The 72,089-nt window shown below is 43.0% G+C and overlaps 2 pseudogenes; both read right to left on the reverse strand.

The window, feature by feature from the left end:
• Positions 1–9,107: 9,107 nt before the first annotated feature.
• LOC104667976 lies at positions 9,108–26,894 on the reverse strand (annotated as a pseudogene).
• A 28,410-nt stretch (positions 26,895–55,304) lies between these two features.
• LOC115897554 lies at positions 55,305–71,178 on the reverse strand (annotated as a pseudogene).
• Positions 71,179–72,089: the final 911 nt, after the last annotated feature.

Genomic DNA, 72,089 nt, shown 5'->3' on the forward strand with positions numbered 1-72,089 from the left:
TACAAGGTGAAGTAGAAAGTGCTGATGTAGAAGCTGCAGTAAGTTATCCAGAAGATCTAGCTAAGATCATTAATGAAGGTGGTTACACCAAACATAAGATTTTCAATGTAGACAAAACAGCCTTCTATTGGAAGAAAATGTCATCTAGGACTTTCACAGCTAAACAGAAGTGAGTGCCTGGCTTCAAAGATTTGAAGGACAGGCTGGCTCTCTAATTAGGGGCTAATGCAGCTGGTGACTTTAAGTTGAAGCCAACGCTCATTTACAATTCCAAAAATCCTAAGTTCCACAAGTATTATGCCTTTGCCTTACATAAAAGGAAAAACAAAGCCTGCATGACAACACATCTGTTTACAGCATGGTTTACTGAATATTTTATGTCCACTATTGAGATCTACTCCTCAGAAAAAAAAGATTCCTTTTGAAATATGACTGCTCATTAACTATAACAAGGAAAGAAAACCAAACACTGCATGTGCTCACTCATAGGTGGGGATCGAACAATGAGAACACTTGGTCACAGGGTGGGGAACATCACACACCAGGGCCTGTCATGGAATGGGGGGTGGGGGGAGGTTCAGCATTGGGAGAAATACCTAATGTAAATGACAGGTTGATGGGTGCAGCAGGCCAGCATGGTATATGTATACCTATGTAACAAGCCTGCACATTATGCACATGTACCCTAGAGCTTAAAGTATATATATATATATATAAAGAAATAACCCAATACACGGGGATCTCCATTGCCCATCCCCTCCTCTAAGGTAATTATCTGTACACCATCACCATATGTCTTCCTTGTTTTAGAAATACAGCATCTTTTGTTATCATTCATATTGATATTATTGAAAGCAAATAAAATGGAATTTTACATGCTTTTCTTCACATACCAAAACAAAAAAAAAAAAAAAAAAAAGAAATATGACTGCTCATTGACAATGCAGCGGGTCACCCAAGATCTCTGATAGACATGTACATGGAGAGTAATGTTTTCATGCCTGCTAACACAACATCCATTCTGTGGCCCATGGATTAGAAGTAATTTTGACTTTCAAGTCTTTTTTATTTTTTTGAGACTGAGTCTCACTCTGTCTCCCAGGCTAGAGTGCAGTGGTGCAATCTCTGCTCACTGCAACCTCTGCCTCCTGGGTTCAAGCAATTCTCCCACCTCAGCCTCCTGAGTAGCTGGGATCACAGGTGTGCACCACCATACCTGGCTAATTTTTTGTATTTTTAGTAGAGATGGGGTTTCACCATGTTGGCCAGGCTGGTCTCGAATTCTTGACCTCAAGTGATCCGCCCATCTCAGCCTCCAAAGTGCTGGGATTACAGGCATGAACCACCATGCCTGGCCTGACTTTCAAGTCTTATTACTTAAGAAATATATTTTGTAAGGCTATAGCTGCCATAGACTGTGATGCCTCTAACAGATCTAGGCAAAGTTAATTGAAAACCTTCGGGAAAAGATTAACCATTGTGGATGTCATTAAGAATATGTGTGCTCATAGGAGGAGGTCAAAATATCAACATTAACAGGAGTTTGGAAGACATTGATTCCCAGCCCTCATGGATTACTTTGAAGGGTTAAAGACTTCAGTGAAGGAAGGCAAGTAATGGCTGATGTGGTGGAAAAAGCAAGAGAACTAGAATTAGAAGTGAAGTCTGAAGATGTGTCTGAATTGTTGCAATCTCCTGATAAAATTTGAAAAAATGAGAAGTTGCTTTCTATGAATGAGCAAAGAAAGCAGTTTCTTGAGATGGAATCTACTCCTGGTGAAGATGCTGTGAACTTTGCTGAAACGACAACAAAGGATTTAGAATATTACATGAGCTTAGCTGATTAAGCAACAGTAGGGTTTGAGAGCATTGACTCCAATTTTAAAAGAAGTTCTGCTGACAGTAAAATGCTATCAAACAGCATTGCATGCTACAAAGGAATGTTTTGTGAAAGAAAGAGTCAATCAATGCAACAAACTGCACTGTTGTCTTAGTGGAAGAAATTGCCACAGCTACCCTAACATTTAGCAACTACCACCCTGATCAGCCAGCTGCCATCAACATTGAGGCAAGACCCTGTACCAGCAAAAAGAGTGTGACTTGATGAATGCTCAGCTGATTGTTAGCATTTCTTAGCAGTGAAGTATTTTTAAATTCAGGTATGTACATTGTTTCTTAGACATAGTGGTATTGCACACTTATGGTACAGTATAGTGTAAACACAACTTCTGTATGCACTAGGGAACCAAAAAATTCCTGTGACTTGCTTTATTGTAATATTTGCTTTATTGTGGTGGTCTGGAACTGAACCTACTGTATCTCTGACGTATGTCTGTACACATACTGGGACTTTGGTTCACTGTTGTTTTGTTCTGTCATGCTTGACAGAGCAATGTTTTCCTTTCCTTTCCTTTCCTTTCCTTTCCTTTCCTTTCCTTTCCTTTTTCCTTTCCTTTCCTTTCCTTTCCTTTCCTTTCCTTTCCTTTCCTTTCCTTTCCTTTCCTTTCCTTTCCTTTCCTTTCCTTTCCTTTCCTTTCCTTTCCTTTCCTTCTTTCCTTTTTGAGGCAGGGTCTTGCTCTGCTGTCCAGGCTGGAGTGCAGTGGTGAAACCACAGCTTACTGTAGCTTACTTCAACTTCCCAGGCTCAAGCCATCCTCCCACCACAGCCCCTTGAGTAGCTGGGACTATAGGCATATGCCATCATGCCTGGCTAATTTTTTTTTTTTTTTTTGAGATGGAGTCTCACTCTGTTGCCCATGCTGGAGTGCAGTGGCACCATCTTAGCTCACTGCAACCTCTGCCTGCAGGGTTCTAGCAATTCTCTGCCTCAGCATGCTAAGTAGCTGGGACTATAGGTACCCCACCATGTCCTGCTAGTGTTTTTGTTTGTTTGTTTGTTTTTGGTTTTGTTTTTTGTATTTTTAGTAGAGATGAGTTTTCACCATCTTGGCTAGGCTGGTCTTGAACTCCTGACCTCATGATCCACCCACCTCAGCCTCCCAAAGTGCTGGGATTACAGGTGTGAGCAAAGCCTGTAATCCCAGCACTTTGGGAGGCCAAGGCGGGCGGATCACGAGGTCAGGAGATCGAGACCATCCTGGCGAACACGGTGAAACCCCGTCTCTACTAAAAATACAAAAAATTAGCCGGGCGAGGTGGCAGGCGCCTGCAGTCCCAGCTACTCGGAGGCTGAGGCAGGAGAATGGCATGAACAATCATGTTCAGGCAAAAGTAATGTTTCTAGTCATTTGAAGATTTCCTTTCCATTTTGGACAATTTTGTTCTAAAGAAGTTTCATTCCTGAAGAGTCATTTGGGAGCTATTATTTAGGAGTCAACTAAGAAAAGTGTTGTGGGAAGTCAGGGACCCCAAACAGAGGGACCAGCTGAAGCCATGGCAGAAGAACATAAATTGTGAATATTTCATGGGCATTTATTAGTTCCCCAAACTAATACTTTTATAATTTATTACGCCTGTCTTTACTGCAATCTCTGAACATAAATTGTGAAGATTTCAAGGACATTTACCACTTCCCCAATCAATACTCTTGTGATTTCCTATGCCTGTCTTTACTTTAATCTCTTAATCCCATCATCTTTGTAAGCTGAGGATGTATGTCGCCTCAGGACCCTGTGATGATTGCGTTAACTGCAGAAATTGTTCTTAAAGCATGTGTGTTTAAACAATATGAAATCTGGGCACCTTGAAAAAAGAACAGGATAACAGCAATGTTCAGGGAACAAGGGGGATAACCATTAGGTCTGGCTGCCTGATAGCCAGGCAGAACAGAGCCATATTTCTCTTCTTTCAAAAGCGAATAGGAGAAATATCACTTAATTCTTTTTCTTTTTTCTTTTCTTTTTTTTTTTTGAGATGGAGTCTGGCTGTGTCGCCCAGGCTGGGCTGCAGTGGCCGGATCTCAGCTCACTGCAAGCTCCGCCTCCCGGGTTCATGCCATTCTCCCGCCTCAGCCTCCTAGTAGCTGGGACTACAGGCGCCCGCCATCTCACCCGGCTAATTTTTTGTATTTTTAGTAGAGACGGGGTTTCACCGTGTTCGCCAGGATGGTCTCGATCTCCTGACCTCGTGATCCGCCCGCCTTGGCCTCCCAAAGTGCTGGGATTACAGGCTTGAGCCACCGTGCCCGGCCTTCTGAATTCTTTTTCTCAGCAAGGAACTGCCCTGAGAAAGAGAATGCATTCCTGGGGGGAGGTCTCTGAAATGGCCACTCTGGGAATGTCTGTCTTATCGAGTTGCAGATAAGGGATGAAATAAGCCCTGGTCTCCCATAGCGCTCCCAGGCCTATTAGGATGAGGAAATTCCTGCCTAATAAATTTTGGTCAGACCGGTTTTCTGCTCACAAACCCTGTCTCCTGATAAGATGTTATCAGTGACAATGTGTGCCCGGTGGGACATGAAACTTCATTAGCATTTTTAATTTCACCCTGGTCCTGTGATCTTGCCCTGCCTCCATTTGCCTTGTGATATTTTATTACCTTATGAAGCACGTGATCTCTGTGACCCACACCCTATTCACGCACTCCCTCCCCTTTTGAAAATCACTAACAAAAACTTGCTGGTTTGGCAGCTTAGGGGGCATCACAGAACCTGCCGACATGTGATGTCTGCCCCAGATGCCCAGTTTTAAATTTTCTCTCTTTTGTACTCTTTCCCTTTATTTCTCAGACTGGCCAACACTTAGGGAAATGGAAAAGAACCTACATACAATAACGTTGAATTATCGGGGGTGGATTCCCCTGATAGAAAAGAGCAGTTTATTTCAGGAATACAGCGTACGTACAAATTTGGCAGGTTAAAAATATATGGGTTCATACTTTTCTGTTGGCATAACACTGCTTAAACGTATTATTGGTTCATTTCATCCAGTTCAAATCACTTCAACGTGCTGGCTCTTACTCTTATCTGATCCTTGAGATTGCTCTGACCCTTTCCCACAAGTTCATTCTTACATTCCTTTAAAAACAAGATACTTCAACAAAGAATCAGAGACTTTCTGGTGTGGAACTGTCTTTGGATTATCTACTTAAAAACTGTCAGAGGTTCATTCCCTCTGCAGCCTTACAGCAAAGTAGACCTTCCATCCTCTCTTGAAATGTTCTAGTGAAATGGGAAATTCCCATTACCCATGGCTATATTTCCTCTTTGGGGATTTGAAAACATCTTTTTAATGGGAGCAGAAACCTTTCTCTATATACAGCTTCTTCCCATTGGTATTAGATGCATCCTTTTTACTTACATTATTGAGCATTATTATTATTATTATTATTATTATTATTATTATTATCATCATTATTTGAGACAGAGTCTCTGTCACCCAGGTTGGAGTGTAGTGGTGTGATCTCAGCTTACTGCAACCTCACCTCTGGGGTTCAAGTAATTTTCCTGCCACAGCCTTCTAAGTAGCTGGCATTACAGGTGCATGCCACCACACCCAGCTAATTTTTGTATTTTTAGTAGAGACAAGGTTTCACCACATTGGTCAGGCTGGTCTCGAACTCCTGACCTCGTGATCCACCTGCCTCAGCCTCCCAAAGTGCTGGGATTACAGGCGTGACCCATCGCACCTGGCCACCATTGAGCATTATTGAGCAAGTCAATTTTCTCTTCCCTATGACAGCCCTTCAAACCATGAAACAGGTTATGTTACTTTCACCTGTCCTAGTTTTGCCTGGCCTTCTCTCTGCTAAGCAATCCCAGTTCCCTCTCATCACTTTTGGTCATCAGACAAGAAACATCTCCCAGAGTCATTTTATTTATTTTCTCAATTTTTGTAAAGTGTCTTAGAAATATAGTTTTAGGCCCCTCCACTACCACTTGCCCACAGCAAGGCAGTGTGCAGCTCCCAAACTAGTCCTGATTGCAAATTCTGAAGCCACTGAGGATAGATCATCAAGGCCTTTACTAGATTCTTCATACAATTATTACTAATAAAGGTAAATTTACCTAATGCTTAATATGTCATTTAATCATCAGACACATATTATTTACTCATCACTTTTATAGATGAGGAAAAAATTGAGACTTTAACTTTACCAAAGTCACTCACATAGTAAGCAGTAGAGAGAAGATTTGAATCCAGTCCACCAATTCCAAAGCCCATGTTCTTAAGTATTAAGCTATACACCAAATTGAGGCATGACTCCTGCTTTTTTTCTCTCCTTCTAAATTTTTTACACTTCCAGTATTCAGTGTGACAGAATTGATGCTTCCTCTCTCAAAACCCAATTCCAGAGTCCACCAGACTCCACCCACTCTCAGATGGTTAACACAAACCCTCACTGTCTCGCAACCTCAGCTGGGCCAGGAAGCATCATCGTCTGGAAGGAGCTGCAAGATACAACTTACTGCCTTTCCATTGTGGTTGGCTTTGACCCCTGTAGAGAAACATAAGCCATGAGAGAATATAGAAGAAAATGGATAAATGAGACAGGTGGTATGGTGAAAAAAGAGGAGAATTAAGGCTCAGGACAAGAGTGTGTGAAGACCAGACCTGAAACAGGAAACATGAATTACATAGTCAAACAAAATCTCAGGGAACACCTATCCCCAACTGCTGAACCACAGAGTAGACATGCGGGAATGGATTTATTTAAAAGACCAGATAATGTGTAAGTTGACTATGCTACAGAGGATACTCCCTGTACTAAAAGAAAGAGAAATCAACTAGAAAAGGGAGACTGACATCGCCGAGAAGCTCAAGAGTCTTTTTTATAAGCAAAGAATGACAAGGAGGGACATCTGTGGAGCTCATGTCCCTTTTGTCAGTATAATGAAAGAAATCTAAAACAGGAAAGGTCGATCAGTTCTAATTGTTCTATTAAGCAGCAAAACTAGAATGGTAGCCAGGGGACTCTGAGCCACAGGGATTTATGACAATGGCTAATGGACTATGGTGCTCAGAGAAACAGAGCAGCTGAGCAGAAGAATGACGTCAGCTGCGACAATGAAAGATCACAGTTCTTTACTCATCTTGCTCGTTTCCTGCCCCTGACCTGGAATCAGGCACGTCTCTAAAAAGCCTTGGGGTCTTTTGGTGGGAAACAATATTCTAAGACCATAATGTGAATGCCAGGGATGCAAGTGCTTTGGGTTGGTTGGTGTATCTAGGCTTTTTCTTTGGACAGAGCTAAGAAAAAACTTATCATGAGTTTAATGATACTCCCAAGTCAAATTTGAAACCACACAAAGGCCTGAGGAATACAAAACTATTCTATTACCACTATTTTTGAAAATAGCTAAAATTTTCCTTTGCAAGTGCCATCTCCAACCTCCCCTTCATTTTTATAGTTGTACTATACCTATATTATCAAATCATATAGCCATTACATACCATACTCCCTCTCTTATAACTCTCATTCAGTTTTGGTTCTGTAAGTAACTGATATGGTCTGCCTGTGTCCCTACCCGAATCTCACCTTGATTTTCAATAATCCCCACATGTCAAGGGTGGTCCAGGTGGAGATAATTGAATCATGGGTGTGGTTTTCCCCCTGCTGTTCTCATGGTAGTGAATAAGTCTCATGAGATCCGATGGTTTGATAAATGGGAGTTCCTCTGCACAAGCTCTCTTGCCTGCCACCATTGAAGGTGTGACTTTGCTCCTCCTTTGCCTTCTGCCGTGACTGTAAGGCCTCCCCAGCTATGTGGAACTGTGAGTCAATTAAATCTCTTTTTCTTGATAAATTACCCAGTCTCAGGTACGTCTTTATTAGCAGCCTAAGAACAGACTAATACAGCAACTATGTTAAGTTTTATTGTTTTGTTTTGTTTTGTTTTGGAGGCAGAGTCTCACTCTGTTGCCCAGGCTAGAGTGCAGTGGCACGATCTCAGCTTGCTGCAACCTCTGCCTCCCAGGCTCAAGGGATTCTCATACCTCTGCCTCCCCAGTAGCTGGGTGGGACTACAGGCACACACCACCATACCTGGCTAAGTGTTTGTATTTTTAGTAGAGACAGGGTTTCACCACGTTAGCCAGGCTTGTTTTGAACTCCTTACCTCAAGCAATCCTCTTGCCTCAGCCTCCCAAAGTTTTTGATTATAGGCCTGAGCCACCACACCTGGCCAATATTTAGTTTTTTTATAGTTCTGCTGTATCTATACCATCAGAGCAGAAAGCCATTATATGTCATACTGCCTTCCTTTTAAACTCATTTGTTTTAGTTCTATAAGGAACTATAGTATTCACCGTCAGTCCTTATGTCAATGTTATTCTAGTTAATTTGGTTGTCGAAAGCTTGTCTTCCGGGGGATTTCTCAGGAAGGGCTGATGAGAGCAAGTCTCTAGTTCTTACATATTACGTTGGTTTGTGCCCCTTTATACAGGCCTACCTCTCTCTAGGAGAGAGATACGAGGGCTTGAGGTGGGGAGCCTTCCGTGTATCTGGGAATTATTCACCAAAGATGTCTTTGATCCCAGTGTGGGCCAAAGGGATATGGGTGGGGCACTCAAGGTCTGGCACTGTTCCTGACTTTCAAGTACCAAGGGTTTAAATTGTATGAGAGATGATAGTTACTGCCGTGGCACTCATCTGTGGAAGGCTGAGTTGTGTGAATGCAGGTAGACCAGAGCCAGACTTTTAGGATAAGGATCTGAGAGAAGAATGAGAACTGCAGCAGCTGATCTTTCCTCTCAAATACAGGTTCCATGCTGATCCCTTCCTGTTGCACCAACAGACTGGTTTCTGTTTCTGATCATGGCCTAGCTGTGTGCCCTCAAAGCATTTTCCTTAAATTGCTCCAAGTCATCAGGCTCACAGAGATGTTTAGGAGAAAATCCACATGACAGCATCTAGCAGCATACTCAAAATGCCTTTTTCCTTTCCTTCAAGACTCCCAAGAACACCATTTAGTTTCTGGTGAAGCTGACATCACTTTATCTGATTTTAATGATAGCTTCATACCACAAGCCCTCTTGTGATATGACATATTTCTGATGTTCTTTATTATTTCTGCCAGTGACAGTTTTGAATCAAAGTGTGTATTTGGAGCACGGAACCATTGTTAACAAGGTGTTGCAATGGGGTGGCCCAAGGACCCTCTGAAGCTCCTGCATCAGACACAAGCCCAAGCTCAGAGCTCCTGACCCTCAGAGGTGAGGGGAAATGCTGGCCACCATGATGTTGTCTCCAGTGATGTGGCTGGTGTCTGGATAGCACAGGAAGGACACGAGCCCACACAGTCCTCAGGCCGCCCCACTCTGCATGGAAAAAGGAGGTGGGGCTGAGACTAATTACACCTTCCCCATGAGCCCTGGGTTCCCATGGGATGCTGTGAAGTCAAGACCCCTATGGGGATGAGCGAAGGGCTGTAAGTGAAGAGATGTGGGCTTTGCAGGGACCTGCAGAGGTCATTCCAGGCCCGAGAGGACCGTCAGACCCCAGAAATGGGAATGAGTAAGCCTGTGATGGATAGTGTGTGATCTTTCGCTCATCATGAAGGTTCTGAGGTCATGTTAATCCAGCTCCACAGGGGACACGGCCTCTCCACAACTTACCTCTGTGCTCTCAAGAGACTTTTCATGTGATCCCCCAAGACCAGGTCCTCAAGGAGCTACAGGAAAGGTAAAAAAGTCAGTGCCACTCATACAGATGGAGTCATGTCACATAGGCTGTGCATCTTGCAGGCCTGTGTCCTTGTGAAAGAACTGTTGGGGTGGCCTTTCACAAAAAACTGATTCTGATTCTGCTGCTGATCCCAAAAGGCTGTGAATATCGGAGCAAAAGTCCACAGGTCCAGGCCAGAGAGTCCAGCTCTCTGTGGGGCATGGCCTGGAAGGGGAAGGCACACTACTGCTCAGGGGGTAGAAACAGGAGCTGCCTGTGGTCCTCACCATGGTGCTGAAGCATGTGTCAATGATTCCTGGTATCAGACAGTTTGCCCGAATGTTCTTTGGTGTGCCAGCTCCCTGCAAGGGTCTTGCTGAGGCCCAACAGGGCTGTTTCACTGACATTATAGGACCCCAGCCTCTGTGGAAAGAAAGGGAAATAGATTAATAGATTAGAAGTGGGAATAAGGGAGAGTCACTTGAATTTCCTTGGTTCTGCCCAAGGAATTCATCCCAATAACACCTCCAGATCATCAAGTATGGGAGACAATGCCCAAAAGAGATGGCAAGAGGCTTCTACTATGGGCATTATGTAAAAAGCAAGGCCTGTGACACACAATAATCACTTTTGCATTGGAGTAGTCTTGAGGGAGCAATTGTCAAACCCTGGATATTTCCATACATCCAGTTTTCCAGATGAAATGAGAGTTTCTGCTTATCTAACCTGGAGACATGAGATGGTCATACTTACAGCAAGTGGAGTACAGGCTGAAACTGAGGAGACCAGGACCACTGAATCTTGCCTGGAAAGATTAAGATAGGGTGGTATGTGAGTGGAAGACAGTTATTATCTTGTGTGTGGCTGAGAATGGAGGCTGTATGGAAGAGGGGTGGAGGACTATGTGAGTGAAAAAGAATACCTTGGGTCTGGTGGAGGTGGAGCGCAGTGGCAATCTTGGCTCACTGCAACCCCCACCTCCCAGTTCAAGTGATCCTCCTGCCTCAGTCTCCTGAGTAGGTAGGACCCCAGGAACATGCCACCACATCTGGCTAATTTTTTTGTATTTTTGGTAGAGACAGGGTTTCACTGCATTGCTGAGGCTGGTCTCCAACTCCTGAACTCTAGCGATCCACCTGCCTTGGCCTCCCAAAGTGCTGGGATTACAGGTGTGAGCCACTGTGCCTGGTCCATGGATTTTGTTTTTGTAGGAAAAACTTTGACTACACATTACATTTATTTAATGGTTATAGGACTGGTTGAGTTTTCTATCTCTTCTTGAGACAGTTTTGGTAAGATATATAAGTTTAAAAATTCTTTCTATTATAACTTCAGCATAAACATAAATTTGACATAAAAATTTCTTTTGGGCATTATCATTCTTTTCATGCCTTTTTATTGTCCTCAGGATCTGTCTTTTGATCCTATTCCTGATATTGGCTATTTATGTCTTTCCTCTTTTTACTTGATCAATCCCATTGGAAATTTGCCAAAAACATTCATTTTCTTAAAAAATAGGTTTTTTGTTCTCTTGATCCCTATATTGTACTTTGTTTTATTTTCCATTGATCTCTGCTCTATATATTGTTTTATTTTTTCTTTCTGAGTGTTTTTTCTCATGAACACTTCAACTTTGACTTTTGCTTAGCATTGACAATATAATACTTTGGTACCATCAAGAAAGATATACTTTAATTCTGTAAAGAAGGATTAAAATGTGCATTTTAATCTTGGCTCACTGCAACCCCCACCTCCCAGTTCAAGTGATCCTCCTGCCTCAGCCTCCTGAGTAGCTAGTTGAGCTGAGTACATTTTATAAATGTGCTGAGGTTTATTTCTCCTACTTCAATTTCTTGATTGCTAGCCTTTCCTAGAACTATACATTTCCTAGAACTGTTTCTATAAATACATTTCTATAAACTCATTCAACAGAAATGAAAAATTTAATAAAATGTGCCATTTCTGTCAATCAGATTTAAAATGTTTAATTTGATTTAAAAATCTAGCTTGACAGTCTTGATATTTTAACTGTCATCACTGATATACTAGGATTAATGTCTAGCATCCAATTTCGTGCTTTTAAAAAATTCCCCCAGTTCTTTGTTTTGTTTTCTGTCCCTTCTTGCTTTTTTAAGACTATTTTTTCAATTTCCACTTCCCTCTCTATTAATTTGAAAATATACTGTATACTCCATTGCCATTCTTGTAGCTTTGCCCTATAAGCAGGCCTGTTTTGCTTATCAAAGTTTAAGATTAATATCCTTACCCTCTCTCTAACACTATAAAAATCTTCTAACACCTTAACTCCATTTCTATCTCCTGATTTAAATATTATTTTTGTGTATTTAGCTATTTTGTGGAGTTAATGTTTTTAACTCCACGAAACGATTTCTTTTTACAAGAAATAGTTAAATTTGTTCATGTTACTATGTTCTGTGATTTTCATTCTTACTTTCATCTTAGATTTTCCATATGAGATCATTTCTTTCTTTCTGCCTAAAGTACCATTTAAAGTTTCCTTTAGTGAAGATCTTCTGGCAGTAAACTTTGTTTTCATTTCTCTGAAAATGTTATAAATTTGTCCTAATTTTTGAAAGATATACTTGATAGATACGGAATTCTAGGTCGATAGTTATATTCTTTTAGCATATGGGTATCTCCACTTAAATTGAGTTAGGAATAATAGGATTTTTGACAAGTAGATAAGAATAAATAGAAACAACTTAAGTGGAGCTTCCTTCATAAAGTCCTGCCTTATCCACAAGGTTGGAGAAAGCAATCTTTTACTTGCTCAGATCTCACAACTAATAATAGTAGTAGTAATAATAATATTAATAACATTTATTATAAATATAGAAACCAATTAAATTGTTATTAAATGTTATTTATACTATGTATGTGATAATTTATACTGTAGTTAATATTTATTTTCTTCACTTTTTTAACTCTTATTTTAAGTTCAGGGGTACAGGTACAGGTTTGTTACACAGGTAAACTTGTTTCATGGGGATTTGTTGTACAGATTATTTTATCACCCAGGTGTTAAACCTAATACCCACTAGTTATTGTTCCTGATCCTCTCCCTTCTCCTACTTTCAACCCTCCGACAGGCCCCAGTCTCTGTTATTCCCCATTATGTATTCATGTGTTCTCTTCATTTAGCTCCCACTTATAAGTGAGAACATACAGTATTTGCTTTTCTGTTCCTGTGTTAGTTTGCTAAGGATAATGGCCTCCAACTCCACCCATGTTCCTGCAGAGGACATGATCTAATTCTTTTTCATGGCTGCATAGTATACCATGGTGTATATTTATCACATTTTCTTTAATCTGCCATTAATGGACATTTAGGTTGACTCAATGTATTTACTGTTGTGAATAGTGCTGCAATGGACATACGCGTGCATGTGCCTTTGTAATACAATGATTTATATTCCTTTGGTTATATATCAGTAATTTACACTCCTTTTTCCCACAATCTCACCAGCATCTGTTACTTTTTTGACTTTTTAATGATAGCCATTCTGACTGGTGTGAGATGGTGTCTCATTGCGGTTTTGATTTGCATTTCTCTAATGATCAGTGATATTGAGCTTTTTCTCGTATGCTTGTTGGTTGCATCTATGTCTTCTTTGAAAAGCATCTGTTCATGTCCTTTGCCCAATTTTTAATGAGGTTGTTGTTTTGTTCTTGTAAATATGTGTTAGTTCCTTGTAGATGCTGGCTATTAGACCTAGGTCAGATGCATATCTTGCAAAAATTTTCTCCCATTCTGTAGGTCGTCTGCTTACCCTGTTAATAGTTTCTTATGCCATACAGAAGTTCTTAAGTTTAATTAGATCCCATTTGTCAATTTTGCTTTTGTTGCAATTGCTTTGGCTTCTTTGTCATGAAATCTTTGCCCATTCCTATGTCCAGAATGATATTGCCTAGGTTGTCTTCCAGTGTTTTTATAGTTTTGGGTTTTACACTTAAGTCTTTAATCTATCTTGATTTAATTTTTGTATATGGTGTAAGGAAGGCATCCAGTTTCAATATTCTGCATATGGCTAGCCAGTTATCTCAGCACTGTTTATGGAATAGGGAGTCCTTTCCCCATTTTTTGTTTTTGTTGACTTGGTCAAAGATCAGATGGTTGTAGATGTCTAGCCTTGTTTCTGGGCTCTCTATTTTGTTCCATTATTCTATGTGTCTGTTTTTGTACCACTATCATGCTGTTTTGGTTACTGCAGCCTGTAGTATAGTTTGAAGTCAGATAGCATGATGCCTCCAGCTTTGTTATTTTTTTCTAGTTATCCTAATTTTTTTCTTTTTTCTTTTTTTAATATATTTTAAGTTCTAGGGCACATGTACACAATGTATAGGTTTGCTACAAATGTATACATGTGCCATACTGGTGTGCTGCACCCATTAACTTATCATTTACATTACGTACATATCCTAATGCTATCCCTCCCCTGCCCTCCTCCACCCCACGACAGGCCCTGGTGTGTGATGTTCCCATTCCTGTGTCCAAGTGTTCTCATTGTTTGATTTCCACCTATGAGTGAGAGCATGTGGTGTTTGATTTTCTGTCCTTGCGATAGTTTGCTGGGAATGATGGTTTACAGCTGCATCCATGTCCCTACAAAGGGCATGAACTCATCCTTTTTTATGGCTACATAGTATTCCATGGTGTATATGTGCCACATTTTCTTAATCCAGTCTATTATTGATGGACATTTGGGTTGGTTCCAAGTCTTTGCTATTGTGAATAGTGCCACAATAAACATATGTGTGCATGTGTCTCTATAGCAGCATGATTTATAATCCTTTGGGTATATCCCCAGTAATGGGATGGCTAGGTCAAATGGTATTTCTAGTTCTAGATCCTTGAGGAATCACCACACTGTCTTCCACAATGGTTGAACTAGTTTACAGTCCCACCAACAGTGTAAAAGTGTTCCTATTTCTCCACATCCTCTCCAGCACCTGTTGTTTTCTGACTTTTTAATGATCACCATTCAAACTGGTGTGACATGGTATCTCATTGTGGTTTTGATTTGCATTTCTCTGATGGTCACTGATGATAAGCATTTTTTCTTGTGCCTGTTGGCTGCATAAATGTCTTCTTTTGAGAAATGTCTGTTCATATCCTTTGCCCACATTTGATGGGGTTGTTTGTTTTATTTCTTGTAAATTTTTTTGAGTTCTTTGTAGATTCTGGATATTAGCCCTTTATCAGATGAGTAGATTGCAGAAATTTTCTCCCATTCTGTAGGTTGCCTCTTCACTCTTTTGCTGTGCAGAAGCTCTTTAGTTTAATTAGGTCCCATTTGTCAATTTTGGCTTTTGTTGCCATTGCTTTTGGTGTTTTAGACATGACATCCTTGACCATGCCTACGTCCTGGATGATATTGCCTAGGTTTTCTTCTAGCGTTTTTATGGTTTTAGGTCTAACATTTAAATCTTTAATCCATCTGGAATTAATTTTTGTACAAGATTTAAGGAAGGGATTCAGTTTCAACTTTCTACATATGGCTAACCAGTTTTCCCAGCACCATTTGTTAAATAGGGAATCCTTTCCCCCTTTCTTGTTTTTGTCAGGTTTCTCAAATATCAGATGGTTGTAGATGTGTGGCATTATTTCTGAGGGCTCTGTTCTGTTCCATTGGTCTATATATCTGTTTTGGTACCAGTACCATGCTGTTTCGGTTACTGAAGCTTTGTAGTATAGTTTGAAGTCAGGTAGCATGATGCCTCCAGCTTTGTTCTTTTGGCTTAGGGTTGTCTTGGCAATGCAGGCTCTTTTTTGGTTCCATATGAACTTTAAAGTTCTTTTTTTTTCAATTCTGTAAAGAAAGTTATTGGTAGCTTGATGGGGATGGCATAGAATCTATAAATTACCTTGGGCAGTATGGTCATTTTCATGATATTGATTCTTCCTATCCATGAGCATGGAATGTTCTTCCATTTGTTTGTGTCCTCTTTTATTTCATTGAGCAGTGGTTTGTAGTTCTCCTTGAAGAGGTCCTTCACATCCCTTGTAAGTTGGATTCCTAGGTATTTTATTGTCTTTGAAGCAATTGTGAATGGGAGTTCACTCATGATTTGGCTCACTGTTTGTCTGTTATTGGTGTATAAGAATGCTTGTGATTTTTGCACATTGATTTTGTATCCTGAGACTTTCCTAAAGTTGCTTATCAGCTTAAGGAGATTTTGGGCCGAGACAATGGGGTTTTCTAAATATACAATCATGTCATCTGCAAACAGGGACAATTTGACTTCTTCTTTTCCTAACTGAATACCCTTGATTTCTTTCTCTTGCCTGATTGCCCTAGCCAGAACTTCCAACACTATGTTGAATAGGAGTGGTGAGACAAGGCATCCCTGTCTTGTGCCAGTTTTCAAAGGGAATTTTTCCAGTTTTTGCCCATTCAGTATGATATTAGCTGTGGGTTTGTCATAAATAGCTCTTATTATTTTGAGGTACGTTCCATCAATACCGAATTTATTGAGTGTTTTTAGCATGAAGGGCTGTTGAATTTTGTCAAAGGCCTTTTCTGCATCTATTGAGATAATCATGTGGTTCTTGTCTTTGGTTCTGTTTATATGCTGGATTACGTTTATTGATTTGCGAATGTTGAACCAGCCTTGCATCCCAGGGATGAAGCCCACTTGATCATGGTGGATAAGCTTTTTGATGTGCTGCTGGATCTGGTTTGCCAGTATTTTATTGAGGATTTTTGCATCGATGTTCATCAGGGATATTGGTCTAAAATTTTCTTTTTTTGTTGTGTCTCTGCCAGGCTTTGGTATCAGGATGATGTTGGCCTCATAAAATGAGTTAGGGAGGATTCCCTCTTTTTCTATTGATTGGAATAGTTTCAGAAGGAATGGTACCAGCTCCTCCTTGTACCTCTAGTAGAATTCAGCTGTGAATCCATCTGGTCCTGGACTTGTTTTGGTTGGTAGGCTATTAATTATTGCCTCAATTTCAGAGCCTGCTATTGGTCTATTCAGGGATTCAACTTCTTCCTGGTTTAGTCTTGGAAGAGTGTAAGCATCCAGGAAATTATCCATTTCCTCTAGATTTTCTAGTTGATTTGCGTAGAGGTGTTTATAGTATTCTCTGATGGTAGTTTGTATTTCTGTGGGGTCGGTGGTGATATCCCCTTTATCATTTTTTATTGCATCTATTTGATTCTTCTCTCTTTTCTTCTTTATTAGTCTTGCTAGCAGTCTGTCAATTTTGTTGATCTTTTCAAACAACCAACTCCTGGATTCATTGATTTTTTGTAGGGTTTTTTGTGTCTCTATCTCCTTCAGTTCTGCTCTGATCTTAGTTATTTCTTGCCTTCTGCTAGCTTTTGAATGTGTTTACTCTTGCTTCTCCAGTTCTTTTAATTGTGATGTTAGAGTGTCAATTTTAGATCTTTCCAGCTTTCTCTTGTGGGCATTTAGTGCTATAAATTTCCCTCTACATACTGCTTTAAATGTATCCCAGAGATTCTGGTATGTTGTATCTTTGTTCTCATTGGTTTCAAAGAACATCTTTATTTCTGCCTTCATTTCGTTATGTACCCAGTAGTCATTCAGGAGCAGGTTATTCAGTTTCCATGTAGTTGAGTGGTTTTGATTGAGTTTCTTAGCCCTGAGTTCTAGTTTGATTGCACTGTGGTCTGAGAGACAGTTTGTTATAATTTCTGTTCTTGTACATTTGCTGAGGAGTGCTTTACTTCCAATTATGTGGCCAATTTTGGAGTAAGTGTGATGTGGTGCTGAGAAGAATGTATATTCTGTTGATTTGGGGTGGAGAGTTCTATAGATGTCTATGAGGTCCGCTTGGTGCAGAGATGAGTTCAATTCCTGGATATCCTTGTTAACTTTCTGTCTCGTTGATCTGTCTAATGTTGACAGTGGAGTGTTGAAGTCTCCCATTATTATTGTATGGGAGTCTAAGTCTCTTTGTAAGTCTCTAAGGACTTGCTTTATGAATTTGGGTGCTCCTGCATTGGGTGCATATATATTTCGGATAGTTAGCTCTTCCTGTTGAATTGATCCCTTTACCCTTATGTAATGGCCTTCTTTGTCTCTTTTGATCTTTGATGGTTTACAGTCTATTTTATCAGAGACTAGTATTGCAACCCCTGCTTTTCTTTGTTCTCCATTTACTTGGTAAATCTTCCTTCATCCCTTTATTTTGAGCCTATGTATGTCTCTGCATGTGAGATGGGTCTCCTGAATACAGCAGACTGATGGGTCTTGACTCTTTATCCAGTTTGCCAGTCTGTGTCTTAATTGGAGCATTTAGTCCATTTACATTTAAGGTTAATATTGTTATGTGTGAACTTGATCCTGCCATTATGATATTAACTGGTTATTTTGCTCGTTAGTTGATGCAGTTTCTTCCTAGCCTCTATGGTCTTTACATTTTTGCATGTTTTTGCAATGGCTGGTACCGGTTGTTCCTTTCCATGTTTAGGGCTTCCTTCAGGGTCTCTTGTAAGGCAGGCCTGGTAGTGACAAAACCTCTAAGCATTTGCTTATCTGTAAAGGATTTTATTTCTCCTTCACTTATGAAACTTAGTTTGGCTGGATATGAAATTCTGGGTTTAAAATTCTTTTCTTTAAGAATGTTGAATATTGGCCCCCACTCTCTTCTGGCTTGTAGAGTTTCTGCTGAGAAATCCACTGTTAGTTTGACGGGCTTCCCTTTGTGGGTAACCCGACCTTTCTCTCTGGCTGTCCTTAATATTTTTTCCTTCATTTCAACTTTGATGAATCTGACAATTATGTGTCTTGGAGTTGCTCTTCTCAAGGAGTATCTTTGTGGCATTCTCTGTATTTCCTGAATTTGAATGTTGGCGTGCCTTGCTAGGTTGGTGAAGTTCTCCTGGATAATATCCTGCAGAGTGTTTTCCAACTTGCTTCCATTTGCCCTGTCACTTTCAGGTACACCAATCAGATGTATATTTGGTCTTTTCACATAGTCCCATATTTCTTGGCAGCTTTGTTCATATCTTTTTACTCTTTTTTCTCTAAACTTCTCTTCTTGCTTTATTTCATTCATTTGATCTTCAATCACTGATACCCTTTCTTCCAGTTGATCGAATCAGTCACTGAAGCTTGTGCATTCGTCATGTAGTTCTCATGCCATGGTTTTCAGCTCCATCGGGTCATTTAAGGACTTCTCTACATTGGTTATTCTAGTAGATCTCAGACTGCTGCACTAGCAATGAGGGAGGCTCCATGGGTGTGGGACCCTCCAAGACCAGTGCGGGATATAGTCTCTTGGTGTGCCACTTGCTAAGACCCTTGGAAAAGTGCAGTATTAGGGTGGGAGTGACCTGATTTTCCAGGTGCTATCTGTCATGGCTTCCCTTGGCTAGGAAAGGGAATTCCTTGACCTCTTGCACTTCCTGGGTGAGGAGATGCCTCTCCCTGCTTCGGTCTCGCTCAGTGGGCTGCACCCACTGTCCTGCACCCACTGTCAAACATGCCCCAGTGAGACAAACCCCATACCTCAGTTGGAAATGCAGAAATCCCCCATCTTCTATGTCGCTCACACTGGGAGCTGTAAACTGGAGGTGTTCCTATTTGGCCATCTTGGAACTGCCTCCAGCTTTATTATTTTTGCTTAGGATTGCTTCAACTATTTAAGCTCATTTTTAGCTCCATATACATTTTAAAATAGTTCTTTTTCTAGTTCTGTGAAGAATATCATTTGTAGTTTAATAGGAATAGCCTTGAATCTATACATTGCTTTAGGCAATTTTGCCATTTTAACAATATGGATTCTTCTTATCCATGAGTGTGAAATGTTTTTCCGTTTGTTTCTGTCATCTCTGATTTTTTTTGAGCAATGTTTTGTAGTTCTTATTGTAGTGATCTTTCACCTCTCTGTTTAGCTGTATTCCTAGGTATTTTTTTGTGGCAGTTGTGAATGGAATTGCATTCCTCATTTGGATCTTGGCTTGGCTCTTGGCTTGGCTCTTGTTCATGTATAGGAATGCCAGTGATTTTTGTACATTAATTTTGTATCCTGAAACTTTGTTGACGTTGTTTATCAGCTTAAGGAGTTTTTGTGTCATGACTGTGGGTGTTCTCAATATAGGATCATGTCACCTGCAAACAGGGATAATTTGACTTCTTCTCTTCCTATTTGGCTGCCTTTATATCTTTCTCTTGCCTGATTACTCTGGCTAGGACTTCCAATACTATGTTGAATAGGAATGATGAGACAGGGCATCCTTGTCCTGTGCTAGTTTTCAAGGGTAATGCTTCCAAGTTTTGCCCATTCAGTATGATGTTGGCTGTGGGTTTGTCATAGATGGCTCTTATTATTTTGAGGTATGTTCCTTCAATACCTAGTTTATTGAGAATTTTTAACAGGAAGGGTGTTGAATTTCATCAAAAGCCTTTTCTGAATCTATTAAGATAATCATGTAGTTTTGTCCTTAATTCTGTTCATGTGATGAATCACATTTCTCGATTTGTGTATGTTGTGCCAACCTTGCATCCCAGGGATAAAGCCTACTTGATCATGGTGCATAAGCTTTTTGATGTGCTGCTGGATTCAGTTTGCAAGTATTTTGTTGAGGATTTTTGCATCAACATTCATCAAGGATATTGGCCTAACATTTTCGTTTTTTGCTGTGTTTCTGACAGGGTTTGGTATTAGGATGATGCTGGCCTCATAGAAAGAATTGGGGAAGAGTTCCTCTTTCTAAAATTTTTGGAATAGTTTCAGTAGGAGTGGCACCAGCTCTTCTTTGTACAGCTGGGAGAATTCAGCTGTGAATCTGTCATTCCTAGGTTTTTCTTGGTAGGCTATTTATTACTGATTTTATTTCAGAGCTCATTATTGGTCTGTTCAGGGATTCAATTTCTTCCTGGCTCAGTCTTGGAAGGGTGTATGTGTCCAGGAATTTATCCTTTTCTTGTAGATTTGCTAGTTTATGTGCATAGAGGTGTTCATAATATTCTTTGGTAGCTATTTGTATTCTGTGGGATCAATGACCCCTTTTGTCATTTCTAATTGTGTTTTGTGTTTATTTGGATTTTTTCTTCATTAGCCTAGTTAGCAGTCTATTTTATTAATTTTTTTCAAAAAATCAACTCCTGGATTCATTGATCTTTTGAATGGCTTTTTCGTGTCTCAATCTCCTTCAGTTCAGTTCTGATTTTCGTTATTTCTTGTCTTCTGCTAGCTTTGGGGTTTGTTTTCTCCTGGTTCTCTAGTGCTTTTAATTGTGATGCAAAGTTCTTTCACTTGCAAAGAACTTTAGTATGTGATGTTCTTGTAGCTGTGAAAATGATAATATTCATTTTCAAATATTTTTTTTTGAGACAGGGTCTCACTTGATCACCCAGCTGGAAGTACAGTGTTGTGATCATAGCTCACTGCACCCTTGAACTCCTGGGTTCAAGCGACTTTTCTGCCTCAGCCTCCCAAAGTGTTGGGATTACAGGTGTGAGCCACTGCACCCGGCCAATGTTTATTATTTATTCTAGTAGATATACATAGACAGTCTTTACTATGTGCATAATCAACATATTTTATCATGCCATTTAATGTTCACAAGAGGTGTGCCAAGCATCATTATCCCATTTAATAGGTAAGGAAACAAAGGCCCAGAGAGTTTAATTACCAAGCATATGTAGCTAGTGACAGAGCAGGGATCTAAAGGTAGGTGTCTCTGACTCCAAAGCCCATGCTGTCTTCTTTACATTCGTAGTTTGCAACCAGTTTTTTGAAGCCAGATTCTGCAAGAGGTGCCCAGTACCAGGAACAGGGACCAAATGGTTGAGCATCAGGCCCCTAATCCAATTTTAAGCTGGGCATTTCTGCTTTTGTCTGTTTTATGCATTGGACTCCTACGGAGGTTATTCTTTGACAAAAGGTTTCTGCCATTAAAAACCATTTGAAAATCATGGTATTGTGTTTAACCACAAAAATTACTGTACTTGGCCATTTTCTATCAATAAAAATGATATTTTTTGTCCCTCGCACTTCCTTACACTGGCCCTGTCCTCCTCCACCTTTTCCCAGCCCCTGCCAGTCAGTTCCCAAATTAGGAAGTCTGCTTCCTTGTTCTCCCCACAGCCCATGGTGGATGTATTACCTGTGGGATGGGCCTAGGGCTGGCTCTTCCTGTCAATTCCCCACTGTTCTCAGTGACTCAGGGCCACTGAGATTCAATCTAATATCACGCCATGCCTGTGTTAGAGCTGGAAGGGGCCTCAGAAGTCATCATTAGTTAGAAGTCCTGGTTGTGTTTCACAGATGATCACACAAGTCCAGAGAAGCAGCCCAGTCTATACTAGCTGCTCAGTACATGCTTGCTGAATTCAGTGACTGCTCCAGAATGTCAATATGGGAACTGAAGGGAAGCAAAACAGTTGGGAAAAGAGTCTTAAAACTACATCTATCTGCAAAGCACTTTACCTGAGACTGAGGAAAATTCACTTTACCTCCGCTGACCATTTTAAAGAAGAGCGTGAGGGCAATGCTGGTAGAGAAAACTGGGTGGCCCTAACCTTCAGAGGAGGCATGGCTAAATAGGAGGGAGATGTTTAAGAGGCTGGGGCATGGTCAGAGGTATCTACTTTAGAACAGGAATGAGACAGGCCCAAGTTGGAGGAGTTGGACAGGGATGGCTAGAGCACCTTCAGGAGAAGCTGTGTTCCTGAGGTGGTCAGAAAATGAAATCTTCTAAAGATTGGGCCAAAATCCAAGAATGAACAACGAACTCCCAGGAGCACAGGCAGATTGTTCCAACCCTAGGACAAATAGCATGGGAGAACATCTGGGAACATCCCGAGTCTCTGAGACCAGTGGGGAATTGACAGCAAGAGACAGCCCTAGGCCCATCCCACAGGTGATGCATCTATCACGGGCTGTGAGAACAGCAAGGAAACAGGCTTCCTAATTTGGGAACTGACTGGCAGGGGCTGGGAAAAGGTTGGGTAGGACAGGTGTCAGAGGAAGCAGGAGGGATAAGAGTTGAGTGGTCCTGGGAAACAGCTGCTCTAGTTACAGGCCTGCTATGGGGTGCCTCAGAGTCATCAGCCTGAACTCTTGTGGCCAGAGCTCCTGTAGCCCAAGGGTCTCTGATTCCAAGACCATTGTCAGGACTCTGGGACCTTCTATCTGTGGATCCCTCCTCCTTATTCCAGTCAAGTCCTTGCCAGACCCCCTGGGCACTCCAGATGTGAGAGAACAACACTAATGGATAGAACTCTTGTTTTTTTAGCTGACCCAGAAGTTTGAAAGCCACACACTCACCATTCTTGTATGACTGGCTCAGCTAAGCCTATTTCCCAGTAGGAATGTCTAACTGAAATCTGCCCCCTCTCATTCTAGTTCCCCTGCTCCCTGTTTGATATCAAGCAGCTACCTCCTTATTCCCCTTCCCCACCCTTACCCCATCTTCTCCATGTGGGGCAGCAGCTGGCTCAGCAGCAGGCTGGGGCTTTCACAGTGATGTTTAGGATCTGAAATCAGAGCAAACAGGAGGTGGGGGAGGGAAGATACAGTCAGTCCAGCAGTCTCACCATATTGGGAAATGTACCAGGTTAGAATGTGGGCATGATGACCTCTGATGCCCATGATATGGGTGGAGTGTTGGCTTTCCTGTGCATTCATGGAAATGGGGGCATCCTGAAGATGCAGGAGTAAATGGGTTAGGCTGAAGGCTCTTCCAGCAGAAGACCCCAGAGTATATGGGTTGTCTCCCTATGTTTCCAAGCACACCAGTTTCATCTGGAGCAGAGGAGGCATCAACAGCTGAGTCTGGGGAAGGCTAGGTTTTGGGGTGATAGCCAGAAGGTACCCATGTTAGGGATTAGGCTGTCATTCTCTTCTCTGTGCCCCATATTTTTTGTGACTATTTGGTTTTTGGTTGGAATTCCCTGCAGAATGGTAGCTCCTGAACAGTGACGAGCAAAACTGCCACTTAAACACTCCTACATCCATCTCACAGAGGGGAAATTGAGGCTCAGAGAGTTCAAGCCCCAGGCCTCACTCTGCACCAGTGAATCTGTCATGGGAAGGTGGATGGTGGGAGCTGAGGATCAGCTCTGGATATGTGAGCCTAGATGGAGAGAGGGTTACATGGCAGGAAGGTGAGGATGAAGTCTGGCTTTCCTGCCCCCTGCTGGCTTCCCCAGACCTCACCTTGTCCCAGACCTGCTCACTGATCCCCAAGGCACTTCCCACCAAGTGACTGACCCCTGCCACGCACACCAGGAAGTCCACACCCCCACAGTGTTCCAGGGCCTGAGAGTAAGAAAAGGATATAAAGGAATAAGGTTACGGAGGAAGAGGGTGTCTTCAGCAGTGAGAGATGACTCCTGTTTAATGTCCCAGAGGCTGTACCTATGTCAAGTTCAAAGCACAGGAGAACAATATGATGTGAGGATGGAGATTCTCTCTTTTCCTTTAGGAGCCAGGTACTGAGTTTCTGGATAAAAAGCAGTGGAGCATCACCCAAGTACCCTTTCACGTCCTCCTTCTAGTCCTAGGCACTGTTGGCTACCTGTTCCCAAACACACCTCTCACCTGCACTGTGTCCTGAAATTTCACTGTCCCCTCTCCAATTCCCTGAATACTCTACCTCTGACTATAAGACCAGGGCTTCCTTCTGTACATCTCTGTCCCCTCAGACCCCTCCTCAGGAATCTTCCAGGAGGGCCTGGTTGGCTCCACGGAGCTGGTGGAGAAACCAGCTTCTCCTTTCCCACCAGCATGGTCCCCACCCCAACATCTCCCTGAGTCCCAGGCCACATGCACTCCCATTCTCCCTGAGGGAGAGAACAAACCTGGGTGGAGAAAGGACGCCCTCCGTAAGCTGGTCCTTTCTGTGCCCAGGTCTGTTAACTGGAGATTGGGCCTTGTGGACAAGGCTCAAGTGACACATAGTTGACCTGATTCCTGTGATGGTGGCTTTATCCCTCTGCCCTAATGTGGGACATAGTATCAGAATCTCTGAGCCTCTCTACACCTCCTTCTATGCCCCTCACCATGACCACCAGCCGCTCCCGGTCCTCAGCCTTCCCCATGTAGCACAGGGTGTCTGGCACATGCTCAGCCCCTCCCCCTAGGGCATGGCCACAGCTCAGTCCACCTTCTGCTGCTTCCGGCTGCTGATGACCACGTGGGCCCTATCGTGGGCCAGACGCTGGCAATGGCGAAGCCAATCCCGGGGCAGAGATGAGAAGGAGGTGACAATTTAGACTAGGACTGAGACTTTTCTTGCTGCATTTCTAGCCCTGGGCACCAAATGAATTCTCTCCACTAACTCAGAGCAGATAACCTCATGCTGTACTATGGATGGTCAGAGGACTAGAAGAGATAAAGAGATAAAGAGTCCATAGATGCATTGAACCTCCTATGTCCACATCAGATCTTCTTGGCCTCCCCTCCCACGAAAATTCCTACTATGAAAACTCGTTCTCAGTTTAGTTTCTCGAGGCTTTAGTTTGCTTTGTAGCTGCAACCAGAGAGCTCCCTGCCTCAGGCATGTGAAACCACTGAGTGCTCAAAGGCATGCAACTTGAAAAGTGTGAGGCATTAACCCACATAGGGCAACTCTTGACTGATGGAGGAATTTTCTCCTCTTCCTCTGAGAGATGCCTCTGAGATGCATTTCCTGCTTCCTAGAAGACCTTTGAAACCTCTCACCCAGTGACCTATAGTGGGCCGACTCCATAACACATCCTGCACTGGTTTTGTCTCCTTTGCTAGTTTCCTTTCCTGTTCCTCAATGTTGCTCATTAAGATCACCTTCCCAAAAAAGTACTAGCACTTAAGCCTAGTAAGCTTTGCTTTGTGGGGATGAGCCTAAGAAATGAAGTCAACAAAACCCAAAGACACTCACAGTTCCCAAATTCCCAAAGAGTTGTTCTCACCTGTTTGTAGATCCTGTGATCACGGCAACTTTATTGGCTAATTTAAGTTTATAGTTGGTTCCACTGCTGGTGCTTCTCATGCACAGTGGAGCCACAGTGGACATGAGGCCCCCTAACCCAGGGTCAGGGGCTTAAACATGGTCGTTTCTGATGAAATATCATCTCCCTTTTTGGGCTAGAACTGAGTGGATCTAAGAATCGCTCCTGGAAGATCAGCCTCCAGCCTGCTCCAGTGAGCCTTTCCAGTGATTTTATGAACACAGAATTTTGTATATGAAATCTCTTCTCTTTAAATTAACTTGAGTGGCTTCTGTTATCTGGTATCAAATTCTGACATATGCACACATAGGCTTGAGAAAAGAAATTTGTATCTGAGGAATACAAATCCTTTTAATTATTAGGCCCAGAGAGACATTAAAAGGAGGCTACAATCCCACACCCTACTCCCCTCTTTGACCTAAGTATTCATCTCTTGACACTGCTTGCTACTGCCACAAGTAGCTGGAAATTAACCTAATAATGCCACACCAGACACTAGAACACATACTCTGTAGTTTAAAAATGTATAGCCAATACTAATCAATGTTCTTTGTGTAAACCAATGAGAATTTCTGACAAACAATTTTGTAACAGTCCATTCCCTGTCCCTGATTTTGCCTTTAAAAATTCACTTGTAACTCCTGTTAATTGGAGTCTACATTCAGGGCAACTTGAATCTATGCTCCTGGGTTGCAATCCTCAAGTTTGGCCCAAATAAACTCTCTACTTGTATTAATTTTGCCTCAGCTTCATCCTCTTAGGTCAACATATTCAATAAATATTTATTTATTGAGAACCCCTAGGATAATGAACATCTACTTCACAGGTTTGTTGTGAGAGGCCCAAATAAATTAAGATGTGAGAGGGCTTTGTAAACTCTCAAGTTCCTAAAGTTCCACAGCTTCTTAAGAGTGATGTGTTTTATCATTTTGTCCTCCATGAGTCTCTAGCCTCAAGCTTCGAGACACATTTGACTTCCTGCTCCCAGTGCTCTATTCTGGCTGCTTTGCATCCCTCAGCCTCTTCTTCTAGACTTATCTTCATTTTCAGCACATGAGGGGAGTCCTTCCTGATACCCCAAAGCTGATTTATTGTCTCCTCCATGTGACCTGATGCCCTCCCTCCTGTGCTTACTTCTCACATTCACCTTTCTAACTCTAAGTGACAGTGTTACATTGGTCACTTATAGCAGGGTGCCCGGCACCTAGCGATTGCTTCATAAGTATTTGTTGAATGAATGAATTAATGATTTGGCTGCAGTGATATAATGATTTCTTAGGGGCCTCACTGGACCTACAGGTCAAATTCATTAGTTACTGCATGTCAGACCCTTCGCCTGTGCAGTCTGTGGTGTCAGTTCAGCTCTGGTCTTAAAGCATTTATTGTAAAGTACCCATTCTGGATTTTTAAGTGTTCAGACTTTGGGTGGCATCAGGCATTGTGTACACTGTGAACTTGTGTTTTCCTGATATTTAGAATACTGAGTCTCTATTCAAATCTTCACAAATCTGTAGCTATGAACGTATTTACATAAAGCCAATTCCCTTATTTAAGTACTTCAACCTTAGTAAATCTTAGGCAAATATCATAGCAGATAAATGCTTTTGAAGCAAACTTTAAAGATAAATTCACAATTCTTTTTTTCTCTGAAATTTGACTCCTACAATCCCTTCTCATTCATTATGGTTCCCTACCTCCCTTGTAGCCAAGGATTCAAAACAGTGTTGGGTTTTCTTCTCTTCCTACTCAACATTTTGTTAATGTCACTCCAAACAGTTTATTTTTAAAAGCAAATGCTAAGCATTTCTCTCTCTCTCTCTCTCTCTCTCTCTCTCTCTCTCTCTCTCTCTCTCTCTCTCTCTCCTTGCCATCCCCAATATAATTTTGGCAAAAGATACAGAATCAATGCATGCACTAGTCTCTTCATTCATTCAGTGAGCATCTATTGGGAAACTGCTATGGGCTGGGCGGCCAGAATACAAAGATGACTCATGATTTGGGTACTCAAAGCACTCACAGCCTGAGCTGGGCCTGCAGAAAAGTATGATTATAATACATTGTGGTAGGAGGAACATATGATTCACATACTTTTATGGGAGCATGGGAGAAGAACGGCACCTAACTTAACCTTGGGGTGGCAGTGGTTAGATAAATAATTTGGAAAAGGTGATACCTAAGTCAATTGAGGAAAAGGAGCTTCTAATATTGCATTTGTTTGTTTGTTTGTTTGTTTGGAGGCGTGCTTTTTTAATTAAAAAAGGATATATGTTCATTATAAAATTTTTTTTAATATTTGTAAAATATTTGTAAAAATGTATAAGAAAGTTGAGGGAAAAGTTGTAAAAGACTTTAAAACAGACCTGACTTTGAAATGGACTCTGGGTATCTGCAGTAAAAAACTAGGCATCGTCTAGCTACTCTTCTAGGTGACCTGATTCTGTGGGGTCTCTGTGTCATACGTTGTCTTTGAGCTATTTACAACTCAGAGTTTTAGGTAACTAATAAATGTTTGCATCTATCCATAGATGCATATAAATTTCATCTGGAGGAGATTCAATTTTCCTTCTACACTGGAAGAAATCAGCTTTGCATCTATTAAGCAAACTTATTTTACTCTTCCCTATGGCCTATATATGTGTGGTTCTTTGAATTTACCTTCGAATCAGTTGAATGGCTTTGTGGTTCCCCTCATTAATTAATGAGTTTTAAAAGGTTGGCACTTGTTATTTTTACATTTGTATGGGAGTCATTATCTTACCTTCTCAAAAGTTATCCAACACAAAAAAGTGAAAATTTGATATTTCACTGTTAACTATTATAATTATTTTTCCATTCTTTAAATCACCTCTCCACATATCCATTCTCATATAATAGCTGTGTGTTCAATTTTGCATGAATGGGACCACAGTATACATGACCTGTTTTTTCTTTTTAATTTTCAGAGCTTATTCTTGAAGGATGAATGGAGTAAGGAATTTGGAAATATAGAAGGGCATACTAAGCAAGGAAGTTAGCATGAGCAAGGGCAAAGGGGAGAAAAACAGCACAGAGTGAGAGAAACTACCAAGAGTTTGTTATCCCTGGAACAGCAAGCATGAGGTGGGGAGTGGCTGGCGATGAGGCTATAGAATTGGTCAAGGGCTGGATAGTGGTGGTTATTGCATGCCAAAACAAAAAGCTTAGACTTTATCTAGAGGGCAAATGGGAGTCCCTGAAATTTACTAAGAAATGCAAAGGGGTCAGATATTGATATGGTCAGATTTTTGCCATATAGAGACAACTTTAGCATGTGTGTGTATGCACATGCACTTATTTGATGTGGCAGCCAGGAGATTATTGCAGCAAGAGATACTAAGGTCTTGTGCCCATCAGATACTGTCAGGAAATAGATGGCATACTTAAATTGGGTAAATTAAAGAGAGTTTCATGAAGGGGCTATTTACAGAGGCAAAGTATAGGGTAACCACAGGCTATAGTACAGCACTGGAGCCAGGCACAGGGAGGTTTTAATACCCTCCAGGCCTGAAGGGGCAAAAGGAGGAAGTGAGTTACCCCAACAAAGACAAATACAGAAGATTGTCTGTCAGGGGCTGTGACCTTTGGTTAAGTGTCGTAGTAAGCCAGAGACACACTGCAGAAGGGAACCACGTGAATAAATACCACAACCACATTTCCCTCCTTTCCTCTGATCTACTATCAGTGTTCTCTATTAACAAAACCCTTCTGGAAGTGAGATGTCATCCACACAGCTCAGTCTCCAAGAGCATGGAACAGAGTGGAGCATGCACCTGGAGGGTCCAATGGAAGGTATCCAGCCAGGCCCTGAACTAGTCAGAAGTAGTATAGATGCAGAAAAGAAGTTAGATTTAGGAAATATTTATTAGTTGAAATTATTAGCTCTTTGCGAGAGATTGGTCACCCTGGGAGCAAAAGGAACTAAAAATGAAGCCCAATTTTCCAGCTTGGGCACCTGAGTAGTTAAAATGTGAATTTCATGTTAGTGCATTATATTGATGACATAATGTTAATTGAACATGATGAGCAGAAGTCAAAGGAACTCTGAATGTCTAAGTAATACATATATGCCTCAGAGGGTGAGAGGTAAATCCTACAGAGATCCAGAAACCCATCACATGAGTGGTTTTTAGGATTCCAGTGGTCTGAGGCATATTGAGACTTTCATTCAGAGTTGAAATGCAATGAAAATTTGGTAGTGCTCTTCAGGTTTGGGGGACATTGCATACTATTCTTGGAAATTCTGCTGCAATCTATTTATTGGGTGATTATGAAGGCTGTCAGTTTTGAGTGGGGCCCAGAATAAGAGAAGGCTCTGCAGCAGGTTAAGATGTTGTATAACCAGCCCTGCCACTTGGGCCACAGGGCCAAATGGATCTCCTAGAGATGACTTTGTGCCCAGATATTTGTGCCAATAAAGCTCTATGAGAAATCCTTGGTAAGCCCCAATAGGGAGTCTTAGCATAAAACCCTAGGGTTCTAGTGCAAGGCAAAACTAAATGCATTAGGAAACAATAAAACATTCGAAAAGTAGCAAGCAGCACCTGATTCCGGGGAGAGACTGAGTATCAGACCATGGAATTTCTTTCTTTCTCTCTCTCTCTCTCTCTCTCTCTCTCTCTCTCTTTCTTTCTTTCTTCTTTCTTTTTTTTTTTTTCAGATGGAGTCTCCATCACTCAGGCTGGAGTGCAGTGGCGTGATCTTGGCTGGCTGCAACCTCTGCCTCCTGGGTTCAAACGATTCTCCTGCCTCAACTTCCTGAGTAGCTGGGATTTCAGGCTCGTGCTCCCAAGCCCAGCTAATTTTTGTATTTTTAGTAGAGACAGAGTTTCACCATATTGGCCAGGCTCCTGACCTCAGGTGATCCACCCACCTCGTGCTGGGATTATAGGCGTTAGCCACTGTGCCCAGCCTAACATGGAATTTCAAAGGATGGTGTGACTAGAGCTACTCATCATAACCTGGGCTCTCTGTCTTAAAGTTAGGAAGACACAGCAGCAACCCACCATTTGAAGGAAATGATATACTAGGGGTCAGGTCTAAGCAGGACCAAAGTAGATTACACAAATCACATAAGCAGGTGCCCAGATTCCCATGCCACCTACCCCTGTTGCATGGATGCCTCTCTTTCAGCTTATATACCCTCAACTTCTAAGCCGTATGTGTTACATGGTCTTAAGGCGGTGTTCTCTATGAGCAGATGGCAGAGGAGAAAATAACCTGGTCCTGGGGCCACCTGAGATTAGTGATCGTAGAGCCAGATTATGGATTTCATGATGTGACTGGATAAAATAAGCTCTAACTACATTTCTGGTTAACTCATATTGGATCTGAAGAAGTCATTTGAAATTTGATTCATGGCTTTGTCTAATATATCTTGAAAAAACTTTGGCAGTCACTAAACCAGTGTCACTAGGTGGTTCAGCTTCATCTGTTCAAAGGTGATTTCCCCTCCCCCCCGCCCCCAGCTAATAACACAACCTATGAGTGACTGTTGAGAAGAACTGAAAATGATTGCGTACATTTAAATAACTGGAAAAGCTAGTTGCAGCACTGAATGTTGTGTATCCATGCTATCATTGCTAGTCTCTTGTGGAATTCTCCCCATCTGTGTTCTTTGATAAGAGCTGAGGTATGGAAAGGTCAGGTCCTTAAAGGAAAATTGTCAACACATCCACTGCCCCATTCTACCATATATCCGAATTCAGAACATCCCAAAGCAGGTTGAGACATTTAATTTCTAATACAAGGCTATACTCTTCACCAAATTAAGTATAAAAGAGAAAGATAACAAACCATAAGGCAAGAGTCATTAAAGGAGGCATCTCAGTAACAATATTTAAGATGGTCTTACTGTTGGCAGCTTGAAGGTTTCTTCACTCATGTCAACACTCCATTTTTACCATAGTAAAAATACCGATAGGAAAAGAATATGACTCTCTTCCTTTTTGAGTAGGCCAACTAAAAGGGGAGCTAGCAAAGTGAATTTTACATAAATAAGTACAGGTGCTTTCTCAGGCAAATCATATTTAGGAAAGACCACACATGGAAGTTGAAGATCTGAAAATGTATTTCTTTTTAAAGAAATAATTTTATTGACATACATTTCACATAACAAAATTTAAGTCTACAATTCAATGATTTTTGTAACTCTACCCAGTTGTGCAACCATCACATTCGGTGAGTTGTACAGCATTTTTATTGCTCTAGAAAGACCCCTCACGCCTTTATCTCTGTTCCCAGCCCCAGGCTCAGACAGCTGAGGTATGGAAAGGTGAGGTCCTTAAAGGAAACCTTTATCTATTTTGTTTCTATAAATTTTATAAATTTACCTTTCTGGATCTTTCATACTAATGAAGAAATTGATTTTTAAAAAATATATATGGCTACTAATACCTCTTGGAAAGTCTTTGCATATATACTGTTCTATAACATTCCTTTGACCAAGGAATGGGACACCTGTCTCAGGCCTGTGGTATTTTTGGAAGAATATCTATTCATATTTCTGTATCTCCATAGATTTATATAAAATATTCAACATACAGTCTTCTTACCTTTGTGGTGAGTACCAGTTGCTTTGTCTGGGGCACAGAGGGAATCCCAGTGACAGGAGTAGCTCAAGATTGGGCAGGTCCTGGGTGTCTGGGCAGCTGCTGTTCTCTCTCCTCTCTAAGTCAGGCCATCCTTTCCTTTCTCCTCCCCCTAGGGCACACCAGGAGGTCTCCCTGACCTCTTTCCAGACTTCACTTTGTTGAGTCATCAGAGCCCCAAACCAGGACCGAGACTCCTTCTGAAAGACACCAAATCACATTCTGTCCATCACGCAGGGCATCTTTCACAGCTTTGCTTACCGCCACAGGCACAGGGACCTCTCTGAATCTCTATGGACTGTGCACATCAGCTCTCAGGAATTCTGGTCATTTCCTTATATTTTCTATGTTAACATATGGGCCCATGTTCCATTCAGTTGTCTAACTCAGAAACTGCAGTCAGTCAAGATCCTTCTCACTTCTTCCATACCCAATTGTCACCAAGCCCTGCTAATATGATATCTGCTATCTTTTAGTTGATCTTCTCCTGATTCCTCGGTCACTGCATTTTGTTGGAGTGGTCACCTGTCTTGCCTGGAGTGTAGCTGTAGCTTCTGTTCTGCTCTTACTTCAAAACTAAGCTGGAGGAACCTTTCCAAGGTGAAAAGCTGATCAAGTTCATCTCATTGTGGAGATTCAACCATGGCTCTCCCTTGGCTTTGATGATAAAATGTACATTTCTTGCCTTCCCACACTGGGACTTTGTTGATTTGTCCCTGATTCCTCTCCCTTTGCCTTCACAAGCTCCTTCTACTATAAACATAACAATGTTCTTGCATTTCATGCTTGCATCTTCTCATTCCGTAGATTGTTCCTACTCTTCATTCAGATTCAGCAAAGCCATCGCTTCTGCAAGGAAGCCTTATAAATACATCTACTTGGTTTTACATGGCTGTCTCTCCAACCCAACTTTCAGGGTTTCCCCTGCCCCTCTTCCCACTGCCACCAGGCTGACAATATCTTAAGGGCAGAGTTCATATTTTATATTTCTCCGGAGTCATTGCTCATGATAGACAGTCATTCATTATTTGGAGTTTCTTAGTCTCTTTAAAAACAACCACACCTCTGTCTTAACGTGAGTCTTCTGTAGATGTCTTGAGCCTCCTATGTGGTCATGAGGATTGTGCGTTGGGACCCAGGGAGACACAGCGAAGATTCAGCTGGAGAAAGGGGTTGTGCAAGACAGCCTATGTTCTCTGTTAAAATCAGGCTCTTTCCTCCTAAGGAGAGTTCTAGAGCAGCTGTTTCTATTATTAATGAGTCCATGTTTTGTAATATGTTCTATGTACAAAACTAAGGCACATTTGGTGTTTTTATCTTTATGCAAACACACTGAGATGGGTGGTGCTATCCCCCCTTGACACATAAGGAAGCAATCAGAGAGAAGTTAAATAACCTGCCCAACCTATTATAATTATTATTTATTAGAACTGAGATTTGTCTTCAAGCCCCATACTCTCAGCTTCTAAGCCATATGTGTTATGAAATGGATAAAATATTGTGAACTAAAAGGCAAATAATTTTGCATCCTGACCTGACATGCCCGTTGAAGTTAGTAGAGTCTAAATGCAGCTATGGGTGGGAAACCAAGCTAACTACGAAACCTCTTGCCTGGTCCTGTCTTCAATTGTGCCTCCCCAGTCTCAGCCTGGGTTGCTCTGAACATATTTTCTTTCCTATCATCTTCCTGGTCTCCATTTCAAACACCTTAGTATAGGATGTACCTGATCTTTTTCAAGTACTACATGTCTAAGACTTGTTAGTGAGATATAGTCTTCCACTGCCAGTTTTGGAGTCAGGCTTAGATGTGTGGAAACAATTAATCCCTCTATACCTGGCAGTTTCTTTCAAAAAGTATGCCACCTTTATCTGGTTTTCACAGCTTTAAGTCCACATATGCTTTTGAAATGAAAAGTGGCTTGCATCCTTGACAAAGTAACTGCCATTAGAACTTAGTCTTATAAATTTGTTTGACTTTTTGACCTCTAAATTCAGAGAAAATAGTAATACAACTCAGGTCTTGAAGCTATAACTCAGTGTTCTTGCCTCAGGAAAGAACCAGTTGGTTCTATCTTCAGGAAGATAATTTATATACACATACACATTTATATAATCTATATATATAATATACACACATGCATTATATATGAAAATTTTTTGATAACTGCAAATTGCTGTATGCATAATGGGTATATTACTTTGTTAATTTTGTCATTTTGTATACAGCAGCTGTCATCCCATTTGCTATATTTAAGAGTTTTATTTTTCTTAAAATTCCTTTCCTTTCTGTGACTTTTAAAGAAGCAATTTTTTCCTTCTGTTCTCTCCCCAGTTTACCGTAAAGAGAGGAAAGCAAAGCTTTTCTCTATGACATGCAACACTTTCAGCACTTCTGTGACCAAATGTGTGGGGGTTTTCCTGATACCAACCAATTCTCCTACTCTCTGGACAACAACTGGGCAGCCTATAATTCAACTATGACACCAACTACCTGGAGTTTATGCAGATGCTACAGGTTAAGGGCTCAGTCCCACAAGACCGCCCCCACTTCAGATGTCAGTTTCAAGTAGCGAATCCCCAGGTTATCTAAACTTCTATCAGCCTTGCCTACAAATGGAGGGTTCCCACAACTCCCTCCTCAGTTTTGATGATTTGCTATGATGGCTCACAGAACTCAGGGGAAGACATTTACCAGTTTATTATTAAGGATATTATAAAGGACACAGATAAACAGCCAGATGAAGAGATAGAGAGAGAGAGCTCTGGAAGGGTCCTGAATACAGAATTTCTGTCCCCATGGAATTGGAATGCACACCACTCCTAGCACATAGGATGTGTTCACCAACCTGGATGCGCTCTGAATCCTGTCTTTTGGAGATTTTTTTGAAGGGTTTATCACATAAGCATGATCAATTACAAACTCAATCTCTAGTTCCTCTCCCCTAACTGTTGATGGGGGATGAGGGAGGGTTCCAAGCTTCTAACCATGCCTTGATCTTCCTGCTGACCAGCTTTCATTAAGGAACCCAGCAAGAGTGACCTTATTAGAACAAAATATGTTCCTAGCACCTTTATCACTTGGGAAATTACAAAGGTTTCACGAGCTCTGTCCAAGTTCTGACCAGGGAAGAAGACCAAAATAAATGTTTCTTATTATAATTAATATTACAATATTATAATCTTTAACTTCACCTCTGTGACTTGGAATACGTAATCACAGAAAATAATTTACAGTCATCCCACATGTAACAACATTTCTGTCAATGACAGACCACACATACAATACAGCTGAAAAATTCCCATCGCCTAGTGATTTGTGTTGCAGTTGCCTACAGTATTCAGTTCAGTAACATGCTGTACAGGTCTGTAGCCTAGGATCAATAGGCTATACCATATAGTCTAGGTGTGTAGTAGGCTACGTATCTAGGTTTGTGTAAATACACTCTGATATTTGCACAAAGAAATTCCCAAACATCAGGTTTCTCAAAATTTTCCTGGTGGTTAAGTGATGCGTGACAGTAACTACATAGCTTAATGTGTTTGCATAAATGTATTTACATACTATATTCCATTTAATAAGTTGTTTTTCACGTTAATATGTCTCAGAGATATTTTTGAGTCAGCACATGGTATATTTACCTCATTTAAGAGCCATTCTGTGCTTTTTGATGGAAGGCACTCATAAGAATACAGGGAGACTAGCAGCCATGTTTCAATCCTGCAGTGAAGCTGATGCCCGACTGGGCACTAGTGCTCTACTTGTGCAAAACGATGTCATAACGGATCCTGCCTTTTGAGTGGCCTGAGGTCAGTGGTCAGTAGACCTTTGCTCTTCACAGTCCTCGGGGATCAGAACGTGAGCAAACGAGAAGGCACAGAAACCCAAGTCACACTGACACAGTGGCAGTAGGCTCTAGTCCATTCTCAATCTTCTACTTTGAGTGAGTGCTTGAGTTAATTTTCAGGTCTGCAGGAATCCCTGCATAAATATAATTACATCTAAAGCTATGGGTCATTACTGTGACAGTAACCTATGGATATTATAACCCACTATTTTTTGTCATGTAATTTTTTATAAGCACTGATATTTTCCTATGGATCTATTTACTGTAGTCAATTTATCAGCCTGCTCTTTTTGGGCGGTTCCCCTACCCTCCACCCCACAAAGGATAACCCCTTCTACTGCAAGTCAGTAATGTAGGTGAGAAGATTTCAGTTTTTCCTTTTAATAAACTCCTACCTGATTTTCAAAAAATCTTATCCAAGTAGACTTCAAAGTTTTATTTATGGTATAAGACATGCCGATGAGGTATGGGACATGGTATATGATACATGCAAGAGTAGTTATTTCTGCTATTTAAAGGTAACAAAATTTTTAAGCCAATCTGTCTTGAATATAATCAGGTAGGTAGCACCAAGATTGGATAACCTTTCTTGAAATTCATCTCTTTCTTTCCTTTTCATAAATTAAAAAAATTCTTAAGGCAAACATAATACATTTCCCTTAAATAACTGGCTTAAACCAAAAGGAATTGAATTTTTGAAAGGTCATCTTGATAGATTTATTTAAATAAGAGTAATTTATTTTAATTAATGTTATTTACTATATAAATAATTTTGCCAGTATTGAATAGCAAAGCAATTAATCACAAGCCAAAGCAATATAAATAAAAATATAGTGTAAGACATTATCTTATTAAGACTTAGAAAAAAAGTTTCTCACTGAGTAACATGTTCAGACTCAAATAAACTTCTAGCAGTTATAAATGTATTATATACATGTATTAATTTCTTGATCTCTTTTATAGGTTCATATATGCTAGAAAGTAACATTTTTGAAGTTAAAAATAAATGATAAAATTTATGTCTTTCACCTGAAACTTATGCTTACCTTTCCTCTGTGCAGATACTGAATCCTGAATACTGAATTTGTGGTAACCACACATGAATACCATTTTCACCTGAAATGAGATAATATCCCAGTTCTTGATGGTTGTTCAAGCAAGAGAAAGTTCATGGAAAGATTATGTTGTTATAGGGTTATTTAAATTCACCAGCTACTACAATAATTTGTTTAAAGGGATTTGGATTAAAGCAGGTTCTGAGTGTAATAATACACTATATTGATTATATCCTGATATCTGAAACTGAAAACCAGGTGAGGAATGACCTACATGTAGCAGTGACACACATGACCAGCAGAGGCTGGTTGATAAGTCTAGCAAGGGTCAAGGCCTCTCAAAATGGTGGAATTCTTAGGAATAACCTGGGCAGGTGCCACCATGACGTTCCATAAGTGAGCATAAATAAACTGATCTCATTACTACCCCTTGAAATAAACAAAAAAGCCCAATGCTTCATTGGTCTATTTAGATTTTGGAGGATGTATATTCCACATCTAGAAATGTTGCTCACTGCTATTCATAAAACTACCCAAAGAATGCTGTATTTGAATGAGGGACCAAAAAAGCAGCCACATCTGAATTTCAAAAAGTAGTTCCTCTCTCAGTGCCTCTTTTGTCGTTCCATGTCATATATGATCTTGGAAGTGTCTGTAACATACACCTATTATATGCAGACTGGAGATTACTGCGAAAGCCTGTGAGTACCACTCATAGGTGACCACTGGGATTCTGTATCAGAATATTCCTAAATGGTGTAGTAAGATATACACAATTTGAGAGACAGCTACTACCTTACTATTGGACATTAATGGTAACAGCCCCTATGACTGAAGGACATAAAATATTCCTGAAACCTGAAATGCTGTTATTGTCTTGTGTTATGTCAGAGAAACAATCTAATAAGGAAGACAGCATCCAGAAGAGTTCCATAATAAAGTGGAAATGAGAGAAACATGTTACTAGGGGGACACAGAGGTACTCATTGTATCTACAAGCAGGTAGACTGTTTCCCTCTAGGATTGATTTTGGAGCCACCTGAAGAGCTAGTGGGTCCTATCACCACCTGGACAGTGCCGTGTTAATAGATCTGTATTAACCATCAAAGAGCTGCTTGGTTCATGAATGGTAGTTTCAAGGTGGATGAATAGCCTCCTATTTGGAAGGCCACCACACTAAGACTGGCAGATTGAAAGACTCTGATTGAAAAAGTTAACAAATTAGCTCAACAGACTGAATCGCATGCTGTTTTCCTGGCAGTGAAGGGGGAATTGAACAATAATAAAAGCCTTTACATTTCGGTTTTTACTGACTCATGACAGTAGACCACGACCTAGCTATATAGTCAATGGAACACTGGCCTATTAAGTAGACACCTGTATGGGGCACAACCTCATGGAAATTACTATAGGAATTTAAGGAGCACATTAAAGTAGAATATGATAATGTTCATCAGAAGAGATCCTTTCTAGGGTCAGAAAGCATGTCCTTATGGTAGAACAACTTATATTCCTTTGGGTATATACTCAGTAATGAGATTGCTGGATCAAATGGTAGTTCTGCTTTTAGGTCTTTGAGGAATCATCACACTGCTTTCCACAATGCTTGAACTAATTTACACTCCCACCAATAGAATATAAGTGTTCCCTTTTCTTCAAAACCTCACCAGCATCTGTTATTTTTTTGACTTTTTAATGATAGACATTATGACTGGTTTGAGATGGTATCTCATGGTGGTTTTGATTGGCATTTCTCTAATGATCAGTGATATTGAGCTTTTTCTCATATGTTTGTTGGCCACATGTATGTCTTCTTTTGAAAAGTATCTGTTCATGCCCCTTGCCCACTTTTTAATGGGGTTTTTTTTTTTTTTGAGACGGAGTCTCGCTCTGCCACTCAGTCTGGAGTGCAGTGGCCGGATCTCAGCTCACTGCAAGCTCTGCCTCCTGGGTTTACGCCATTCTCCTGCCTCAGCCTCCCGAGTAGCTGGGACTACAGGCGCCCGCCACGTCGCCCGGCTAGTTTTATTTTGTATTTTTTAGTAGAGAAGGGGTTTCACCATATTAGCCAGGATGGTCTCGATCTCCTGACCTTGTGATCCGCCCGTCTTGGCCTCCCAAAGTGCTGGGATTACAGGCTTGAGCCACCGCGCCCGGCCCGGGGTTGTTTTTTTTCTTGCAGATTTGTTTAAGTTCCTTATAGATGCTGGATATTAGATCTTCATCAGATGCACAGTTTGCAAAAATGTTTTCCCATTCTATAGGCTATCTGTTTACTCTGTTGATAGTTTCTTTTGCTGTGCAGAGGCTCTTAAGTTTAATTAGATCCCATTTGTCAATTTTGGTTTTGTTGCAATTCCTTTTGGCATCTTTTTCATGAAATCTTTGCCCATTTCTGTGCCCAGAATGGTATTGCCTAGGTTGTCTTCCAGGGTTTTTATAGTTTTGGGTGTTATGTTTAAGTCTTTAATCCATCCTGAGTTGATTTTTGTATATGGTGTAAGGAAGGTGTCCGTTTCAATCTTCTGCATATGGCTGGCCAGTTATCCTGGCACCATTTATTTGAATAGGGAGTCCTTTCCCCATTGTTTGTTTTTGTCAGCTTTGTTGAAGATCAAATGGTTGTAGATGTGTGGCCTCATTTCTGGGCTCTCTGTTTTGTTCCATTGTTCTATGTGTCTGTTTTTGTACCAGTACCACACTGTTTTGGTTATCGTAGACCTGTAGTACAGTTTGAAGTCAGGTAGCATGATCCCTCCAGCTTTGTTCTTTTTGCTTAGGATTGCCTTGGCTGTTTGGGTTCTTTTCTGATTCCATATGAATTTTAAAATAGTTTTTTTCCTAGTTCTGTGAAGAATGTCATTTGTAGTCTAATAGAAATAGCATTGAATCTATACATTGCTTTGGGAAATATGGCCATTTTAACAGTATGGATTCTTCTTTTCCATGAGCATGGAATGTTTTCCCATTTATGTCATCTCTGATTTCTTTTTTTTGTTTGTTTTTGTTTTTTTTGTTGTTGTTGAGATGGAGTCTCACTCTGTTGCCCGGGCTGGAGTGCAGTGGCCGGATCTCAGCTCACTGCAAGCTCCGCCTCCCAAGTTCACTCCATTCTCCTGCCTCAGCCTCCCGAGTAGCTGGGACTACAGGCGCCCGCCACCTCGCCTGGCTAGTTTTTTGTATTTTTTCTAGTAGAGACGGGGTTTCACAGTGTTAGCCAGGATGGTCTCGATCTCCTGACCTCGTGCTCCGCCCATCTCGGCCTCCCAAAGTGCTGGGATTACAGGCTTGAGCCACCGCACCCGGCCTCGTCTCTGATTTCTTTGAGCAGTGTTTTGTAATTCTCTTTGTAGATATCTTTCGCCTCCCTGGTTAGCTGTATTCCTAGGTATATTTTTTGTGTGTGGCCATCGTGAATGGAATTGCATTCTTCATTTGACTCTTGGCTTGACTGTTGCTGATATACAAGAATGCCAGTGATTTTTGTACATTGATTTTGTATCCTGAAACTTTGCTGAAGTTGTTTATCAGCTAAAGAAACTTTTCTGTCAAGGCTGTGGGGTTTTCTCAACATAGAATTATGACATTTTCAAACAGGGAGCGTTTGACTTTTCTCTTCCTGTTTGGATGCCTTTTAATCATTCTCTTGCCTGATTACTCTGGCCAAAACTTGTAGTACTACGTTGAATGGGAGTGGTGAGAGAGGACATCCTTGTGCCAGTCTTCAAAGGCAATACTTCCAGCTTTTGCCCATTCAATATGATGTTGGCCATGGGTTTGTCATAGACGACTGTTACCATTTTGAGGTATGTTCTTTCAATACCTAGTTTATTGAGAGTTTTTAACATGAAGGTATATTGAATTTTATTGAAAGCCTTTTCTGCATCTGTTGAAATAATTAGGTAGCTTTCTTCTTTAGTTCTGTTTATGTAATGAATCCCATTTATTGATTTGCATATGTTGAACCAACCTCACATCCCAGGGATAAAGCCTACTTGATTGTGTTGGATTAGTTTTCAGATGTGCTGCCGGATTCAGTTTGCCAGTATTTTGTTTAGGATTTTTGCATCAATGTTCATCATGGATATTGGCCTGAAGTTTTCTTTTTTGTGTGTGTCTCTGCCAGGTTTTGATATCAGGATGATATTGGCCTCATAGAATGAGTTGGGGAGGAGTCACTCCTCCTCAATTTTTGGAATAGTTTCAATAGGAATCGTACCACCTCTTCTTTGTACATCTGGTAGAATTCAGCTCTGAATATGTCTGCTCCTGGACTTTTTTGGTTGGTAGGCTATTTTATTACTGACCCAATTTTGGAGCTCATTATTGGTCTGTTCAGGGATTCAATTTCTTCCTGGTTTAGTATTGGGAGGGTGTATGTGTCCAGGAATTTATCCGTCTCTTCTAGGTTTTCTAATTTGTTTGCATAGAGGTGTTCATGTAGTCTTTGATGGTTATTTGTATTTCTGAAGGGTCAGTGTTAAAATCCCCTTTGTCATTCTAATTGTGTTTATTTGTATCTTCTCTCTTTTATTCTTTATTAATCTATGTAGCAGCTAGACTAATAAAAAATCTTATTTAAAAAAAAACTGGATTCATTGATCTTTTGAAAGTTTTTTCACTCTTAATCTTCAGCTCTGATCTGAGTTATTTCTTATCTTCTACTAGCTTTGGGATTGGTTTGCTCTTGCTTCTTTAGTTCTTTTAATTGTGATGTTAGGTTTTTAATTTGAGATCTTTCTAACCTTTGATGTGGGTGTTTACTGCTATAAATTTCCCTCTTAACACTGCCTTAGCTGTGTCCCAGAGATTCTGGTGTGTTGTATCTTTGTTCTCATTAATTTCAAAGGACTTGATTTCTGCCTTAATTTCATTATTTATACACAAAAAAAGTTATTCGGGATCAGACTGTTTGATTTCCATGTAATTGCATGGTCTTGAGCAATTTGTTTAGTCTTCATTTGTATTTTTATTGTGCTGTGGTCCAAGAGTGTATTTGGTATGATCTCAGTTCCTTTGCATTTGCTGAGGATTGTTTTATGTACAATTGTGTGGCCAATTTTAGAGTATGTGCCATGTGGCAATGAGAAGAATGCATACTCTGTTGGTTTGATGTGGAGAGTTCTGCAAAGGTCTATCAAATTCATTTGGTCCAATGTTGAGTACAAGTCCCGAGTACCTTTGTTAATTTGTTAATTTTCTGCCTTGATAATCCGTCTACTACTGTCAGTGAAGTCAGTGAAGTGTTAAAGTCTCCCACTATTACTGTGTGGGAGTCTAAGTCTCTTTGTGGGTTTCCAATAACTTGCTTTATGAATCTGGGGTGGTCCTGTGTTGAGTGAATGTATATTAATGATAGTTAAGTCTTCTTGTTGAATTGAACCCTTTACTATTATGTAAAGGGTCTTTTTGATCTTTGCTGGTTTAAAGTCTGTTTTGTCTGAAATTAGGATTCCAACCCCTGCTTTTTCTGATTTCCATTTGAGTGGTAGATTTTCCTCCATCCCTTTATTTTCAGCTTAAGGGTTTCATTACCAGTGAGATGGGTCTCTTGAAAATAGCATACCGTTAGTTATTATAAGGCATATCTTTTCTGGTAAATTTACTTTTGGTCCTTTTTGCATGCATAATTGAATGTTTTGTTTGATCTGCATGCCTGGGTTAAAAGTTTTGTGAACACTCTTATCTTGGTTCCATTTTGGCTTGGTTATGACCATCTGTAAATGATTTGGCCCTTTTCCTTTGCTTGTTTCTAAAAATCTTCCAAGAGCAAAAATAAACATTCTAGATGGTGTATGCAAGATAGCTAATTGAAAGCCACTAGTATGATCACCATCATCTAAAACACTGGTCCAAACTCTTGATATTTTATGAAAGAATTTATAGCATTTTCTTTGTTCTTGAGAAATTAATAAGAAGCAGAATTCTCAAACATTAAAGCATACCAAGTTTTCTGGGACTCCCACTGTCCACATATTATGGCCTATTCTCATGTGCACTTTTAAAATTGATGGGCAAATGAAATCAAGAAAAATTCAGTGCCCAAATGATCATTACTCAAGCTCTTTTTTAAAAAATTCTGCAACTATAGAGTTAACAGGTAGAACCTTCCAACTTCCTTATCTCTACTTCTTTTCTGCCAACTTTTTTTTTTTTTTTTTTTTTTAAGTTCTAGGGTACATGTGCATAACGTGCAGGTTTGTTACATATGTATACTTGTGCCATGTTGGTGTGCTGCACCCATCAACTCGTCAGCACCCATCAATTTGTCATTTATATCAGGTATAACTCCCAATGCAATCCCTCCCCCATCCCCCCTCCCCATGATAGGCCCCGATGTGTGATATTCCCCTTCCCGAGTCCAAGTGATGTCATAGTTCAGTTCCCACCTATGAGTGAGAACATGCAGTGTTTGGTTTTCTGTTCTTGTGATAGTTTGCTAAGAATGATGGTTTCCAGCTGCATCCATGTCCCTACAAAGGACACAAACTCATCCTTTTCCATGGCTGCATGATATTCCATTGTGTATATGTGCCACATTTTCTTAATCCAGTCTGTCACAGATGGACATTTGGGTTGATTCCAAGTCTTTGCTATTGTGAATAGTGCCACAATAAACATACGTGTGCATGTGTCTTTATAGCAGCATGATTTATAATCCTTTGGGTATATACCCAGTAGTGGGATGGCTGGGTCATATGGTACATCTAGTTCTAGATCCTTGAGGAATCGCCATACTGTTTTCCATAATGGTTGAACTAGTTTACAGTCCCACCAACAGTGTAAAAGTGTTCCTATTTCTCCACATCCTCTCCAGCACCTGTTGTTTCCTGACTTTTTAATGATTGCCATTCTAACTGGTGTGAGATGGTATCTCATTGTGGTTTTGATTTGCATCTCTCTGATGGCCAGTGATGATGAGCATTTTCTCATGTGTCTGTTGGCTGTATGAATGTCTTCTTTTGAGAAATGTCTGTTCATATTCTTTGCCCACTTTTTGATGGGGTTGTTTGTTTTTTTCTTATAAATTTGTTTGAGTTCTTTGTAGATTCTGGATATTAGCCCTTTGTCAGATGAGTAGATTGCAAACATTTTCTCCCATTCTGTAGGTGGCCTGTTCACTCTGATGGTAGTTTCTTTTGCTGTGCAGAAGCTCTTTAGTTTAATGAGATCCCATTTGTCAATTTTGGCTTTTGCTGCCGTTGCTTTTGGTGTTTTAGACATGAAGTCCTTGCCCATGCCTATGTCCTGAATGGTATTACCTAGGTTTTCTTCTAGGGTTTTTATGGTATTAGATCTAATATTTAAGTCTCTAATCCATCTTGAATTAAATTTCATATAAGGAGTAAGGAAAGGATCCAGTTTCAGCTTTCTACTTATGGCTAGCCAATTTTCCGAGCACATTTATTAAATAGGGAAACCTTTCCCCATTTCTTGTTTCTCTCAGGTTTGTCAACCTGAGAGGCTGGGGGAGGGGCGCCTGCCATTGCTGAGGCTTAAGTAGGTAAACAAAGCCGCTGGGAAGCTCGAACTGGGTGGAGCTCACAGCAGCTCAAGGAGTCCTGCCTGTCTCTGTAGACTCTACCTCTGGGGACAGGGCACAGCTAATCAACAACAACAACAACAACAGCAGCAGCAGAAACCTCTGCAGACGCAAACGACTCTGTCTGACATCTTTGAAGAGAGCAGTGGATCTCCCAACACGGAGGCTGAGATCTGAGAAGGGACAGACTGCCTGCTCAAGTGGGTCCCTGAACTCTGAGTAGCCTAACTGGGAGACATCCCCCATTAGGGGCAGACTGACACCCCACACCTCACATGGTGGAGTATACCCCTGACAGCAAGCTTCCAAAGCAAGAATCAGACAGGTACACTCACTGTTCAGCAATATTCTATCTTCTGCAGCCTCTGCTGCTGACACCCAGGCAAACAGGTTCTGGAGTGGACCTCAAGCAATCTCCAACAGACCTACAGCTGAGGGTCCTGACTGGTAGAAAGAAAACTAACAAACAGGAAGGACACACACACCAAAACCCCATCAGTATGTCACCAACATCAAAGACCAGAGGCAGATAAAAACCACAAAGATGGGGAAAAAGCAGGGCAGAAAAGCTGGAAATTCAAAAAATAAGAGCGCATCTCCCCCTGCAAAGGAATGCAGATCATTGCCAGCAACTGATCAAAGCTGGACGGAGAATGACTTTGATGAGATGAGAGAAGAAGGCTTCAGTCCATCAAACTTCTCAGAGCTAAAGGAGGAATTACGTACCCAGCGCAAAGAAACTAAAAATCTTGAAAAAAGAGTGGAAGAATTGATAACCAGAATAATTAATGCAGAGAAGGCCATAAACGAACTGACAGAGATGAAAACCATGACATGAGAAATACGTGACAAATGCACAAGCTTCAGTAACCGACTCAATCAACTGGAAGAAAGAGTATCAGTGATTGAGGATCAAATGAATGAAATGAAGCGAGAAGAGAAATCTAAAGAAAAAAGAAGAAAAAGAAATGAACAAAGCCTGCAAGAAGTATGGGATTATGTAAAAAGACCAAATCTACGTCTGATTGGGGTGCCTGAAAGTGAGGGGGAAAATGGAAACAAGTTGAAAAACACTCTTCAGGATGTCATCCAGGAGAACTTCCCCAACCTAGTAGGGTTCAAATAGTAGGGTTCAACATTCAAATTCAGGAAATACAGAGAATGCCACAAAGATACTCCTCGAGAAGAGCAACTCCAAGACACGTAATTGCCAGATTCACCAAAGTTGAAATGAAGGAAAAAATCTTAAGGGCAGCCAGAGAGAAAGGTCGGGTTACCCACAGAGGGAAGCCCATCAGACTAACAGCAGACCTCTCGGCAGAAACTCTACAAGCCAGAAGAGAGTGGGGGCCAATATTCAACATTCTTAAAGAAAAGAATTTTAAACCCAGAATTTCATATCCAGCCAAACTAAGTTTCATAAGTGAAGGAGAAATAAAATCCTTGTCTGGCCCCACCGACATCCTGTGATTGGACTATTTTACAGAGAGCTGAATGGTCCATTTTACAGAGAGCTGATTGGTCCGCTTTGACAGAATGCTAATTGGTGCATTTACAATCCCTGAGCTAGACACAGAGGGCTAGACAGAAAAGTTCTCCAAGTCCTCACTAGTTTAGCTAGATGCAGAATACTGATTGGTGTATTTACAAACCTTGAGCTAGACACAGGGTGCTGATTGGTGTATTTACAATCCCTTAGCTAGACATAAAGGTTCTCCAAGTCCCTACTAGACTCAGGAGCCCAGCTGCCTGCACCTAGTGTATCCCACACCGGGGCTGCAGGTAGAGCTGCCCCCTAGTCCCGCGCCACGCGCCCGCACTTCTCAGCCCTTGGGCGGTTGATGGGACTGGGTGCCACAGAGCAGGGGGTGGCACTTGTTGGGGGGAGGCTCAGGCCATGCGGGAGCCCGCTGCGAGGGGATTCGAGCATGGCGGGCTGCAGGTTCTGAGCCCTGCCCCATGGGGAGGCAGTTGAGGCCTGGCGAGAATTCGAGTGCAGAACCGGTGGGCCAGCACTGCTGGGGGACCTGGTGCACCCTCTGCAGCTGCTGGCCAGGGTGCTAAGCCCCTCACTGCCCAGGGCTGGTGGCACTGGCTGGCTGCTCCGAGTGTGGGGCCTGCCGAGCCCATGCCCACCGGGAACTCGCGCTGGCCCACAAGCACCATGTGCAGCCCCAGTTTCAGCCCGTGCCTCTCCCTCCACACCTCCCTACAAGCAGAGGGAGCCAGCTCTGGCCTCAGCCAGCCCAGAGAGGGGCTCCCACAGTGCTGTCAAGGGCTGAAGGGCCCCTCAAGCACTGCCAGAGTGGACGCTGATGCCGAGGAGGTGCCAAGAGCAAGGGCTGCTAGCACGTTGTCACCTCTCAATCCTCCCTTTAAACAGGACATCACAAATGCTTGGGAATTTGTCCAATGACCATTCTAGCTACTTCCTTCTGGATAGGGGTGATGAAGGGGCCCTGCAGTTGTAGTGTCCTCCAGAGGGGAGCTCTCTAGGCCAGTGAAAGTGCCAGTGGGTTGGTCCAGGGGTCCTCAGTAGAAGTTGTTAGTTGAACTCATTTGGGGTTCCATTTGTAAGACCATCTGTAGCCTGATGGCCTCGATTCCAGAGGAAATAAATTTGACAAGGTTAAAAATAGAGGGCCCAAAGGCAAGCAACAGCAAGGTGGCTGCCGTGGGACCTAGAAAGGGGAGAGGCCATGTTGCCCTACTCCAGAGGTTGGCATAAGAGTTTGAAAAGTGTTGTCTGATTTTAGAAGTCTTTTCCTGTAAACGCTGGGTGGCATCTTGTACTATCCCTGACTGGTTAGTGTAAAAACAACACTCTTCCCCTAAGAAGGTGCAGAGTCCTCCTTTCTCAGCAGTGAGGAGGTCTAGGTCTCGGTGGTTTTGGAGAGTCACTGCTGCCCAAGAGTCTATTTGGGATTGTAGAGTTAGGATAGATTTTGTTATATCTTGTAAACTGTCTGAGAAATCCTTTGAGAGTGTGTGGTAGTAGGATAATGAAGTAGATAAACTGGCTATTCTGGTTCCTGTAGCAGTAGCAATTCCTAACCCTATAAGTAGGAGTATTAGTTGTATGACTCTGTGCTGACAGACTTGAGCTTTGAGGGGTACTGATAAGGTCTGATTTCCTGGGGGCAATATTAATGTTGGGACTTAGAAAGACCAAGGTGCAGGTGCCTGTCCAGTTAGTGGGGAGGCAGATATAGGTCGACATTCCACATAAGAAGAATATACATTGGCTGGGTAGACAGAACTTTACCCTGGGGGCTTTAGAACGAATAGGGTACACTGTTTTTTCTTCACTACTTCTGTCTCTTTTTCTTTCTCTTCAACTTCTTCTTTGTCTCTCTCTTTCTGACTCTCTTTCTGTCTTTCCTTGTTTGACTGTCTCTCTGTCTCTTCCTTTGTCTCCTCTTTGTCTCTCTAGTTTCTTCCACTTTCTTTCTCTTTGACTTCTCCTTTGTCTCTCTCTTTCTCTCTGACTCCCTCTTTGTCTCTTCCTCTTTCTTTCTCTGACTTCCTGTCCCTTTCTCTCTTTCCTTTTTGCTGGTCTTTCCCTGCCTCTGCCAGCTGCTTATGCCGCTGTTCTCCCTTCTCCTTGCCCTTTTTGATGGCTTTTGCAGTGTAAGACTGACACCTTCTTCAGGTTTTGCACTGTGTGCAGTAACTCCATGATTTCCTTGTGGTATTTAATGGGGGTTCCCAGAGGTTAGGAACTCCCTTTCTTTCCATATTGCAGCATGGGCATGTAGAATTAGATAAGCATACTTGCTATCTGTATACACAATTGTTCTTTTTCCCTTTCCCAGTTCTAAGGCTTGGGTAAGTGTCACTAGTTCTGCTAACTGGCTGCTGGTCCCTGGGAGAAGAGGCTTACTTTCAAGTACAGTTACATCACTATGGCATAACCTGCCCTTCCTATCCCATTCTCCACAAATGAGCTTCCATCAGTATATAGATCAAGGTCAGGATTAGCTAAGGGGACTTCTAAGAGATGATCTTGGGTGGCATAAGTCTGGACTATAATTTGTTGGCCTTCATGCTCGATTGGCTCCCCATCCTCTGGGAGAAAAGTGGCAGGGTTGAGGGCCATGCACATATGTATTTGAAGCACTAGTCCCTCAATGAGTAGTGCCTGGTATCTAAGTAGGCTGTTGTCTGACAGCCATAAACTTCCTTTGGCACCTTGTATGCCATTTACATCATGAGTAATCCAGACAGTGAGATCCTCTTCTTGTATTATCCTGATAGCCTCTAACACTAAGGCAGCCACCACTGCAACTACCCATAAACAGTGAGGCCAGCCTTTTTCTACTACATCAATTTCCTTACTTAGGTATGCCACTGGTTGTGGGGTTCTCCCACGAGTCTGAGTAAGGACTCCAAGAGCTATCTCTGCTCTCTCTGTGCTGTATAAAGAGAAGTTTTGTCCTGTGGGAAGGCTTAAAGCTGGAGCTTGTACTAGGGCCTGCTTTAAGGTTTTGAAGCCAGTTTCTGCCTCTGGTTCCTATTCTACTAGATGAGTATTTGCCCTCTGGGTTTCCTTATTAGAGTATAGAGGGGCCTGGCTATCTTGCTGTATCTGGGGATCCATAGTCGGCAAAAGCCGGTAATTCCAAGGAACTCCCGCAATGGTTTTAATGTCTTAGGGTGAGGATAAGCCAATATAGGCTGTGTTCATTCCTTGCTGAGGGCCCTGGTCCCTCTGACTAAGATTAGGCCTAGATATTTGACCTGCTGTAGGCAAAGCTGGGCCTTTGACTTAGACACCTTGTACCCTTGATTAGTTAGAAAGTTCAAGAGATCTAGAGTAGCCTGCTGGCATGAGGCTTCTGAACTGGTACCCCAAAGCAAATCATCCACATACTGAAGGACCAGAGTGCCTGGACTTGAGAGGTGGCCTAGATCTTGGGCCAGTGCCTGACCAAACAGATGAGGGCTGTCCCTAAACCCCTGGGGCAAGACCGTCCATGTAAGTTGGAACGTGTGGTCTGTGGGATCCTCAAAGGCAAAGAGAAACTGGGAGTCAGAGTGCAGAGGAATACAGAAGAAGGCATCCTTGAGGTCCAGAACAGTGAACCATTCTGCTTCCTCTGGTATTTGAGAGAGCAAGGTATAGGGGTTGGGTACAACTGGATATGGAGGAATTACTGCTGCATTAATGAGTCTAAGATCTTGCACTAGTCTCCACTGACCATTTGGTTTTTGTACTCCTAGAATTGGGGTGTTGCAAGGACTGCTGCATTTCCTTACTAAGCCTTGAGCTTTTAAATGTTTAACAATATCCTGTAATCCTTTATGAGCTTCAGGCCTTATGGGATATTGCCTTTGATAAGGAAAAGTGTTGGGGTCTTTTAGCCTGATTTTGACTAGGTGGGCATTTTTTGCCCTTCCAAATTGTCCTTCCAATGCCCAGACTTCAGGGTTGATTCCCTCCTCAAGTAGGGGACAACACATGGGTAACCTGTTTCCCATATTCACGTAGATAATAGCTCCAGCCTTGGCTAACATATCCCTCCCTAATAAGGGTGTGGGACTTTCAGGCAAAACAAGAAAGGCATGTGAAAAGAGCAAAGTCTCCCAATTACAACTGAGGAGGTGGGAGAAATACCTGGTTACAGGTGTCCCAGGATTCCTCGGATGGTAACGGACCTTGAGGACCGTCGTCCAGGACAGGAAATTAACACTGAGAAGGCCGCACCAGTGTCCAGGAGGAAGTCAATTTCCTGGCCCTCAATGGTTATGTGTACCCCGGGCTCAGTAGGGTGATGACATGAGCTGGCGCTTGCCCTGGGCACCCTCAGTCCCATTGTTGGATCATCTGGTTGGGGGCTTCTGACCCAGAGAACCTTCATCCTCTGGGGCAGTGCACCTTCCAGTGATTGCCTTGGCATAGTGGACATGGATGAGGGGCCTTGGCATAGTGGACATGGATGAGGGGGTAGCTTGTTTCTCATTGGACAGTCTTTTTTCAAGTGTCCTAGTAAACCACACTGATAACAAAGCCTACCGGGCCTGCTCCATTTTCTGTCCTCTCTGAACCACCAAGGTTTGTTTGTCTGAGGGCCATGAGTAAGGCTGCAGCCTTTCTCTGATCTCGCTTTTCCTTTTGGGCCTGTTCCTCTTGGTCCCTATGATAGAACACCGAGGTTGCCAGGTTTAATAATGCCTCCAAATTTTGTTCAGGGCCCACGGCTTGCTTTTGGAGCTTTCTCCTGATATCTGCGACTGATTGGGTAATAAACTTATCTTTTAGAACCAATTGACCCTTGAGTGATTCAGGTGACAGGGGAGTATGTTTTCTTAAGGCCTCCCATAGCCACATGAGGAAGGCAGAAGGATTTTCTTCCTTTCCCTGAGTTATGGTGGACATCATTGACTAATTCATGGGCTTTTTTCTAATTCTCCTTAGTCCTTCTAGAACACAGGTCAACAGATGTTTACAACTCCAGTCCCCATGATCTGAGTCAAGGTCCCAGTGGGGATCCATACTGGGGATGGCTTGCTGACCAGTAGGAAATTTGTCCCTTTCTTTGGCTATCATTCTATCATTTACTTGACTAAGATACCAGGTATCTCCAAACTCTCAGGCTGCAGCCAAAGCCACATTCTTTTCATTAAAGGTCAGGGTTTGATCTAACAATAGCATGACATCTCTCCAAGTGAGGTCGAAGGTTTGCCCTAGAACTTGTAGGACATCTATGTACCTATCAGGATCATCTGAAAACTTCCCCAGGTCTGCCTTGATCTGCTTTAAATCAGAGAGGAAGAAGGGGACATGTACTTGGGTTGGGCCAAATTCTCCTCCCCCTACAGCGTAAAGGGGACATAACTGATAGCCTGGGGGTTTTTGGTGCTTTGGAGATTTCTTTGCTTATTTCCTTCTGGGCAGGGGAGATTAGAGGAAGATTATCATTAATAGGAAGGGGAGCTATAGGAAGGCTAGGATATGGGGGTAAGCTGAGAGGTCCTCCTGTGGGATGTAAATTGTAAGCTTTGTATAGTTGTGTTTTCTCCCTTAATGAAAAGAAAGCTTGGACATAAGGTATTTCACTCCATTTGCCTTCCGTCTTACAGAAAAGGTCAAGCTGCAGGATAGTATTGTAATTTGTACTTCCCTCAGGTGGCCATTTTTCCCCATCAGAGAGAGAATATTGGGGCCAAGCCATAGAGCAGAAAAAAATGAGCTGCCTCTTTTTCAGGGTTTGTGGGTCAAATTGATCCCAATGGCTTAGGATGCATTTCAAGGGTGAGCCTGTTGATGCCTGGGTGTTTCCCATCTGAAAGACAAAACTGCCCACAGTTTTGGTTTGTTTTGTTTCTCCCCTGCCCAAGAACCAGCAATGGTCCCTGAACACTGCTGATTGGAATAGTTGCACTCACTGACAGAGGAGCAGAAACAGCCCCTGCCCAAGAACCCACAATGGTCTCTGGACTCTGCTGATCGGAATAGTTGAGCTCACCAACGCATAATCCCTGAGCTGGACACAGAGTGCTACACAGAAAAGTTCCCGAAGTCCCCACTAGGTTAGCTAGATACAGAGTACTGATTGGTGTATTTACAAATCTTGAGCTAGACACAGAGGGCTGATTGGTGTATTTACAATCCCTTAGCTAGGGTAAAGGTTCTCCAAGTCCCTACTAGACTCAGGAGCCCAGCTGCCTTCACCTAGTGTATCCCACACTGGGGCTGCAGGTGGAGCTGCTCCCCAGTCCCACGCCATGCGCCCGCACTCCTCAGCCCTTGGGTGGTTGATGGGACTGGGTGCTGTGGAGCAGGGGGTGGCGCTCTTTGGGGAGGCTCTGGCTGCCCCAGAGCCCACCACGGGGGAATTTGGGCACGGCAGGCTGCAGGTCCTGAGCCCTGCCCCGCGGGGAGGCAGCTGAGGCCCGGCGACAATTCAAGTGCAGCACCAGCGGGCTGGCACTGCTGGGGGACCCAGCACACCCTTTGCAACTGCTGGCCTGGTGCTAAGCCCCTCACTGCCTGGGGCTGGTGGCACCGGCTGGCTGCTCCAAGTGTGGGGCTGCTGAGCCCACGCCCACCTGGAACTCACACTGGCGCATGAGCTCTGCACACAGCCCCAGTTTCCGCCCGCTCCTCTCCCTCCACACCTTCCCGCAAGCAGAGGGAGCTGGCTCTGGCCTCAGCCAGCCCAGAGAGGGGCTCCCACAGTGCTATGGTGGGCTGAAGTGCCCCTCAAGTGCTGCCAGAATGGATGCTGAGGCCGAGGAGGCACCGAGAGCGAGGGCTACTAGCAGGTTGTCACCTCTCACCAGCACTTTGGGAGGCCAATGCGGGGGCAGATCACCAGAGGTCAGGAGTTCAAGACCAGCCTGGTTAACATGGTAAAACCCTGTTTCTACTAAAAGGGCAAAAAATTAGCCAGGCGTGGTGGTGCATGCATGTAATCCCAGCTACTTGGGAGGCTGAGGCAGGAGAATTGCTTGAACCCGGGAGGTGGAGGGTGCAGTGAGTTGAGATCACAACATTGCACTCCAGCTTGGGCAACAAGAGTAAAACTACATATCAAAAAAAAGTATTTTTTAAACATTTAAAAATAAAAAACAAAATGAGGGTTTGTTTCCAGGAAAAAAAGCGTAAGACCCTACCAGATGACTGTCCCACAGAAAACAACAATAACATCAGAAGATAATTTTTTTAAAAAGCAACTCCCTGAAGTCACTAGAGAGTGAATAGAAGACAGACTCTGATGGGAAGTACATTCTTGGAATGGAGAGAAGATGAGCCATACTAAGAAAGTTCCTTTCTTTATGACTTTTAGCCTGGGGCTAAGTGGAGTTTCCATAGCACCCATGAATTGATAGGAGCATGAGCAGAAAAGCCACATTTTTTTCTGGATGAGAAAACAGAAAGCTGAAGTTAGTGAAACTGACCACTAAGATGAATGTAAGAATCCTAGAAGTGAAAGATCCAAAGAAGGGAATTCCCAAATTATGTGTCTAATTTACCCCTGAGCCCTGCATGTAAGAATAGATTCAAAGCAGCTCAGCTAAAGACCAAAGATCTAAATCGAGACCAGAACTGTCACCAGAAAAATAGAGTTTATGGGTCAAATCTAATCCAAACATTTGCCAGCAAAAATAAATGATACTGCACATCAGGAAAAAAATAATAGATGCCAGAATATCCACAACTTAAAATTAATAATGCTCAGAATACATATACAAAATGAGTCAATATAAGAGAACCAAAGATTGATCACTGGATGTGAAAAAAACAAAAGAACAAAGAGATGGAGCACATATTCAAGAGAAAAGCATCTCAGCTGATTCCAAATCTGAAGTGAACCAAATGTTGAAACAAACATACAAGAATTGCAAAGCAACTATTATAAGTATCCTAAATACAGTTTTTCAAAATGCTCACAATGAATGAAAAGACAGAAAATATCAGCAAAGAATTTTTTAAATAAAAATTCCATTCCTGTTTCATAGAAAAATGAAGACATGCCCACACAAAGATTTCAACATGAATAGTCACATAACGTATAATTACAATAAACAAAAACTGGAAACAACTCAAGTGTCCATCAGCAGGTGAACAAAGATATTGTATATTCGTACAGTGGAATATTGTTAAGCAATAGAATGGAAAGAACTACTGATATACACAACAACAAAGATGAATCTTAAAAGCATTATGCTAGGCAAGGGAGCCAGACATGAAGAGTACATATAAACCATATGATTCCATTTATATAAACCTCTAAAAAATATATAATCTATCATGACAGAAGATCAATGGTTGCCTTGGGTCATTGGCAGGGGTGTCCAGTGGAATGGGGCACAAGAGAACTTGGAGGGGGGCAATGGAAATGTTCTGTATTTTTATTATGGTAGTGGTCATATGTATGTAAAAGTTTGTTAACACTCAGTGAAAAGTTTGCTTGAAGTGCATCTGATTTATTGTATACAAGCTATAAGTAAATGGTTTTCTTAAGGAAAAGATATGGTGGTAACCTTGATATTCTCAAACTGAATAATCAAGGAGATTTTAATTTAAAATTACTTACAAATAAGTGGACAGGGTTTAGTGCATCCAACAAGGTATAGTGCAGTACTCCTGAGATAGCAACGGTAGGGAGCCATTACCACCTCTAGACCTGAAGGGGCAAAAGAGGGGAAGGTACTACCTGACAAGAGCCATAGAATTTGGTGGAGACAGCCCTCATGTGGCAAGCAGGCAATAAGGGAACCTGAGAAACAAATTCCCTGGCCTCACTCTCCTGCACCCTCCAATCTCCTGTGAGTGCCTCCCCTTGACCAAACCCAACTGGAAGCCAGAGGTTAAGGGACTGTGGAAGCATCCCTACAGGTCAGCCTCCCAGGGCACAGAGAAGAAAAAACACAGATAGTGGATCTGGAAGGGCAGATGGAAAGTATCCAGCCCTATTTATAATTTCATGGGAAAGGAATGAAGGAAAGTAGGGAGGGGTAAAAAGTCTTAGGGAATGAGGCAAGGAACTCTGCGAGGGATGAGGCTTCTAGGCCAAGGGGACTGCTCATGTATCACTAGCCAAACAGAAATCAGCCTAGATTAGAAGTGGTCAAACATGTTTGTTTCCAAAAGAAAAGTTTCAAACACCTCACCTTCCTTATTTCCTGAGCAAGTTTCCTTACATGGCCCTGGATCCTAATGATGTCCTAAGGCTCCCTGCTTCCATATTTCCCTAGGCCCCCCATTTTCCACTGAGGACCATGACCTCACTCTCTTAGCCACACACTTTCTTCACAGCTTAGGGGAGTAGCCAACCACCACGATGTTCTCCCCAGTGATGGAGCACATCTGGAGAGCCCAGGAAGGACATCCTTCCTGCATAGTCCTCTGGCTCCGCAAACCTGAGGGAAGAGAGCAGAGATGAGGGCGCAGCCTTTGAAGTGTTAATCTCTGACCTCAGGTCCTGCTGCCCCAGAGGGGTGCCCAGCATTGACCCCAATCAACCCATACCTCACCAGGCTCCACGGGGGGCTCACACCCACCCTGTAGCCTCCAGCCCAGGACTGTGATGTCTTCAGACTTCAGAGAGGGGAACAGCTAGTAGACTGGAAGATCAGGGATCTATGTCTTCTTGAACCTGAACTTTCCCTCAAGTAGACACAGACCGCTAAAGTACCAAACACCACCTACCGCTGCAATCCATGGACTTGGTTAAAGCTGGGTAGCAAATATGGCAATGTTTTGTCCTGAGGAAAGATTTCAGGTCAATGTCAGGCAGATGGACTGTTGACAGGAGCAGGGAATGTTGGGGAGCGCTGGTAGCAGGGAGGAGATGGGGACTGGGAAGAGCACCATGGCAGACCAAGTCCTCTGTGGGAGGGTGACCCTGTTTGGCTGAGAAGGGTGAGGAAGGACTCTGGTCTGCTCCCAGAAAGGACAGGGCCCTCCCATGCTTCTACAGGAAAGGGAGAGGTTGTAGGTCCCAAAGGCTGCAGGCCAGAGCCTCTGAGGGATGAGCCTGGGCCAGATGAGTGATGAGCCTGCAGGCCAGAGCCTCTGAGTGATAAGCCTCTGAGTGATGAGCCTGCAGGTCTCTGTGGGCCTCAGTTCAGCTGGAAGCTTGGCTGAGGAAGGAATCTGTGGGACCATTGGGGCAGGGAGTGGGAGTAGGAGCCACAGTGACCCTCCCCATTTGCACAAAGTCAGTCTTGATTATTCCTGGCACCAGGCAGTTTACCCAGATGTCTTTTGGAGCCAGCTCCATTGCCAGAGACTTAGAGAGGCCCAGCAGGGCTGTTCTGCTGGTGTTGCAGGCTCCCAACTTCTGAAATGCAAAAGGAAGCAAAGTGGATTGACAATGCAGGGATGGACAATTACCTGAGCAACAAAAGCTGTGACTCTGGGTCACAGACTAAGAAGATATGCCTGACTCCAGCCCCAAACTAAAATGCCTTCCCTGACCCCTCACCACCCCATAATAATTTTCAGGACTGAAATTCTGAGGTAGCAGGGCTCCTCCAGGCTTAGGGAAATGTCACGTTGCTGCATGTGTGTCCAAGCTTGACACAGACAGCTGCACTGTGCTTTTGAACATTCAGGAAGGAAGCAGGAATTAAGAGACCCAGGGCCCAGTCCTTGAAGTAATGCAAACTGGCTATTCTTACCCTAGGCACATGGCTTAATGTCCTTGGGTATTAGGTCTATTATGACAAAGTGAGATTACACCTGGTCTGTAGCAGTCAGGGTGTTATGCTGGTGTTAACAGCACAACAAAAAAACAAAAAAACAGCATTTAAAAAAATTTTTACTTTGGTCCTTTTAATAGAGATGGGGTCTCGCTATGCTGCCCATACTGGTCTTGAATTCCTGAACTCAAGCAATTCACCTGCCCCAGCCTCCCAAAGTGCTGAGATTACAGGTGTGAGCCACCACGCCTGGCCTGGTGTTCACACATCTTAACTCTACCTTATCTGGGATCAACAGCCAATTCTCCCACATACCCCTGCAGGGCCTCACAGGAAACCAGTTTCAGCTATCCCTCACCCAGCCACATACAGAGGAGCTCACACTCACTGGTATTGGCACATAACCCACTGTAGATGAGACCAGAACCACAGAGCTTCCCCTGTGAGAAGAAAGGGAGATGAGAAGAGATGAAAGTTCAATAAAAAGACCAGGTGAGCCAGGAAATTGTATTTTTATGCTATGAGGAAACCAGCTCAGGATTCAGGGTGAAAGCATAAAAGTTTGGGAACAATTTGGAAGACTAGAGGGAAGCTGGACATCTAAATTAGTGGATACCAAGGCCACTGCTGGGGTCAAAGCCACCCAGTACACACAGCCAGAGTGGCATCCCTTGGGGCAGAGTCCCGAGGCTGAGGGGCAGCACTCCTGGAGAGCAGAGCCAAGTGACACTCGTGTGTCACAGAGACCCCTGTGAGGTCTGGGCAACGAGTCCCAGCCTGGCCTGCCCCTGGGCAGCCACGGGACACAGGACAGCCAGGCTCCTCATGGGAAGGTGAGGAGAAGCAAACCCACAGGGCTTCTGACCAGAAGGGAAACTGATGACATGCCCACAGATGAGGGCAAGCATAACTGGAGCTGGCGGCTCTGGGTGACTTCACTCTGGCCCCTTCATCCCTGCAGCTGCCACTGCAGGGGCAAGGTCCATGCCACTCCCCGGGATGAAAGAAACAAGGGCCAGTGAAAGGTCCTTCGAGGACCTGGAAGGCAGGCCCTGCCCGTCCGCAGCAAGTGTCTCTTCATCTTCATCACAACTGCCACATCCCATGAGGAAGAAGGTAGGTCTGGAAATGGAGAACATTTCCCAAAGGACACACCTACCATCTCCCCCGCCATCCTCTACTTCCTGAGTCCCTGCCCAAGTGCTTCCAGGGCGGTAGAAAAAATCCAATGCACTTAGAACTCGGTGCCCACTAGCCCCTCTCATCCCTCATTCCCTGTTCTCCATGTGGGGCAGCAGCTGGCTCAGCAGCAGGGCTGAGGCCTTCACGTTCACACACAGGATCTGAAATGAGAAAGAATCCACGGGCAAGGGACAGGGAGGGAGGAGGTCTGTCCAGGGCCCATCTCACTGGTCACTTGGAGACCTGTGGCCAGAACAAGAATGAAGCCCTGTGACTGTGCCAAGTGCTGGGACACTTACTATGTGGGTATTCCTTACTATGTGTGAGGGAAAAGGGATCAGAGGTTCCAGTCCTGCCCAGGTCATAGGGGAGCCACCAATAATCTGTGATTTAGGGTACCCTCTCACTGTCGGTCCCCACACAACCTCTCCCCAGTCAATATTGCCCTCTGGAGAGGAGGCTGGGGAAATACAGTTGAGGGAGGGAAATCAGGATAACTTAGTGAGTGCCATTAGGTAGGTGCAATGAGAGAAGGGAATCCATACTGAGTATTTGGTCTATGTCAGCAAAGGTTTGGAACCAGGATTTTTTTTTAACCAGAAGAGCCTGAGTGTGGCTGAAGGGAGAGGAGAGGAATTGAAAGTTGAGTCTGGAAGGCCATGGAATGTGAGGCCCACAGAGAGAAGGTGGGGTGGGCTCCACCAGGAGAAGGGGAGGGGTGGTCAGTGGGATGAAGGCTCCCTGAGGAGGGGATGGCTTACATAGATCACAGGACCCAGTCTCTGCCAACAGGGTCAGGAGAGGACCAGGACTGAGCCCTCGAAGGGGGCCCATCAGGACAGCAGGGGCAGGGGGTGTGGAGAGGCAGTGGGAGCCCCTGGAATGCTCTATTGATTGAGTGGGACGGTAGGCCTGGGCAGGGGTCCCTTCTCTCTGCTGTGTCTGTGAACAAGTGAGGTGTCTCTGTGACAGTCCAGAGGGGGCCCATGGGACAGGCAGAATGAAGGGACTAGAACAGGTGCCAGTAAGTCCGGACTGAGACAGCCTCAGAAACCTGAGCCAAGGGAGGAGTCTTTGCCACAGATAGACCAGGAAATTTCTGGCATCTCAGCTCTTTGTAGCAGTGACCAGCACAAGGAGAGTCAGGGTAGAGGAGGCTGCTGGAGCCTGGTCTAGGCTGGGCATAGTCAGTGCCTGTCCAACTTACTGATGGGCAGCTTGTCCCAGGGAGCCCCAGCCCCCACCCATCACGGTCAGCATTGAGGTAGGGAGGGAGGGCATGTGGGTGCTGAGGTGCTCTGTGTGCATATGCATGCGTGCAGAAATGGAGGACAGAGAGCCAAGCAGGAAGTGATCCTATCCCCTGTCCTCACCTTGTCCCAGACCGGCTCACTGGCTCCCAGTGTGCTCCCCACCAAGGGACTGACCTCTGCCACGCACACTAGTCACCGCCTCCACAGTGCTTCAGGCCTGTGGAGGAAATGACAGAGGATGTGGAGGAAGGAGCGAATGAGAGATGGTGACAACCCAGGGCAAAGTGACGAACCCCTGCCTGAGGTCATCCTGCAGCATCCCTGGAGCACTGGCAGATCCTGGCCATCAGAGGTGAGTGAAATATTTGTTTCTCACCTCCTTGGAGGCATCAAATTCCTGCCCCTGTGTGATGCCTAGTTGACACCCAGGCCCCGACCAGTCCAGATCTTCACTCACCTCCTACATTTCTAATCAATTTTGTCTCACCTCTCCCTCCACTCCAGAATCTTCCTCCCACAGTCTCACATCAAGAGCCCATTCATTCTCTGCAACATGCAGCTGCCCACTGCACACTCCTTCAGATTCTGCCTCACGACTCACCCCTTCCAGGGTGGTCACACATGAAGAGCTCTTACCCCAGTGGGCTCCCCAGCACAGCACCTGGGGGTGCGCTAGAGCTGTGCTCTCAAACTTCAACAAGTACACAGATCACTGGCAGACTGTGTGCAAAGTTAGCCTCCATTCAAGCAGCCTCAGCTAGATCTGAACTTCCAGGTATCTAGCAAGCTCCCAGGCCAGGCCACCCTTTGTTTAGCACTGCTCTAGACCAGCCCGTGTGAGCTCCCTCCTGCCAGGAACATCTCTTCTCAGACACATCTGGTTGTCCATTTGCTTCATTCCCTGGGCAGGGCCCTGTCCTGGGCTGCACAGGTTGTTCACCTAGATACCATTCCTAGAGACCCCAGCCATGTCAGGGCTGGATCTGGGTATCCTCATCTTCTCCTCCTCCCACTGCCTGCCCCTTCACCGTGACCACCAGCCACTCCTGATCCTCAGCCTTCCGCAGGTGGCACACGGTGCCCACCACCCTGAGCGCGGCCACGACCCAGCCCACGTTCTGCTGCTTCTGGCCACTGACGACCATGTGGGCCCCGTCCTGGGCAAGATGCCGAGCGATGGCAAAGCGGATCCTGGGGGCAGGGATGGAGTGATGGCTTCTGCCCTACCCACTCTCCTCCTGGAAGCCTGATCTTGAGACACAAATTGAGTTCCCTGGTGTTGTCTGAGAGCAACCTCCAAATCCTTCTGAGCAAGGAAGAGGAACTGAGTGGCTAATACTTACCAGGCCTTCGCAAAAGCTATCCCATTTAATTCTCACAACTTAATGTATAATTATATTTTATAGATGAAGAAATGTTCATGTCAATTTTGTTAAAGGAGTTTTTAAAAAGTAATGTTTCATCAAATCAGTTAACTTGCTGGGTACCCGGTCTACATTGTAAAGAATATTTTTAATGGTCCAGCCTATTTTCTTTTTGTTCTAGCCAGAGGCCTCCGGTATAAATTAGTTTCTCTAAGCTTAACAGATTCCCTCTGCTCTGCAGTTGAAACACTTTCATTTTGAAGAACGCATTCTCCCCTCTGCATTTCCTTCCTTTGAGGAGATCTGATGTACTCTTGATAGGGCTGCTCAACCCCTGTGATAAAGAAAGAGCAGAAGGCACATTTCCTCTACGTTGTACAAACTATCTGGGTAGCTCGGAATTTTTTAATGTATTCATTTATTATGAAGATCAGGCCTTGGGAGCACCCATAAAGATTTAAAACATCACGGAGATCTGGGAAGTCTAGAATGATTAAACAATTCTGAAATAGAATGGTCTAAATTGGCGAAATTATAGACCACGAAGGGTCAAAAGGAAGATCGTGTCCATGAAGCACTTAACACCAGAAACTCCTCCTCCTGCCAGTGATAATGACTCATAGCTTGTGGCTTATGATGGCAGTCAGAGGATGAGTGGAATTGGAGCGACATGGGAAGAAATGTGACAATGAGAAGAGGTTCACCTATGAAAACTCCCTGAGCTGGTCCTGAGACATTGGCCTGCTCATTCCCCTGGTGCCAGTGGGCATCCTCCAGTCAATGAAACCACTGAGTCTGAGGGACAAATAGGTCTCAGGTTTCTCCCTATTAGACCAGGATCCTAAAAGGCCATGGCTGCATGGAAGATGGGGAGAGAGGGATGTCCTGGTGGTAATAAGATAAATATCTTGGGACTACTGAGGCTGTAGGTAGGGAGATAAGATTCAAGCACTGCTCTCATTGACTCAGAAAGCAGCTGGTTTTCCAACTACACCATTCTTAGAGCTCAGAAACCAGAGCTCTAAGGAGAGATGCTGTGATTTTGAGTTAATTATAAGCTCTAGAGCTGTATGATGGGGTGGGAGCATTGAGCAGGAATGTGTGGGATGGACATTGACTGCAGTGCCCACTCTGGAATGAAGACACTGACATCTCCTAGTCATGAGCCAGCTAGGGACTCCTATTCACTCACCCTCTTGTGGACCCAGTGATCAGTGATCACAGCCACTTTATCAGTCAGGACATTGCTCTTATCTGCTCTTTTGCCAAACATTTTTGCTGAGAGAGGGACTGAGGGCCGATGAAGACCCCTAAAGGTCCATGACACAGCCTTGAACATGGCAGTCACTGTCTGGTTTTCCTCCTTCTGGACCCAAAGCTGGGGAAGAACCTGGGAAGATATTCACATTATGGAGCACATTAGGACCTGTGTCTCCATGCATCCTCCATGGAAGTGCCACTGAGGCCTCTGACGGACGTCCCACCATTCTCCAAACTTTCCAGGAAAGTACAGGACTATCCATGTTCTTTCCACAGCCTATTCCACCAGAAGGGCTTCCCCACTGTAGTGAACTGCAGCACCACAGCAGACATGGCCAGGCATGGTGCTGGGCCCCGGTAAGTGCCTGAGTGATATTTGCCTGGCTCACCTCTACATCCGTCATCTGAGCATTGAACTTGTTCTCAACAGCTCCAGGTTCTGACCTTTCCTGAAGCCACCCCTCATCTCTCCACCTAAAGTCACAGCAACAGCCCCCTTCTCAGATACTAAACTTGTAACATTTCCGACAGGCAAGTTGCTTCTCATCACAAATGACTCCCTTCCAACTCTAGATAAAGTCCAGTCACTCCCTTCTGATTCCAATAAAGTCAGGCCACTCCCTCCGATTCCAAAAAAATTCACAGAGCCTCTCCTCTCACCTCCTCCTAGCCCCCAGGCCTTCCTGTTCAGGTCTACCTGCCCAAACAGCCCACAGCACCTTGTGTCACTGTAACTGCAACAGCAGCACCTCATATCTGAAACAATTTTCAACACATACCTTTCATCTCAAACCCCCTTACTATCCAGTGGGGACACCAAGGAACAATAATAATCCTAAGCTGGCTCCCCTAAGAGGTATACTGTGAAGCAAGTAGTTTTTCTGGAGATGATCTTGGGAAGCAATGTTAGGAGACTAGAGGGAGTGAGATGGAAGAGAAGACAGCCCAGGAAAGATGGAAGATGAGGAGAGAGGGATGTCCTGGTGGTAAAAAGACAAGTATCTTAGGACTACCAAGCCAGTACCAAGATTCAAGTACTCCCCTCATTGAACCACAAAGCAGCTGGTTTTCCAACTACATTATTCTTAGAGCTCAGAAATCAGATATTGAGGGAGAGATGCTAAGATTTGGAGTTAATTATAAATTCCAGAGCTGTGTGATGAGGTGGGAGCATTGGACAGGGATGTGTGAGATGGGCATTGACTGCAGAGCCCAGTCTGGAATGAGGACACTGACATCTCCTAGTCATGAGCCAGCTAGGGACTCCCATTCGGGAAAGGTGTGTGATCAATCAGGTTACTTCTGTGACTACTGAAGTTCAATCTGCTGAGGAACTCTGAGCATCTGCTTCAAATTCAAAGGGAATTGGGGACTTAAGGTGGCCCACCCTCCCAGTTTTCCTGCACTCCAGGAAATCCCCCAGTCCCAGGCAAACCAGGACAGCTGGTCAACTCTTGTCAGTCATTGGTTGAGGGCTGCTCTTAAGCAGCGTTAAATTCCTTACTACTGCCAGCTTGCCCCACCTGTGCACAAAGCAGGTTCGAGGAACCAGAAAACCCAGCGAAAGTCACAGGTGTGAGCTGTTGGAAGTTGGGCTGATGAATACAGAAAGGTGAGTGCTGAGAGGACTCAGGCAGGATACCAACAGCATCTGCTGTAAAGTTCACATGTATTGATCATTATGTTCTAAGCATAATGCTATGCAATCTTCATGATTTTTTTTCATTTAATAGTCATTTAGTCTTTTTGAAGTAGTCATTATTATTATCCACATTTTATAGAACTGCAAACAGAAGCACAGAGAAATAAATTGTTCAATTTCTCACAACCAGTAACAAGCTGAGGTTCAACCCACATCTACTGAGTAGAAAATCTGCAGTCTTAGTATCTAAATTATACTGGCTTCTCTGACTCCTCTCAGGAAGGTGTTACTTGTTCTGAGCCCACAGGACTTTTATATTTGTCTTGGATATCCTCAAACTTCACTTGGCTTTATAATAATCAGGATACTGTAGTATTGACAGAAGAACAGGCACACAGTAGATGGAACAGAACAGAACATCCCAAAATAGAGCCACACAAGTACAGCAAACTGATTTTTGACAAAGGTGCAAAAACAATTCAATGAGGAAGGATAATCTTTTAAACAAATGACACCGGAGCAATCGAACATCTATAGTAGAAGAAAATGAACCTCAAGCTAAACCTCATTCTTTATTTAAAAAAAAAAAAAAAAAAAGGAGGCCAGATGTGATGACTTACTTACACCTGTAATCCCAGCATTCTGGGAGGCCAAGGCAGGAGGATGACTTGAGCCAGGAGTAGAGACCAGGCTGAGCAACATAGCAAGATTCTCATCTCTACAAAATTAAAAAGTTAGCCAGGCATGTTGGTGCACACCTGTGGTCCCAGCTACTCAGGAAGCTGAGGTGAGAGGATCATTTGTGACTGAGATGTCCAGCCTGGGTGACAGACCAAGACTCTGTCTAAAAAAAACCAAAAATCCCTCAAAATGGATCACAGATTAATACATAAAACTCTAAAACCTTTTACAGAAAACACAGGCTAAAATCTTCAGGACAAAGAACTAGGTGAAGAGTTCTTAGAAATGACACCAAAATCATGATCCATAAAAGAAAAAATAAATCAGATTTCCTCAAAATAAAAACATTTGCTCTGTGAAAGACCCTGTTAAGAGAATGAAAGTCGAGCTATAGATTGGCATAAAAATATTTGCAAACCACATCTGACCAAAAAACCTCATATTAGAATATATGAAGAACTCTCAAACTCAACAATAAAAATGCAATTCAACTAAAAAGTGAGAAAAAATACTTGAGCATTCATCAAAGAGGATATATACGTGGCAAATAAATACCTGAAAGGATTTTGAATACCATATCCATTAGGGAAATGCAAATTAAAATCACAATGAAATACTACTATTCCTCTATTACAACCGCTAAAATCAGAAAAATACCAAATGTTGGTGAGGATGTAGGGAAACTGGATTTCTCATACATTGCTGGTGGGAACATAACAGGGTACAGCCACTTGGAGAAATAGCTTGGGAGTTTCCTTTAAAAAATAAACATACACTTACTATATGACCCAGTTGCTGTACTCCCAGGCTTTATCCCAGAATTGAAAACGCAAGCTCACACAAAATCATGTACATGAATGCTTATAGCAGCTTCATTTGTACATAGTAGCCAAAACTGGGAACAACTCAAATGTTCTTCAGTGGGTGAATGGTTGAGCAAACTGTAGTATATCCATCCCGTGGACCACTACAAAACAATTGTGCTATATCCCAAACATACATTCAGTATTTGTCCCAGGTTCCTACACAGATTTCTGTGGAATTTCCTGAGTGGTAAGAGTGTCTTTTGCTAGTCATAATGAGCCCTTTTCAGTCATACCTGAGTTTATACTAATGAGGTGACTTTGAGTGGGGCCTCTAAATAGCCTCAGGGTGGAACTGGTCACCAGAGAGATCAAGTGATTAGAGGGCTGAAACTTTCAGTTCCACCCACTGACCTCCAGGAAGGGGAGAAGGGGTCTGGAGATTGAGCCCTATAAGAACTCATGAACAATGAGATGCAGAGGGCTTCCAGGTTGGTGAACACACTGGGGTGCTGGGAGGGTGGCACACCCAGAGAGATAGGTATGGAAGCTACACAAACACAGCATACCTTGTGCTATGCATCTGTTCCATTTGGTTGTTTTTGAGTTTTATCCTTTGGAATAAACCAGTAGGTGTAAATAAAGAGATTTCCTGAGTTCTTTGAACCATTCCAGCAAATTATCCAGCCCAAGGAATCCCTGATTTATAGCTAGTCAGTCAGACATATGGGTGGCCTGGGACTTGCAACTCACATCTGAAATGGGGGCGATCGCTGAGACTGAACCATTGAACCTATGGAATCTGGTGCCACCGCCAGCTAGTGTCAGAGTTGGATTGAACTGTGGGGCACCAGCTGGTGTCAGAAAATTGGAGTGTGAGAAAATACTCCAGAGCAATAAAGAACAAAATACTGATAAGTGCAACAATTTATGGATCTCAAGAGGGTTCTGCTGAGTAAATATAGTTGATTCCAAAGAGTTATGTACCATACGATCCCACTAATATATTCTTGAGATGATAAAATTATAGAAATGTAGAAAAGATTTGTGGTTGCCAGACGTTAGGGATGGGATAAGGGGAGGCAGATGAGTGTCACTACAAGAGGTAGCATGAAGGATCTTTGTGGTGATAGAACAGTTCTGTGTCTCAATTGTGGTGGTGGCCACACAAATCAACATGTGATAAAATGTCCAGAACCACACACACATACACACACACACGAGTGCATATAAAACTGATGAGATACGAATAAAATTTGTGGATTGTATCAATGTCAATTTCCTGGTTTTGATATTGCACTATCATTATGGAAGATGTTAATACATTATTATAATACCATTGGAACTACTGGATAAAAAATATGTGAGACCTCTCTGTACTATTTTTGCAACTTTCTCTGAATCTAAAATTATTTTAAACTGAAAGTTCCTTAAGAAATTCACTTGGCTTTGACTTGTAGAATACAATTGGGCTAAGATCTGTAAAACAACAAAACACTAATTAATCAGGCTCAATTTCTGGAACCACTTAAAACAATTGTTTATTAAAGCAGATATCGGAATAGGAACAGCTCCAGTCTCCAACTCCCAACGCGAGCGACACAGAAGACCAGTGATTTCTGCATTTTCAACTGAGGTACTGGGGTCATCTCACTAGGGAGTGCCGGACAATCGGTGCTGGCCAGCTGCTGCAGCCCGACCAGCGAGAGCTGAAGCAGGGCGAGGCATCGCCTCACCTGGGAAGCGCAAGGGGGAAGGGAATCCCTTTTCCTAGCCAGGGAACTGAGACACACAACACCTGGAAAATCCGGTGACTCCCACCCCAATACTGCGCTTTAAGCAAACGGGCAAACCAGGAGAATATATCCCACACCTGGCCGGGAGGGTCACATGCCCACGGAGCCTCCCTCATTGCTAACACAGCAGTCTGCGATCTAACCGCAAGGCAGCAGCGAGGCTGGGGGAGGGGTGCCCGCCATTGCTGAGGCTTAAGTAGGTAAACAAAGCCACTGGGAAGCTCGAACTGGGTGAAGCTCACAGCAGCTCAAGGAAACCTGCCTGTCTCTGTAGACTCCACCTCTGGGGACAGGGCACAGTTAACAACAACAACAACAAAAGCAGCAGGAACCTCTGCAGATGCAAACGACTCTGTCTGACAGCTTTGAAAGAGAGCAGTGGATCTCCCAACATGGAGGTTGAGATCTGAGAAGGGACAGACTGCCTGCTCAAGTGGGTCCCTGACCCCTGAGTAGCCTAACTGGGAGACATCCCCCACTAGGGGCAGTCTGACAGCCCACACCTCACAGGGTGGAGTACACCCCTGAGAGGAAGCTTCCAAAGTAAGAATCAGACAGGTACACTCGCTGTTCAGCAATATTCTATCTTCTGCAACCTCTGCTGCTGATACCCAGGCAAACAGGGTCTGGAGTGGACCTCAAGCAATCTCCAACAGACCTACAGCTGAGGGTCCTGACTGTTAGAAGGAAAACTATCAAACAGGAAGGACACCTATACCAAAACCCCATCAGTACGTCACCATTATCAAAGACCAGAGGCAGATAAAACCACAAAGACGGCGACAAAGCAGGGCAGAAAAGCTGGAAATTCAAAAAATAAGAGCGCATCTCCCCCTGCAAAGGAGTGCAGCCCATCGCCAGCAACGGATCAAAGCTGGTCAGAGAATGACTTTGACGAGATGAGAGAAGAAGGCTTCAGTCCATCAAACTTCTCAGAGCTAAAGGAGGAATTACGTACCCAGCGCAAAGAAACTAAAAATCTTGAAAAAAGAGTGGAAGAATTGACAGCTAGACTAATTACTGCAGAGAAGGTCATAAACGAAATGACAGAGATGAAAACCATGACATGAGAAATACGTGACAAATGCACAAGCTTCAGTAACCGACTCGATCAACTGGAAGAAAGAGTATCAGCAATTGAGGATCAAATGAATGAAATGAAGCGAGAAGAGAAACCAAAAGAAAAAAGAAGAAAAAGAAATGAACAAAGCCTTCAAGAAGTATGGGATTATGTAAAAAGACCAAATCTACGTCTGATTGGGATGCCTGAAAGTGAGGGGGAAAATGGAACCACGTTGGAAAACACTCTTCAGGATATCATCCAGGAGAACTTCCCCAACCTAGTAGGGCAGGCCAACATTCAAATTCAAGAAATACAGAGAACGCCACAAAGATACTCCTCAAGAAGAGCAACTCCAAGACACATAATTGCCAGATTCACCAAAGTTGAAATGAAGGAAAAAATCTTAAGGGCAGCCAGAGAGAAAGGTTGGGTTACCCACAAAGGGAAGCCCATCAGACTAACAGCAGATCTCTCAGCAGAAACTCTACAAGCCAGAAGAGAGTGGGGGCCAATATTCAACATTCTTAAAGAAAAGAATTTTAAACCCAGAATTTCATATCCAGCCAAACTAAGTTTCATAAGTGAAGGAGAAATAAAATCCTTTACAGATAAGCAAATGCTTAGAGATTTTGTCACTACCAGGCCTGCCTTACAAGAGACCCTGAAGGAAGCCATAAACATGGAAAGGAACAACCGGTACCAGCCATTGCAAAAACATGCCAAAATGTAAACACCATCGATGGTAGGAAGAAACTGCATCAACTAACAAGCAAAATAACCAGTTAATATTATAATGGCAGGATCAAGTTCACACATAACAATATTAACCTTAAATGTAAATGGACTAAATGCTCCAATTAAAAGACACAGACTGGCAAACTGGATAAAGAGTCAAGACCCATCAGTCTGCTATATTCAGGAGACCCATCTCACATGCAGAGACATACATAGGCTCAAAATAAAGGGATGGAGGAAGATCTACCAAGCAAATGGAGAACAAAAAAAAGCAGGGGTTGCAATACTAGTCTCTGATAAAACAGACTTTAAACCATCAAAGATCAAAAGAGACAAAGAAGGCCATTACATAATGGTAAAGGGATCAATTCAACAAGAAGAGCTAACTATCCTAAATATATATGCACCCAATACAGGAGCACCCAGATTCATAAAGCAAGTCCTTAGAGACTTACAAAGAGACTTAGACTGCCATACAATAATAATGGGAGACTTCAACACTCCACTGTCAACATTAGACAGATCAACAAGACAGAAAGTTAACAAGGATATCCAGGAATTGAACTCATCTCTGCACCAAGAGGACCTAATAGACACCTATAGAACTCTCCACCCCAAATCAACAGAATATACATTCTTCTCAGCACCACATCGCACTTATTGCAAAATTGACCACATAATTGGAAGTAAAGCACTCCTCAGCAAATGTACAAGAACAGAAATTATAACAAACTGTCTCTCAGACCACAGTGCAATCAAACTAGAACTCAGGACTAAGAAACTCAATCAAAACCGCTCAACTACATGGAAACTGAACAACCTGCTCCTGAATGACTACTGGGTACATAACGAAATGAAGGCAGAAATAAAGATGTTCTTTGAAACCAATGAGCGCAAAGATACGACATACCAGAATCTCTGGGACACATTTAAAGCAGTGTGTAGAGGGAAATTTATAGCACTAAATGTCCACAAGAGAAAGCTGGAAAGATCTAAAATGGACACTCTAACATCACAATTAAAAGAACTAGAAAGGCAAGAGCAAACACATTCAAAAGCTAGCAGAAGGCAAGAAATAACTAAGATCAGAGCAGAACTGAAGGAGATAGAGACACAAAAAACCCTCCAAAAAATCAATGAATCCAGCAGTTGGTTTTTTGAAAGATCAACAAAATTGACAGACTGCTAGCAAGACTAATAAAGAAGAAAAGAGAGAGGAATCAAATAGACGCAATAAAAAATGATAAAGGGGATATCACCACCGACCCCACAGAAATACAAACTACCATCAGAGAATACTATAAACACCTCTACGCAAACAAACTAGAAAATCTAGAAGAAATGGATAATTTCCTGGACACTTACACTCTTCCAAGACTAAACCAGGAAGAAGTTGAATCCCTGAATAGATCAATAGCAGGCTCTGAAATTGAGGCAATAATTAATAGCCTACCAACCAAAAAAAGTCCAGGACCAGATGGATTCACAGCTGAATTCTACAATTATTACAAAACTAAAAGTTTTGGGTTTTTTTCTTTTTGATATAAATTTTAAGAGGTTAAAAATACAACAATTCTCTCTCATTTGTTTGTTTGTTTGTTTGTTTTTGAAACAGGGTCTTACTTTGTCATCTAGGCTGGAGTTCAGTGGCATGATCTCAGCTCACTGCAGCCTCAACCTCCCAAGCTCAGGTGATCCTCTGCCTCAGCCTCCCAAGCAGCTAGGACCACAAGTGCATGCCACCATGCCTGGCTGATTTATTTTATTTTTCTACAGAGACAGGGTCTCATTATATTGCCCAGGCTGGTCTTGAACTGCTGGGCTCAATGAATCCTCCCAGCTTGGCCTCCCAAAGTGTTGGGATTACAGACATGAGCCACCTGTTATTTTAAAATGACCAACCACACATGCCTCAGAGAATTTTCAAAGTCTGTTTCTTAAATTTTGAATGTAGAATTTGGCAATGATTATTAAAGTTGTGAATGGTAAAAGTCTATTATTAAAATTTCACAACTTTAAATTAGCTGTACACTTAGAGTTTTTGTATGAAAATTGGGCTATTATCAAATTTTCTGAATTAATATGTTCCAGTTTCATAGCAGAAACCATTTGACATGCTTTCAAGACAGCAGGATTCACAGGACAGCCCCAGGCAGAACCCTCTCATCACTCCCATCCCTAATCCTGGGAAGCCCTCCCAGCCCAAGAAGCAAGGCCCAGGGTCTCTAAGGGTGGGAATAGCTCAGTCCACGGGTGTCTCTGGCAGCACTGATACTTGCTACCACAGCAGGGAATGGGGATTTGACCTTTTATCTCTGGGGACAAAAGAAATAAGGAAGTTTGCACTTCTTCTGATAAGGATTTGAGTCCAGGCCTTAAGACTGCCCCTGTGTATACTCCAGCACTACTGGTGGTGACCAGTACAGGTTACTGACCACTGGGTCCCCTGGCAGCCAAACTTATCCCTTCCAAATGAGGGCTGTGTAAGAAGAGGTATGTGTCTCCTAGAGGACTCTGGCCTCTCCAGTCTCAACAGCCCATTGCCTCCAGGGAGACCCTTGAAGGAAAGAGACATGCCTACCTGGGACCAATGGACTCAAATGCTTACCTTGGATTCCTGAGCAGAACCTTGGGGCTGCAGCAGTCCTGGAGCTGTGCTGATTGGCACTGAGTATTCTGTTATATAAGAATTCCAGCCCATTCCCTCTTGTCTTTCAGACACTCCTTTTAAGCTCACCCTGTTCCTTTCCCACCACACTCCCAAGCCCTTTGTTGAGTCATAAAAACATCTAAGCAAATTGTGGTGTCCTTAGAGCCACCTATAGTATCCCTGAACAACCCTTATAAGGCAATATTCTGCCTCCGAAGCTGCCCCAGCTAGGTTCCTGGTAACAAAAGATCCTGGAGGAATACAGGGGTTCTCCACTTCCAGAGAGAGAGCACAGACAGAGGAGGCATGGAGTGATGGTTTCAGTAAGAGGGAGAGGACCTTGGAGAAGGAGTGGAGAGCAATTGGGCCGTGTTTGTGTGTGTGCATGTTTGTGTGTGGGTGTGTGTGTTTGTGTGCATTGCCTGGCCTTGTAGGGATACCCCCTGAAACTATTGCTACGGAATAAAAGATGAAATGCGCCTGATTATAAATACTTAATCCCATGCAAGATTGTGTAAAGACAATACCAGGTTGGACTGCCAGAATGATCCAACAGTGCAAGATGTGCTTCCCCCTGCAAAGAACCTATGAACGGATGTGCAGTCAGGGAGCTTTCACATCACCAAGATTCCTATCCCAGAAAAGCAGATGTTCATAGCTCTGGGAATGGAACGCAACCCTTGTGGAGAGCCTATACATGGATGCATGAGGGTCACCTGTCCATATGGATAACATAGGGCTATAAACACCCTCATCTTGCCACAGCTCTTCTAGGCCTCTTTAAGATTAAGGCATACTCCCTTCTGATAATTTCTGGTCTAACCAGTTGTCTAACTTCATGTCCTGTTTCTATGGATTGTTTGTAACCAGCTTTTCTGCAGCTGTTACTGCTGATTAATATCTTGCTAATCATAGTTACAGAAAGAGTGTGTTTCTGTTTTAAGGCTGTGTTAGAAATTACT

Source organism: Rhinopithecus roxellana, chromosome 5 (assembly GCF_007565055.1).
Source record: "Rhinopithecus roxellana isolate Shanxi Qingling chromosome 5, ASM756505v1, whole genome shotgun sequence".
Lineage (NCBI taxonomy): Eukaryota > Metazoa > Chordata > Mammalia > Primates > Cercopithecidae > Rhinopithecus > Rhinopithecus roxellana.